Consider the following 72,089-nt stretch of genomic DNA (forward strand, 5'->3'; position numbering starts at 1 on the left):
GCTTTATCTTGGCCAGGTCGCAGTTGCAGTTGCAAATGAGAACTTGTTCTCAACTAGCCTACCTGGTTAACAATTTGACCCCCACAGGAAATCTTCACTGGCAGTTATAGAAAGACCCATTTACTATATAACCATTGATTCTTGAAGAATATAAATTATAAATGCCTCAAACTGTATTACCCCACCAGAAACCAAAACATAAGCTTGTATAACGCCACTGTTTGTAAACAAGCACTGTATAGCTGTGAAATCTGGTTAAAACTATCATTTTGACCTTATGGATGGCCAGTCCTTGTATTTATAGTGTAGTCAATTCAGGGGGTAGCCCTAAGCTGGACTCAGGTCCAGCGACTGTCAAGCCAACACCTTATATCAGCCTCTGGGCTGATAATTGTTTGCTATTTAAATCCTAGGTTATCCCTATAAAATAGCCACACATCTATCAACCAATCTGCAGTTGAAACAATAACAAAGCTGTCATTCCACCACTAGTTTGGTAATAAGATGATTATGGGGCTGGAGAAATGTAACTAATCTCAAATTCATAGACAGACCTGCGGATGCAAGGACTGACCATCCATGATATCAACATTATAGTTTTAACCATGTTGAGGCTATACAGTGTTGATTTACATTGTTTCTAAACATTGGAGTAAAAAAAGCTTATTTAGGGTTATGATGGGGTACAACAGTTGAACTAAGCTCATGAGGCATGTGTTATATTCTTCAAGAATCAATGGCTATAAATAAATAATGTAAAAAGTCTAAATATGGATGTAGCTATTGCATATTTCCCCTTTAACACCAAACATCAGTTCAACAACTGCAGAGTTTGTGCCTCTGTATTTAAGACAGTACTTACTAGTGTTAATCAGGGAACGGTTTCTCAAAACCATCTTATGGCTAAGTTCACCGTTAGAACCATTGGACGCCTTAAGATGCGTTTGGGAAACCGGGCCCAGATGTCCAGTTTCCTCCTCTTCATCTTCTTCCAATGTGACAGTCATCTCCCCCTCCTCCTCTTTCACCCCATAAACTGCATCCTCCTCTTTCTCTTCCTCCTCGTCTTTTACAGTAGCATCCTCCTCCTCTTTCACTCTGAACGGGTCTTCCTCTTCTTTCACTGAAACGTCTTTCTCCTCTTTCACTCTGAACGCGACTTCCTCTTCTTTCACTGAAACGTCTTTCTCTTCTTCTTTCACAGTTACAGCCTCACCCTCTACTTGTTTTTGTATTGAAACAGCCTCCTCTTCCTTCTCCTCTTTCACGAAAACGTTCAGCCACAGTCCCTCTTTCTCCGTCCAGCAGACCTCTTCTTTAGCAGGAGGAGAGTAGCTTAGTGAGCACATGGTCGGGGATGTTAGCTAGCTAGACTAGTGCTAACTTAACCAGCCCGCTAGCTGATCAATAACAAAAACACCGTAAATATGAAATTAAAACGGATAACTAACTAGACGACAGAAGTGGGTTTAAAACACAGTGGCTAATATACACTAAAGCATCTAAAGAGCTTTATTGGTTCGGCTATTTTGTCTAGCAAGCTACCGAGGTGGCTGAATAACTGTTGCTGCTGTTGAAAGAAGAGTTCCGTCCACTACATTATACGTCACACCAACAGCATTACCTTAAATTCCCAGACCGCCATCTGCTGACTGGAGTGGGTAACGCAGTTGAGTAAAATGTATACTTTATTTTCAGACAAGTTTGATTGTAGGAAGATTTTTTTACTCACCAGTGTAACAACACAGTGTGGTTAAAGACTTAGTAAGCTAGTTGTAGTCACGATCTGGTTCCCTATAAGGACAAACAGTTATGTTTTTGCATTATTACAAATGTATGAACTTATTTCTGGAAATCTTCTAAACTACCCACAATGCACTATTTCCCAACGTCATATGTATTATCAACTCTATGCTACCGAGTTTGTATGCCAGTGTAACGGTGTAATGAAGTTACATTTAAAACATTTATTTAACCTTTATTTAACAAGGCAAACCAGCTAAGGACAAATTCTTATTTACAATAACAGACCCGTGTCTGTAGTTTTGATCCCGGGTCTGTAGTGATGCCTCTACCACTGAGATGCAGGACCTTAGACTGCTGCTCGTGTGTTTACATTACATTCAGTGATAAAGGTATGGGATTCTGGGTAATCCACAGCAGATTTATGGAGAATTTGAAAATTGGGTGGTCCTGGGATAGAAATGTATAAAGTTGACATTACATCATAAAATCCACCTTTTACATCATAAATTAGCAATTTATGTTTTAGTAACTTCTGTTGTTGGTTTGGCCTCTCTTTATATGTTATTTGCCGAATCTCAGTTTTCCATGTGGGTTTTATGCTAAAGTTCCCTCTATCAAGTTGGTAGCAAACTGGAAAATGCATCTTCTTCAGGAGTGCTATTTATATCCTGATCATTCATCCACACTGCATCTTCTTTAGGAGTGCTATTTATATCCTGATCATTCATCCACACTGCATCTTCTTTAGGAGTGCTATTTATATCCTGTCACTACTGATCATTCATCCACACTGTGTGTCTCATCAATGCAGGTAATTTATGACATGTATAAAGTATGTGTTTTATAAACTCATGAACTCCAGCCAGTTTATCAGCCCGGTTCTGTTAGTTTAGGTGGATTATACTTCTTCACCACCAGAGGGGGACATCGAGTAATATTTCAGGTTAATTTGATATATTTTGATACTAAAATGGATGACAGTTTATTCTGATGTTGTGAATATGAGATTACACATGGAAACTATGTATTTATTTTATTATAGTAAATTAGGAATTATTAGGAATTGTTAAATCCACTATATGATCACAATAACTTTGACAGACATCTTGATAGTTTTTTGTTAGTATATTATAGGGCAGATTTATGGAGAATTGCTGTGGGAGTGCTATTTATATCCCGTCACTACTGATCATTCATCCATACTGTGTGTGTCCCATCATTGCAGCTTTGGAAATAAATGAACTATCCATTCATTGCTCCTTCCTGTGTTGACTCACTGACTTGAGAGACGGGACCAGGAAGGTCACACTAGGTTGATATCTAGCTCAAGCTTGTAAACGTTAGTCACACCTCATGCTTTTCATGAACTGTGTGGTTGTGTTATCTAGAGGGAACCCGTTAGCAAGACAAGTAGGCACGCATTTTTTTTGGTCCAAAAAGAGGACATGTCCGGGAAAAAGAGGACGTATGGTCACCCTACATAATTAGATGCTATTTTTAAACTACAATGACCATAATGCACTGCGTGCCTACTTGTCTTGTCTGTGTTTATTTTACACCTGCTATGTAAAAGAGACAGAATAATGCACGATGGTCAATGCTTTCTGGGATCCTTGGGACATCCCTATCCTAAACCCTAACCTTATCCCCTACCTTAACCATTTTAAATGTCAACTTCAACGGGCTAGGGACGTCCCAAGGATGTATCTCTACCTGGAAATACATGATCTAAGTGATTGATAGTTGGTATTCAGCAGTCATAAAGCCTTATTTACTTTAATGAACTACTAAAATAGTGATTTTGTCAGACAGCAGCTCTACACTTTATTGAGTGACTGATCCATTCATCCTTCCATCCCTCCTCAGCCTTCCTCTCCTCTGAAGACCCAGTGAGGGTGGAGCTCAGTCAGAGAGCTGTTGAGGGACTGGTTAGGAAGAACACTTCTACAGCCAGAGAGGTGAGAGGTCACACATGGTTTAGATGTTAAATATTTATGTCCCCTTAGCGGTTCATCACGTCAGCAAAAGGTAATATGTTCCATCATCTATGTTTATTTACATTAGTGCAAATTGTTCACTGATATTGGTGTAATTTCTCACCCCTTTTGGCTGTATGAAGTTAATTTCCCCTCAGACACACATTTGTTCTTTGATATTATGAAGGTCATTTGTGTCAAATGTACTTTTCCCCTCATTCACCCCATCTCTATACATTGCTTATGCATATTCAGTGGCCTGACTGCATCCAGACTATGTCAAAGGCCCATCCTGGTAGATCTGAACCTAATGCAACTTGGAGTGATCAGATGACAGAAGTCACATTTAGGTGCCAGGTGTAACTGAGGCCATAGATGCTCCATATCCATTACTTTGAGTGTTTTATATAATATGACTAAATGTGTTTCTGTGTTGCAGGTGCAGTCAAGAAATGGAACAGCAAGGCCACAGAACATGACATAAGCAGAGCTGTGGGAGACCACCTCAAGCCCCTGGTAGAGCCGGGGGTGGTGTTTACCACTCCACCACGCCTTCAGCAGGCTGGAAACGTGGGATTGATAGTTTTTCATACTAAGGTGGACCAATAGTTTGTTGATTGGTCAGTCATTGGGTTCATTAGTTTTGCAATATGTTCAAATCAAATCAAGCTTTATTTATACAGCACATTTCAGACATGGATGCTTCACAGGAAAAAAAATAAAACAATGAAAATAAACAGAAATATTTACCACAACAAACATAAGATTAACAACTGAAAGACAGATTAGCATTCTAAGGAAAATCCATTGATTAAAATATTAATTGGATGCAACATCCAACCCAAAATATAAGCTTGTTTTTTAGGAGGGGTTCTGAAAGACACTATGGGGGTGTCCACTAAAAGTTGACTAGTAACAACAACTGGGACCTAAAAGACACCCACCATGAGAACCACTAAATCTGCCCAAGAAGAGGCAAACAAAAGACATATCCACATCGAACTTAAAGACAGGAAGCAAACCAAAAAGGTGGAGCAACTAAAGGTGTTGACTCTCCACATGTATCAAGACAACTGGAGCACTGGGCCAGACACTCTTAAATAGAACCTGGACCAGCTCAGGTGAAACACCTTCCCACTAACGAGATGGACAAGCCAGCACAGGTGTAACACATACTGACTAACCAGGCGACACCAATATGTACCCAAGACACATTTCAGTTGAATGCATTCAGTTGTACAATCAATCAATCAATCAAATCAAATGTATTTATAAAGCCCTTCTTACATCAGCTGATATCTCAAAGTGCTGTACAGAAACCCAGCCTAAAACCCCAAACAGCAAGCAATGCAGGTGTAGAAGCACGGTGGCTAGGAAAAACTCCCTAGAAAGGCCAGAACCTAGGAAGAAACCTAGAGAGGAACCAGGCTATGAGGGGTGGCCAGTCCTCTTCTGGCTGTACTGGGTAGAGAGGAACCAGGCTATGAGGGGTGGCCAGTCCTCTTCTGGCTGTGCCGGGTAGAGAGGAACCAGGCTATGAGGGGTGGCCAGTCCTCTTCTGGCTGTGCCGGGTGGAGATTAGAACACAACATGGCCAAGATGTTCAAATGTTCATAGATGACCAGCAGGGTCAAATTATAATAATCACAGTGGTTGTCGAGGGTGCAACAGGTCAGCACCTCAGGAGTAAATGTCAGTTGGCTTTTCATAGCCGATCATTCAGAGTATCTCTACAACTTCCATTTCACTTAATCATCTACAATGCTTCACCTTCTACAATATAAACATGGTGTCTACTGGCTGTCAACAATTAAAAACAAGAAAAAACACGTATTTCTAAATAATAATATACAATCAACAAATAAAAACAAGAAAACAAAATAATAATTATTTATTACACGTATAATTTTTTTAATCCTTTTTCTTTCTATAGAATCCTAAAATTCTAGCTTCTAGAACTCTCGTCTTCCTAAAACTCACTAGCTTCTAGAACTCTCGTCTTCCTAAATCCCACTAGCTTCTAGAACTCTCGTCTTCCTAAAACCCACTAGCTTCTAGAACTCTCGTCTTCCTAAAACTCACTAGCTTCTAGAACTCTCGTCTTCCTAAAACTCACTAGCTTCTAGAACTCTCGTCTTCCTTGGAACGAGCCCAAACAAAACTCATCTCCAATACGGAAAAACGTGCAGTCAAAATAAATTGGGATCCATGGCAACGCAATGGCTAAACACAAAACATTTTTGACTGCCCACCCTTGAGACAATCAGCAACCAAGTTGTCCTCACCACAGACATGTCTGATTTCAAGAGGAAACTCCTGCAATATCCATAGTAACTTTCCACACCTCACTGCGGAGCTTCTCTCTCTTTTCAGGGTTCACTAGATAGGCATGTTGTTGGATCGGGGCCCAGTCCCCAATGTCATGCTCTAGTACATTTGGGTTGGCACATCTGAGAATGATCCCTGATATTATAAAATTACATTATAAAATTATCCCTGATATTCCGTCAATATAATTGTACCCAAAAATTGTCAGTTGGTTGCATAAATCATTGATTACTAAATGTTACATTAATTGTAAATATGAAATATCAAACCAAATGTACACCCCTTTGTTAATATGTATTGGCAATAATTAACTTAATGGTGACGCATGGAATAATAAAACACGTATCTTTTGTCAGGCTGAATGTTTGAAATATGAGGTGATTTGAGTCATGCTTCTTCAGTAGTGGAATAAAGACAATTAGAATTTGAATGTTGTCAATAAATGCTGGAGTGATGTAGGATTGTTAATACAATTGATTATAGACCAATTTATTATACTGAGTCAATGTGTATAGGCTGCAAGGACGTTGAATTTAAGTTGTTTTCAAGTCAATGAAAAAAACTACATCTTCTCAACTTTCACTTTCAACTAAAACTGAATGTGTATTGGATGTTGGGCATAGTCTTATTTTCAACATCTTTTCAATTACATTTTGCTGGGTGGGATATTTTCCATGCATGGAAAGGGGTTGGAGGCAAAGGACAAATAAATAAGTGCTACCAAACATAACAAGCATTTCACAAACACTACAGTGTATAAATAAGACGCATTAAATAAAACCACAATGAGGACAAGTTTTCATTAATCATTGGGTACATCGTACGAAAAGCATCAGAATTATCTTAAATAGGGAAATAATTCAAGTTCAGAATCACAACATAAAATACATAGGCATTTCATCATTAAGTCCTTTAGGAAATAATGTCTGGTGGGCTGTCTAAATCAATAACCAATATGCAGAAACAGTTTGTGATAAATTGAAAACCTAAACATAACATGTGCTATATACACAAACATCTGCCACAATAATCATATTACTTGTATTTTTTAAACAAGCACCTTATAAACTGTACAAGCACCAGAAACACTGTTGTTTTGACAAGTAGCAATAAATCACTGATATCGATTAGGGGGGAAATCAGGTTGTACGTGCTGTTGAAACTAACACAACTAAAAAAACACATGGAAATGGGAGATATCTTTTACCTCACTGGTTAGAGGACAACCTGCAGAAGACAGTCAGCTACATTTTGGAGTGACGCATTTAAATGTAGGGGTCCCAAAACAAAGGAACACAACACTTATTCATCGATATCATGCTAAAATCATTTGTGTGACAGGAGGGAGATGAAGTTGCACGTCCTGTTAAACTAACAGCTCAAAAACCACACGGAATCTGGGAATAATGTGTACATCCCTGGTTAGAGGACAATTTGTAGAAAACAGCTATCTACATTTTGAAGTGTTGCATTTTGATTCAAGTGGGTCACCAACGTGGTAAGTGTAACAACCCTTTCAGAGCCTGGATTTTCCCCAAGGCTAATATCCATATCATGTTGAAATCAATTGTTGAAGGGGCAAACGTTTAGGTGTCTACATTGTCCTACTACAATGTGTTAACATTCTACATTGTGAAGTTTATTTATTGATATCATGAAACAACTCCATGTATTTTCTGATATTTGATCAGAGATCTTTTATCAGATTATCTCTGGGCAGAGCTAAGAGGTTTCTCTCCTCTATGTGTTCTCTTGTGTACAGTCAGATTCCCAGAATGAACAAAACTCTTCCCACATTGATCACAGCTATAAGGTTTCTCTCCTGTGTGTATTCTCTGGTGTAGAGTCAGATTGTTAGATGCAGCAAAACTCTTCCCACACTGATCACATGTATAAGGCTTCTCCCCTGTGTGTATTCTCTGGTGTAATGTCAGTTTGCTAGATCTTATAAAACTCTTCCCACATTGATCACAGCAATAGGGTTTCTCTCCTGTGTGTATTCTCTGGTGTCTTGTCAGATTGCCAGATTCTGTAAAACTCTTCCCACATTGATCACAGCTATAAGGTTTCTCTCCTGTGTGTATTCTCTGGTGTTGAGTCAGATTGCTAGATGCAGAAAAACTCTTCCCACATTGATCACAGCTATAAGGCTTCTCTCCTGTGTGTATTCTCTGGTGTCTTGTCAGACTGCCAGATTCTGTAAAACTCTTCCCACATTGATCACAGCTATAAGGTTTCTCTCCTGTGTGTATTCTCTGGTGTAGAGTAAGATTGCTAGATGCAGCAAAACTCTTCCCACATTGATCACAGCTATAAGGCTTCTCTCCTGTGTGTATTCTCTGGTGTACAGTCAGCTGCCCAAATTGACCAAAACTCTTCCCACATTGATCACAGCTATAGGGTTTCTCTCCTGTGTGTATTCTCTGGTGTAGAGTCAGATTGTTAGATGCAGCAAAACTCTTCCCACATTGATCACAGATAAAAGGTTTCTCTCCTGTGTGTGTTCTCTGGTGTAATGTCAGCTGGCGAGATTGAACAAATGTCTTCCCACATTGATCACAGCTATAAGGTTTCTCTCCTGTGTGTGTTCGCTGGTGTACAGTCAGCTGCCCAAATCGACCAAAACTCTTCCCACATTGATCACAGCTATAAGATTTCTCTCCTGTGTGTATTCTCTGGTGAAGAGTCAGATTGCTAGATGCAGCAAAACTCTTCCCACATTGATCACAGCTAAAAGGTTTCTCTCCTGTGTGTATTCTCTGGTGTAATGTCAGTTTGCTAGATCTTGTAAAACTCTTCCCACATTGATCACAGCAATAGGGTTTCTCTCCTGTGTGTATTCTCTGGTGTAGAGTCAGATTGCTAGATGCAGCAAAACGCTTTCCACATTGATCACAGCTAAAGGGTTTCTCTCCTGTGTGTATTCTCTGGTGTAGAGTCAGATTGCTAGATGAAGCAAAACGTTTCCCACATTGATCACAGCTAAAAGGTTTCTCTCCTGTGTGTGTTCTCTGGTGTAATGTCAGCTGGTGAGATTGAACAAATGTCTTCCCACATTGACCACAGCTATAAGGTTTCTCTCCTGTGTGTGTTCTCTGGTGTACAGTCAGATTGCTAGATGCAGCAAAACTCTTCCCACATTGATCACAGCTATACGATTTCTCTCCTGTGTGTATTCTCTGGTGTAATGTCAGCTGGTGAGATTGAACAAATGTCTTCCCACACTGATCACAGGTATAAGGCTTCTCTGTGTGTATTCTCCTGTGTACAGTCAGCTTCCCAGAATGAACAAAACTCTTCCCACAATGATCACACCTATAAGGTTTCTCTCCTGTATGTATTCTCTCATGTTTTTTAAGGTCTGATGACTGGGTGCATCTCTTCCCACATTGAGCACAGCTATAAGGTTTCTCCCCCGTGTGTATTCTCTCGTGTGATTTTAAATGTCCTGGAGAAACAAACCTCTTCCCACAGTCAGAGCAGCAGTGAGTTCTCTTCCCTGTGGATCTCTGCAGGTGTTTCTTGAGGTGTTCTGATCTGGAGAGACTCTTCTCTGCCTCGTCAGCATCATGATGTTGTTGAGGCTCCCCAGAGGATCCAAGATAGTCCCATATCTCTCCTGTGTGAACAACAAAGTCATACAGATGGTTAAAGGCCCACAACAGCGGTAATCCACTGTAAAAGGTGATGCCAACAGCGTAGCCATGATGTTGTACAACAACTGACATCTGTAATGAATGTAAAAATTTGACATTTGCCTTAAAATGAGCAAGAACAGTCATATTTTGTCTTGTTTTCACATTAGTAGTAACATCGATGATTGTAGGCTAGAAATAAGATATTAATGTTGTTGAAACTCTAAGCAGTGTGCCAGACAACTTTTGGTCTCCAATATAGGCCCCTTTCTGTATTTGCTAAAATTGCAGCACGAGGGCAATTTGATTGCAGAAACTCCTCCCTGCTAATGAGGAAAGCGATAGTTATGGATGTACTATATCTGCCTGGAGCAAAAATGGTGAGCAAAGATTTTAGTTTTTCACAATGTATTCTGAATGTGAATGGGGAAAATTCAGGGGAGTAACATCCATTTCCAGGTTGCTTATGAGTTCATTTCACACTACCTTGGATTATAATTGTAAGGATATTTGAATGTCCTGTTTAATATGTTTGCTAAAGCATTAAGAATTATGTGTAATTATTGAAGAACCGCGTTAATGACAGTATCCATTTGGGTGTTGTCAATAAAGTTAAGATTTTAGTTATTTACTTAACCAGGTAGGCCAGTTGAGAACAAGTTCTCATTTACAACTGTGACCTGGCCAAGATAAAGCAAAGCAGTTCGACACAAACACAGAGTTACACGTGGGATAAACAAATGTACAGTCAATAACACAACAGAAAAATCTATATACAGTGTGTGCAAATGGAGTAAGGAGGTAAGGCAATAAATAGGCCATAGTAGCAGAGTAATTACAATGTAGCAAATTAACACTGGAGTGATGGATGTGCAGATGATGATGTGCAAGTAGAGATACTGGGGTGGAAAAGAGCAAAAGAAGTATATAAAAACATGGGGATGAGGTAGGCAGTTGGATGGGCTATTTACAGATGGGCTGTGTACAGCTGCAGCGATCGGTAAGCTGCTCAGATAGCTGATGCTTAAAGTTAGTGAGGGAGATATAAGTCTCCAAAGTCAGCAATTTTTGCAATTCGTTCCAGTGATTGGCAGCAGAGAACTGGAAGGAAAGTCAGCCAAAATAGGTGTTGGCTTTGGGGATGACCAGTGAGATATACCTCCTGGAGTGCGTGCTATGGATGGGTGTTGCTATGGTGACCAGTGAGCTGAGTTAAGGCGACCTTAGCAAAGACTTGTAGATGACCTGGAGCCAGTGGGTTTGGCGACGAATATGTAGCGAGGGCCAGCCGACGAGAGCATACAGGTCGCAGTGGTGGGTGCTATATGGGGCTTTGGTGACAAAACGGTTGGCACTGTGATAGACTGCATCCAGTTTGCTGATTGGAGTGTTGGAGGCTATTTTGAAACTGACATCACCGAAGTCAAGGATGGGTAGGATAGTCAGTTTTACGAGGGTATGTTTGGCAGTGTGAGTGAAGGAGGGTTTGTTGTGAAATAGGAAGCCGATTCTAGATTTAATTTTGGATTGGAGATGCTTAATATGAGTCTGGAAGGAGAGTTTACAGTCTAACCAGACACCTAGGTATTTGTAGTTGTCCACATATTCTAGGTCAGAACCGTCCAGAGTAGTGATGCTAGTCGGGCGGGTTGGTACGGGCAGCGATCGGTTGAAGAGCATGCATTTTGTTTTACTAGCATTTAATAGCAGTTGGAGGCCACCGAAAGAGTGCTGTATTGCATTGAAGCTCGTTTGGAGGTTTGTTAAAACCTCTTAGGGATAGGGGGCAGTATTTTCACGTTCGGATGAAAAACGTACCCAAATTAAACTGCCTCCTACTCAGACTCAGAAGGTAGGATATGCATACTATTAGTAGATTTGGATAGAAAACACTCTGAAGTTTCTAAAACTGTTTGAATGATGTCTGTGAGTATAACAGAACTCGTACTGTATCTACATACTGTATCTACTAAATCCTGAGAAAAATTCAAACAGGAGGTGGGAAATCTGAGAATTGTAGTTTTTCTTTTGAATTCCTATCAAAACTACAGTGTCTAAGGGGTCATGTTGCACTTCCTAAGGCTTCCATTGGCTGTCAACAGTCTTTAGAAACTGGTTTAAATTTACATTTACATTTTAGTCATTTAGCAGACGCTCTTATCCAGAGCGACTTACAGTAGTGAATACATACATTTGTTTTGTACTGGCCCCCCGTGGGAATCGAACCCACAACCCTGGCGTTGCACACACCATGCTGGCATTGCAAACACCATGCTCTACCAACTGAGCCACGGGGAAGGCCAGTATGTATAACACACCATGCTGGCATTGCAAACACCATGCTCTACCAACTGAGCCACAGGGGGGCCTGCAGAGGGGTTTCATCCTTCTCCTGTTACTAGGCAGAAAACAGGAGCTCAGTCAATGAGTGGCCTGTCTGAGGACATGGGACTTGGTGATGCGCGCCTTTCCTTCTTTTCCTTCTGGAATGAATACGCTATTGTCCGGTTGGAAAATTATCGCATTTTTACATTAAAAATACCCCAAAGATTGATTGTAAACATCGTTTGACATGTTTCTACAAACTGTAATGGAACTTTTGAGCTTTTCGTCTATTTATTTGCGCCCCCGTCTCGTGCCTTTGGAATAGTGTTCTGGACGCGCCAACAAAACGGAGGTATTTGGACATAAATTATGGACTTTATCGAACAAATGAACATTTGTTGTGGAAGTGGGAATCCTTCAAGTGCATTCTGCCGAAGATCAGCAAAGGTAAGGAAAGATTTATAACACTATTTTGGAGTTTTGCAGACGCCATGACTTGGCGGGTAACTGTATAGCTTGCTTTGATGGCTGAGCTCTGTACTCAGAATATTGAACAATGTGCTTTCCCCGTAAAGTTGTTTTGAAATCTGACACAGCGGTTGCATTAAAAGTAGTATATCTATAATTCTTTAAATAATTGTTATGTAATTTGTCAACGTTTATGACGAGTATTTCTGTAATATGTGTGCACATTGTGTGTGAACATTTTCTGAACATCACGGGCCAATGTAAAATGCTGTTTTTGGATATAAATATGAACTTGATCGAACAAAACATACATGTATTTTGTAACATGATGTACTATGAGTGTCATCTGATGAAGATCGTCAAAGGTTAGTGCTTAATTTTAGCTGTATTTCGGGTTTTTGTGACGCATCTCCTTGCTAGGAAAATGGCTGTGTGGCTTTTCTTGTTTTGGTGGTGTCCTATCATAATGTAATGTATTGCTTTCGCTGTAAAGCCTTTTTGAAATCGAACAATGTGGTTGCATTAACGAGAAGTGTATCTTTAAAATGGTGTAAAATAGTTGTATGTTTTAAAAAATTGAAATTATTAGAATTTAGTTGTTTTAAAATTTCATGCCATGCTATTTTGTCAAACAATCCCGTTAACGGGATCCTATCTCGAAGCAAGAGGTTAACACAGTCTCCAAAGAAGGGCCAGATGTATACAGAATGGTGTCGTCTGCGGAGAGGTGAATCAAGGAATCACCCGCAGCAAGAGCGACATCGCTGATATATGCAGAGAAAAGAGTCGGCCCGAGATTTGAATCCTGTGGTACCCCCATAGAGACTGCCAGAGGTTCGGACAACAGGCCAGGTCAATGAAGACGGCTGCACAGTACTGTCTTTTAACGATCGCGGTTATGATATCGTTTAGTACCTTGAGCGTGGATGAGGTGCAACAATGATCAGTTCGGAAACCGGATTGCACAGCGGAGAAGGTACGGTGGGATTCGAAATAATCAGTGATCTGTTTATTAACTTGGCTTTCGAAGACTTTAGAAAGGCAGGACAGGATGGATATAGGTCTGTAACAGTTTGGGTCTAGAGTGTCACCCCCTTTGAAGAGGGGGTTGACCACGGAAGCTTTCTGATTTTTAGGAATCTCGAACTATACGAAAGAAAGGTTGAACAGTCTAGTAATAGGGGTTGCAACAATGGCGGCAGATAATTTTAGAAAGAGGATCCAGCTTGTCTAGCCCAGCTGATTTGTACGGGTCCAGGTTTTACAGCTCTTTCAGAACATCACCTATCTGGATTTTGATGAAGGAGAAGCTGGGGAGGCTTGGGCAAGTAGCTTCGGGGGGTGCGGAGCTGTTGACCGGGGTTGGGGTAGCCAGGAGGAAAGCATCTCCAGCCGTAGAGAAAAGCTTATTGAAATTCTCCATTATTGTGGATTTATCGGTGGTGACAGTGTTTCCTAGCCTCAGTGCAGATTGGCAGCTGGGAGGAGGTGCTCTTAGTCTCCATGGACTTTACAGTGTCCCAAAATTTTTTGGAGTTAGAGCTACGGGATGCACATTTCTGTTTGAAAAAGCCTTTGCTTTCCTAACTGACTGTGTGTATTGGTTCCGGACTTCTCTGAAAAGTTGCATATCGCGGAGACTATTCGATGCTAGTGCAGTACGCCAGAGGATGTTTTTGTAATGGTCGAGGGCAGTCAGGTCTGGAGTGAACCAAGGGCTATATCTGTTCTTAGTTATACATTTTTTAAAGGGGCATGCTAATTTAAGAAAATCCTTATTTAGGAAATTTCTTTTAAAGAACAACCAGGCATCCTATACTGATGGGATGAGGTCAATGTCCTTCCAGGATACCCGGGCAAGGTCGATTAGAAAGGCCTGCTCGCAGGAGTGTTTAACAGTGATGAGGGGTGGTCGTTTGACCACGAACACATAACAGATGCAGGCAATGAGGCAGTGATCGCTGAGATCCTGATTGAAAACAGCAGAGGTGTATTTGGAGGGCAAGTTGGTCAGGATAATATCTATGAGGGTGCCCATCTAGCTTGGATTGTAGGACGGCCGGGGTGTTAAGCATATCCCAGTTTAGGTCACCTAACAGAACAAACTCTGAAGATAGATGGGGGGCAATCGATTCACATATGGTGTCCAGGGCACAGCTGGGAGCTGAGGTGGGTCTATAACAGCTGGCAACAGTGAGAGACTTGTTTCTGGAGAGATTCATTTTTAAAATTAGAAGCTCGAACTGTTTGGGCATAGACCTGGAAAGTATGACAGAACTTTGCAAGCCATCTCTGCAGTAGATTGCAACTCCTCCCCCTTTGGCAGTTCTATCTTGACGGAAAATGTTGTAGTTGGGGATGGAAATTTCAGAATTTTGGTGGCCTTCCAAAGGCAGGATTCAGACACGGCAAGGACATCAAGGTTGGCGGAGTGTGCTAAAGCAGTGAGTCAAACAAACTTAGGGAGGAGGCTTCTGATGTTAACATGCATGAAACCAAGGCTTTTACGGTTACAGAAGTCAACAAATGAGAGCGCCTGGGGACACACAGGGCCTGGGTTAACCTCTACATCACCCGAGGAACAGAGGAGTAGGATGAGGGTACGGCTAAAGGCTATCAGAACTGCTCATCTAGTGCGTTGTGAACAGAAAATAAAAGGAGCAGAATGCTGGGTAGTATAGATTCAAGGCCTAATGTACAGACAGGGGTATGGTAGGGTGCGGGTACAGTGGAGGTAAACCTAGGCGTTGAGTGACGATAAGAGAGGTTGCATCTCTGGAGGCACCAGTTATGCTAGGTGAGGTCACCGCATGTGTGGGAGGTGGGACAAAAGAGTTCTCTGAGGCATGTTCAGTGGGACTAGGGGCTCCGCAGTAAAATAAAACAATGATAACTACCCTAAACAACAGTATACAAGGCATATTGACATTAGAGAGACATAAAGCGAGGCAAAAAGCAATCACAGGTGTTGATTGGGAGAGCTAGCTAAGACAACAACGGGTAAGACAACAACAACAGGTAAAGTGGTGATGAATGGGCAGAGGGTCAGTTAACTACACACAGGGCCTGAGTTCGAGGCTGGGGCCAACAGATAAACAAAACAGAGTACCGTGATTAATGAACAGTCCAGCAGGCATCAGCTATGTAGCCAAGTGATCATAGGGTCCAGTGAACAGGAATATATGAACCAGGGAAGCCGTTAGGTAGTCATTACTACGCTAGCCGGGAGATGCGCCTGGCTCGAGGCTAACTGGTGCTAGCTTCGGGACAAGGGCATCACCGACATCTGGCAAAGGCCAGTTGAAGGCACATCAGACGGAAATGCGTCGACAGACCAGTCGTGATGGATCGTTGGGGCTCCGTGTCGACAAAGGGTCCAGGCCAATTGGCAAAAGAGGTATTGTAGCTGGAGTAATTTTGTTTGCTAGCCGGGAGATACACCCGGCTCGAGGCTAACTGGTGCTAGCTTCGGGACAAGGGCGTTAGCCACTATAGCCACTCCGGTGCAAAGGTCCAGAGCTTACGGCAGGAATCCGGTGATGTAGTGGCTTCTAGTCGTCTTAGTGAAGAGTCCGGGAGGCATCAGCTGTGTAGCTGAGTGATCCTAGGGTCCACTGAGCAGGCCGGGAGATGGGCCTGGCTCAAGGCTAGCTTGAGGCTAGGTCACTCGGTAGCAGCTAGCTAGCTGCGATTATCCGGTGTAATGGTCCAGAGCTTACGGCAGGAATACGGTGATGTAGTGGAGAAAAACAGTTCGATATGCTCAGGGTTGATATCGCGCTGTGCAGACTGGCAGGTATTATCCAGGCTAAAAGCGGCTGGTATCTGAGCTAAAAAGGTAAAGACATCTAGCAGTGGTTAACAATGACTAAATAGCTGCCAGCTAATTAGCTGGTTAGCTGCTGATGGAGGTTCTAGCTATAAGGCCTAAAAAATAGCAGATCCGTATTATAATGGGTGAGGCGGGTTGCCGGAAGGTGTATTTAATTTAAAAATGGAAAAAAAAGATTGAAATATATTGCAATATATTTTAAAAAAGACGAAAAAAACATAACATTTACAACACGCCATTGGATTACAAGATGAATCTCAGTTAAAAACCATTGGATTTAGCAAACTCTGAAATTATTCAGTATTTCTGTGCCCACGAAAACTGTTTTCCCAGCATAACATAAGGAGCCACTAAATGATACGTAATTCGAGTGCATTTCAGAATTTAAAAAAAACTGTCCGACAGCAAGATCCAGTATTTAAGTTGAAGTTCATCATATGACAAGCGTAACGTTATGACTATAACTACTGTTCCCTTTCATTCGGTCAACTTCGGTACAACATACTATAGACAATCAATTCCCATGCCGACCCAAACGGACACTAAATGAAACGGCCCCTGGCAGACCACCCAGATCCGACCTCGCAATTTATTAATTGTCTTTGCTTGAAACACTCCTGTCAATGTTGAGTAAGGACGCACACCTAATTACGCATATAGAAGTAGGACTAGTCTACCTGGTTACACATATAGAAGTAGGACTAGTCTACCTAATTACGCATATAGAAGTAGGACTAGTCTACCTGGTTACACATATAGAAGTAGGACTAGTCTACCTGGTTACACATATAGAAGTAGGACTAGTCTACCTGGTTACACATATAGAAGTAGGACTAGTCTACCTGGTTACACATATAGAAGTAGGACTAGTCTACCTAATTACACATATAGAAGTAGGACTAGTCTACCTGGTTACACATATAGAAGTAGGACTAGTCTACCTGGTTACCCATATAGAAGTAGGACTAGTCTACCTTGCCTGCACGCAAATGTAGGCCTATAAATGTGCCCATTTGGGAATGTCTGATAGTATTTCTGATTGTCTTAATGCACAACCACTAATGACTTGTGGAGCTTCTCAAAGTAATTTTTCCTTCACCTCAAACAGCAAGTAAACAAAGTCTAATCAAAATCAATTGCGTACGACAATAGTTCCTCTAAGTATTTTCGTAAAATATTTCCACTCGGCATGAAAGGGAAAAATGTTATGCTCTGATCCAGTGGAAATGTCATAAAATACCTGATTACTTCTTTTCCTTTGCACAAATAGCCGACAGCTGTGTCTGTCCTGAACTCACTGGCGCCGGGAAACTGAGGGCCGAGAATATTTTATACAATGTTGCAAGCTTGCTATCACAAGTTTCGGAGGACCCAATTGATAGTTGATACAATGTTTCAAGTTTATTTTTACATAGTTGGCAATGGCAATAAAAGTTACTTTTAGATTTGTATAATTTTCATTTAGATTTAGATAGAATGTAGATTAATCACAGACAATGATTTTGAGATACTATTATGAATTAAATTAAACTGTTCCAGTAAAATATGCATATGAAAATCCTAACTGGCACGCAAATCGGTAGAAATGGTAAGATACATTGTCACTCTAAATGGAAAAGTTTTACGACCTCTGGTGTAGTCAATTACTGAAAAAAACTTCAGGAGCAAAACGGCAGAATTTACGAAGTCCAGCAGCAGCGGGGGGAGGAGGAGGGAAGAGTTTTTCTTGGTTAAATTGGTGACTGGCTCCCTGAGTAACTTGTGTATCTGTAATTATTTAATCAAACAGCATGCTTACAGCATCAGACAAGTTACGTACATATAGTTGATTTTATAAAAACACATGGGGCGATTTGTAGAAAGAACAGATGACTCTTGGTTGACCAAGATGTATTTTAGTTGGGGACAGCACTAGAACATGATTTTGGGGCTCCCGAGTGGCACAGCGGTCTAAGACACTGCATCTCAGTGCTTGAGGCGTCACTACAGGCTGTATCACAACCGGCCGTGATTGGGAGTCCCATAGGGTGGTGCACAATTGGCCCAGCGTTGTCCGGGGTAGGCCATCATTGGAAATAAGAATTTGTTCTTAACTGACTTGCCCAGTTAACTTGTTGGGGATAGGGGGCAGTATTTTCACGGCCGGATAAAAAACGTACCCGATTTAAACTGGTTACTACTCTTACCCACAAACAAGAATATGCAGATAATTAGTAGATTTGGATAGAAAACACCGAAGTTTCTAAAACTGTTTGAATGGTGTCTGTGAGTATAACAGAACTCATATGGCAGTCAAAACCCTGAGACAAACCCTAACAGGAAGTGGAAATCTGATTTGTGGAATCACTTTCAACCCTTTGCCTATGAAACACACCGTGAGTTAGGATTCATTTAGCACTTCCTAAGGCTTCCACTAGATGTCAACAGTCTTTACAAAGTGGTTTGAGTCTTCTCCGGTAAAAACTGACCGAACGAGAGGCCTGGAAAGTTTGTCATAGAGGGAGGGCCATTACTACTATGATGCGCGTGCCCGTGGGTACTCTCTCGCTCCGAAACGTTTAGTAAGACAATGCAATCGTCCGCCTTGAATATTTTTGAAGTTCTGATTGAAAAAGGCCCTAAAGATTTATGTTATACAACGTTTGACATGTTTGAACGAACGTAAATACATTTTTTTTTGCACATTCGTGAGGACAAGTCCGCGCGCGCTTCGTAAATTATGAGTAGCCTTCGGAACGCGCTAACAAGAAGGAGCTATTGGGACATAAATTAACAACTTTTTCGAACAAAACTACATTTGTTGTGGACCTGGGATTCCTGGAAGTGCCTTCTGATGAAGATAATCAAAGGTAAGTGAATATTTACAATAGTATATTTGATTTTAGATGGTTCCAAGATGGCGCTAACCTGTATCGCCTAGCCTATTTTTCTGAGCATAGCACCTCGTTTATTGCAAAGTGTGATTTCCCAGTAAAGTTACTTTTAAATCTGGCAATGCGGTTGCATTCACGAGATGTTAATCTATAATTCTTTGAATGACAATATTATATTTGATTCACCGGAAGCATTTGAGGGAAAATATTTTCTGAACGTCACGCGCCGATGTAAAATGCTGTTTTTATATATAAATATGAACTTTATCGAACAAAAAATGCATATATTGTGTAACATGATGTCCTAGGAGTGTCATCTGATGAAGATTGTCAAAGGTTAGCGCTGCATTTAGCTGTGTTTTGGGGTATTTGTGATGCATGCTAGTTGCTTTGAAAATGGCAGTGTGATTATTTTTGGCAGGGTACTCTCCTAACATAATCTGTTTTGCTTTTGCTGTAAAGCCTTTTTGAAATTGGACAACGTGGTTCGATTCAGGAGAGGTGTATCTATAAAATGGTGTAAAATAGTCATATATTTGAGAAATTGAAGTGATAGCATTTATGAGGTATTTGTATTTTGCGCGACATGATTCCACTGGCTGTTGACTAGGGTGGGACGCAAATGTCCCACGTTGCCCAGACAGGTTAAATAAAGGTAACATTTAAATAAGTGTTTTTTGACAAACCGTCTTTCACAAATCCGTCAAGGCACCAACTTTGAGAAGGGTTTAAAACAAAGGTTTCAAACCAATTCATGAATGTTATTGAATCTAGGAATGTTTCGCCTTTTATGTAATGGCATGAAAAAATTGTCTGAATATTATACAATGACTTATCAACAGCTGTAATAATTTGACCCCCACAGGAAATCTACACTGGTAATTCTAGAATATACTATATAGTCTAGAAACCTGGTTAAACTATCATTATGACATCATGGATGAATTCTAGAATATACTATAAAGCCTAGAAACCTGGTTAAACTATCATTATGACATCATGGATGAATTCTAGAATATACTATTTAGCCTAGAAACCTGGTTAAACTATCATTATGACATCATGAACAGCCAGTCTTTGTATTCATAGTGTAGTGAATTCAGGGGATAGCCTGAAGGTTGCTACAATAGCTTTCTCTTTCAATTTGAGAGTGATTACATTTCTCCTTCCCCCATCCCTCAGCTGTTTACCAAACCAAGTCTCTAGGCAGCCATTTTGTTACTGTTGAAAAAAACTCACACAGCAATCACTCAACCAATCTGCGGTTCAAACACTGTTTTGGTAATAAGATGATGGGTTTGGAGAAATGTAACTACTTTCAAATGCATAGACAGACCTATGGATGCAATGACTGACCATCCATGATATCAACATTACAGTTTTAACCATGTTGAGGCTGTACAGTGTTGATTTACATTGTTTCTAGATGTTGGAGTAAAAAAAAGCTTATTTGGGGATCTGATGGGGTAAACTAAGCTCATGAGGCATGTGTTATATTCTTCAAGAATCAATGGCTATATATAAATCATTTAAAAGTCCAAATATGGATGTAGAAATTTTATATTTCCCCTTTAACACCAAACATCAGTTCAACAACTGCAGAGTTTGTGCCTCTGTTAAGACAGTACTTACTAGTGTTAATCGGGGAACGGTTTCTCAAAACCATCTTATGGCTAAGTTCACCGTTAGAACCATTGGATGCCTTAAGTTGCGTTTGGGAAACCGGGCCCAGATGTCCAGTTTCCTCCTCTATCGATGTAACAGTCATCTCCCCCTCTTCCTCTTTCACTCCATAAACTGCATCCTCCTCTTCTTTTACTGTGACATCCTCCTCCTCTTTCACTCTGAACGCGTCTTTTTCTTCTTTCACAGTAACGGCCTCACCCTCTACTTCTTGTTTTACTGTGATGTCCTCTTCTTTAGCAGGAGAGTAGCTCAGTGAACGCATGGTCGGAGATGTTAGCTAGGCTAATGCTAACTTAACCAGCCTGCTAGTGTGGTGGAAAATTGTCTTAAGAATAACACTTCTTACAAGAACTTGTAAATTTAATATAGTCTTTAATACAGAGTAGTAAAGCCGAGCCGGTCCGCGGAACAACGACTCCCTTCCTTAGGCCCCGGCTCTGCTTTTATGCACATACAATACATAGGTCCACCCTTTATGTAAATGAAGTAAAACCATGCGTTCTGCCACCATTTTCTTTCAACCCAATGGATAACGCCCTCATCTGCTTTTAGCTCTAACATAGTAGTGGCTGGATAACGCCCTCATCTGCTTTTAGCTCTAACATTTTGGTGGCTAGATTCTCCTCATATGGATATGAAAATAAGGCATGCTTTGCATGCTTACGCTTGGCATATATTTAGTCATGGCCATACATTCAGCTTGCCTGGCCGTTGCGTGGTTCCTACTTGGGGATGTATGGCCACCTGTTATCTCCACTCAGGGCCAGCTGCCAGTCTCCTCTTTCGCTAGCTAATGTATTTATATTTCTTTCCCTCAGCAGTCTCCCACATAAATCCCTCCTCTGGGACTAATTAGTCCCACATCAAACCTGATTAAACTAGAGACAATAAGGATGGAAGCAAAATAATAGATACATAGAATAATAAGTGTGTTGAACGAAATGTGAACAGATAAAACATAATCATATACTGGACCAAACATCTCCAATCCAATAACATGGGTAGGAGTAAAAGATCCAGTCAGGCTTAAAATAGTAAATGAGGATACACATAACAAATTAGTATACTATGAAGAAGCATGAGCATGTAGTACATAGCCTTGCCTGAGGTTATCTCAGTTATGTAGAGTATAGAATATAACAAGAATTTAAAAGAATAATAAACATAATAGACCTAATTAAAGTTAATATTCTTACTATGAATCTGAACAAGCCCTGAGTGAGCAAAAATAAAAGTTACAGACAACATTCCAAATTGAGACACGATTCTTCCTCGCGGACCCCTTTCTAACAGAAATTAAGCATACATCACTCATTACTGCTAGAAGATTAAGGGCATGGTCCGTAGACACTTGTAACCGGAATACCTTCTGTTACCTAGCGTGTAATAAATGATCCTCATTTTAGGAAGGCAAAACTGGCTTAAATTTAAAAGAAAATGCATACATTTATATATGTATGAAAACCATAAAACAAACATAAAATACGACATACACTTAAGGTTTGTTCAAAGTCATACCAGAATTTACATCATAGGGGCACATTCCTTATTTCCACATATAGGGCAATCCTCTCTTTGACACATTGCACAGAATAAGGGTTCAGGATGATGGTAATGTCCATCATTGTCCTCTTGGGAGCACCACTTGCAACGCCTGGGTTGCAGACATTTTTTGTGTACATGGACAAGCACTATCTCATCCGAATCAGGGTCTTTGGCATACACAGGAAACCCACCAGGACGCCAATCATGGCACTCATAACCTCCCCCAAGAATTACCCCATGACGACAGTTAGGATTACCAAAAGGGCAATCAAGGGGTCCTCCAACAGCATTGCAAGGTTTTCCATACTTGTCCGTATAATGTCCAGGGTTACCAGGGACAGGATTGATTATGAGAGGTGGATCCAGTATATGTTCCTTAAACTTCTTTCTTGACCCCCCTCTTATGTCTAGGGTCTGCTCCATGTACTGCCATCTGTTTTTAAACAGTGGTTTTGACCACAAGTGATTTAACCAAAGGCACCACACAGCAAAATACAATGCCCAATGCTACTAGACCTCCACCCATCATAATGGCCAGCCTAGTAAACATAGCACCCCATTTTCCCAAAGCCAGGTCCAACCAATCCCAGACATGAGAATCAAACCCCGCATTCACCTTTACTTCTGCTCTTAACCCTTTAAGTTTATTCATAGCTAGGGAAAATGTTCCATTAGGTGCAGTGTTGTTGGGAATAAAAGTACAACAAGCATCTCCATACATTACACAAACTCCCCCCTTTTCTGCCAATCGCCAGTTGAGAGCTTCCCTATTCTGCCATGTCATCTGGCTTGTGGCCTTTACCTGTTCTCCTAAGGCTGTCAAGGCAGAGTCAGTATAATTAATACATCTTTGTTGGTTATAGTATATATAATTAATCCACTCTAAATTCTTATTGGGTGTTACCCACAAAAATATAGATTCAAATCCAGATTTAATCTCATCTCTGGCCTTAAACTCGTTGGGCACACCTCTGGATTGTCCAATTGAATCAAGGTACACTCTAGGATCTGATTCATACTCCCTCCTAGTTCTAGTGTTAACATGCCCCTCCTGTGGTGTTTTGATGACGGTAACCTGTTGGACTGCTCTGACTAAAGCACACAATCCAGTCCATTCTTCAGGAAGAACATTCAGAAGTTTGTTTTTCCCACACATCCAAAAGCTATCAGCAATACCTCTATCTTGGGTTTTTAACATAGTAAGAGACGGTGCAACCTGAGTGATGTGGCCACACGAACCCCTCCTATTGGTAGTTAATCCTTTCTCATCAAATTTGCGAATCCCCGCAATCTCTAACACCCAGATAGTGTCACATTTAACAGTTGTGTTTCCTACGTTAATCCGACCAATACCATAGTTATAGAAACATTCATATTTTCCCTTAACCACAGTACTTTTTTCTATCTGAGGTCTAGTTAAATCAGTTTTAATGTTGTATGCAGCACATTCCTTATTAGCCAGTACAGTCTCATTTAACATAGTTTTACCCCTAGTACTACCCAAGGCCATTCTGCATTCAATGTCACAAAGGAATATGGTACTTTCCCGGTTTACAATTAGCATTTTTCCAATTAGCACAACTGTCAAATGATGCAGGTTCAGGTACTATTAACACTTCAGACAAGGGTGATTTGCTGCACAAGATACAATCGTCCATTCTATGTCTGTCCGCCGTATACCTAGCCCATTTATACCAATCATTCTTTACCGCTTCTTCCAATGTTTTGTCCTTGAGCGGTTCTGGTTCTAACATATTTGCTGTTTCATCCGCGTCGTCCTCTTGAGGTGGACTGTTGGGTTTTGTCAACAAGTTCCAAATGTCAGTAAAGAACCCTGCTGTTTCTGATGCTTTTGGTTTTGTTGTAGGTATAGTGGATTTTTCACCCAGAGTAGTAGTTGGTACTCTGGTGGTGACCACTGTGGTGTGTACAGCAGCTGCCACAGTCGTCGTGGTTCTAGTCGTTGTAAGCACCTCTAGATTGGGTGCCGGTGTGAATTCGATTTTCATGGTGGTTGAACTGCTCCCTTCAGTCAGTCCTGTACGTGCCAGTTCAACTATAAATTATTCTCCTTCAACGGGTTCAATGTTTTTTATGCTGAGCACCCATTCATTTTCTTCTTTGGTTATTGTTGTCACATCCTTTCGGATCCCAAATCACTTCTCCCTTCGTCTGATGATGAGTCCATCCACAGTACGCGACATCAGGTAGGGGTTTTACCCTGTATATCGTGACCGATCTTTGTTCTCCTGTTTCCGTTATGATCTGAGGTGGGACTGGAATGCTAACCTTGTTTTTCCCACCCGGTTGTTCGGCAGGTTCCTCTCTTTTTTTCCTATTCAATTGTTCATCAAGGGGACCGGGTGAGTGTCGAGAAGTCAATTGTGGGAAAAGTCCCTTGCCCTTCGGCCCTTGGAACGTCTCCCTCTTTTCTCCATTGGGAAGTTTCTCCTCCTGCTGTTTGAGTAGTTTCTCCTTCGGCAGCTCCTGTTGGGCTCGTCTCTCCTTCAGTAGCTTCTGTTGGGATATTTCCTTCTTCAGTGGCTCCTGTAGGGGTATTTCCTTCTTTAGCTTGTGGATCTCCCTCCTCTGACCCACCTGGCTCCCCATCTGGGTAGTCATTAATTCCAGGGAAGAATTGTTCCCATTCTCTGGGGTGTACTTCTGGGTCCCATTGTATTGGGCTTTCGCCATAGATATCTGCCACAGCAGGCATATCACCAGGAGTATCAGGCATATCGTTTCCCCCCCCTTGGAGTCTCTGGTCCCACAGGTTTGAATATTGTTGGTTGGCAGGTTTCTTCTCCCGCCCTGTTTCTTCGTTTACTTCTTCTGAGAGCAGTTGGTGGTGTATCAGTTGTTTCTTGGCTTCCACTTGGCCTGTTAGCTTCCTGGCTTCCTTTTGGAGCCACAATTTCTTCCGCTGCTTCTTCTCCTGTCGCGCCCCCGTTTGGTGTATCAGCATCCTCTTTTCTATCCGGTTGTTTCTTCCTTTCTGTTGGGACTCTGGTGCAGTGGTTGAGATGATACCACGTCTTGCTTCCTTTCACCTGGACGGCTGTTGATGTTGCTTCGGCCACCTCCTTCTCTCCTTGGTTGATCCCACTTTCTCCGGAACACCAGAATGTAGACCAGATCCCCTGGTATCACCTGGCGTGGCCCCTCTGGTCTCTATTCCGGTTCCTTCTTTTTCTCCTGTGAATATATAACTTCATGTATCTTGGTTAGATGCTTTACATATGATTTTAGTTCTGTTTCTAGTATGTCTAAAGAGGGACCTTTGTACAGTCCCCCTAGTGATGGCACAGGCATGGGTCGACCCGTAAGCATTTAATGCGGTGACAAGTGCGTGTTTCTGTTAGTTTCCATGCGACTGCTCATTAGTGCAAGCGGCAAAGCATCTACCCAGTTATCCTCTTACATCTAGACGTTCCGCTAGCGGAACACCTGCTCCAATATCCAATGATAAGCATGGCGCGAATTACAAATTCCTCAAAAATACAAAAACTTCAATTTTTCAAACATATGACTATTTCCCAGCATTTTAAAGACAAGACTCTCCTTTATCTAACCACACTGTCCGATTTCAAAAAGGCTTTACAGCGAAAGCAAAACATTAGATTATGTCAGCAGAGTACCAAGCCAGAAATAATCAGACACCCATTTTTCAAGCTAGCATATAATGTCACAAAAAACAAAACCACAGCTAAATGCAGCACTAACCTTTGATGATCTTCATCAGATGACACACCTAGGACATTATGTTATACAATACATGCATGTTTTGTTCAATCAAGTTCATATTTATATCAAAAAACAGCTTTTTACATTAGCATGTGATGTTCAGAACTAGCATACCCCCCGCAAACTTCCGGGGAATTTGCTAACAATTTACTAAATTACTCACGATAAACGTTCACAAAAAGCATAACAATTATTTAAAGAATTATAGATACAGAACTCTATGCACTCGATATGTCCGATTTTAAAATAGCTTTTTGGTGAAAGCACATTTTGCAATATTCTAAGTACATAGCACAGCCATCACGGGCTAGCTATTTAGACACCCGGCAAGTTTAGCCTTCACCAAAATCAGATTTACTATTATAAAAGTTTGATTACCTTTTGTTGTCTTCGTCAGAATGCACTCCCAGGACTGCTACTTCAATAACAAATGTTGGTTTGGTCCAAAATAATCCATCGTTATATCCGAATAGCGGAGTTTTGTTCGTGCGTCCCAGACACTATCCGAAACGGTAAATCAGGGTCGTGCGCATGGCGCAATTCGTGACAAAAAATGTCTAAATATTCCATTACCGTACTTCGAAGCATGTCAACCGCTGTTTAAAATAAATTTTTATGCAATTTATCTCGTAAAAAAAGCGATAATATTCCGACCGGGAATCTCCTTTTCGGCAAACAGAGGAAAAATCACAAAGACGGGGGCCGCCAGGGCACGCGCCTAAGCCCACAGTCCCTTGATCGGCCACTTGAGAAAGGCGATAATGTGTTTCAGCCTGGGGCTGGGATGACGACATTCTGTTTTTCCCGGGCTCTGAGCGCCCATGGAAGACGTAGGAAGTGTCACGTTAGAGCAGAGATCCTTTGTAAAAGATAGAGATGGCAAAGAAGTTCAAGAAATGGTCAGACAGGCCACTTCCTGTAAAGGAATCTCTCAGGTTTTGACCTGCCATTTGAGTTCTGTTATACTCATAGACATCATTCAAACAGTTTTAGAAACTTCGGAGTGTTTTCTATCCAAAGCCAATAATTATATGCATATTCTAGTTACTGGGCAGGAGTAGTAACCAGATTAAATCGGGTACGTTTTTTATCCAGCCGTGAAAATACTGCCCCCTAGCCATAACAGGTTAAGCCCTGTGAATAGGCAAATCTTTAATGCAAGGCTGCCAATCCCTGATAACAGGGTGGGTAGCCTTGGGCTACTGGATCTAATTTAGTACTGTAGCACGCAATAGGCTGTTTCTTCCTACCACTACATGTTTCCTGCATGAGAATAGCAGCCGCATAGTTGTCACACCTATTTGCTACGTATAACAAAAATGGTTTAGTGTAGTCGGGGGCCGCTAGGGCCGGTGCTGTCTGCATCTCTTTTTTAAGTGTTTCAAACGCAACTACAGCATCCGCGTTCCACTCCAGCGGTGCTCTTAGATTAAGCTGTCCTGCTTCCTTCATTATTTCTCTCAGAGGAGCTGTCTTGACTACATACTCCTTTGTCCAGTCAGGTTAAGTCCTGTCATTCCTAAAAAGGTCATCATTTGCGCTACCGTTTGTGGTAATGGTGCTTTGCTAATTCCCTCTAGCTGTCCTGGAGCTATGGCTTTGGTTCCATGGGCTATTGTTCTGCCTAAGTACTCAACCTGGGGTTGACAGTACTGTCATTTTGTTTTAGAGACCTTGTGTCCTCCGTCTGCTAACCGCTGCAGTACTTTTAGTGAGTCTGAGTGGCACTGTTCTACTGTGGAGGCACAGATTAACAGGTCATCTACATATTGGATCAGAGTGCCGTCAAGCATTAATTCTTCTAGATCTGCTCTCAATATTTGATTGAACAAGTGCGGGCTATTTTTAAATCCTTGGGGGAGACGAGAGTAAGACAGAGTTTTTCCTCTGTACCTAAATGCAAACAAGTACCTACATTCCTCCGCCAGGGGGACACTAAAAAATGCTCCACATAGATCAATCACGGTGAAGTATTTGGCATCTGGGGGAACGTTAGTCAACAGCGTGTGAGGATTGGGAACTTCCGCTGGACAATCTTGTGCTATATCATTAATAGCCCTTAAGTCATGTACCAATCTCCATTTTTTACCATCGGCTTTAAGCACAGGTAGCAAAGGTGTATTGCAAACACTTGGCATCTCAATCAATACTCCTGTCTTGATCAATCCTTCAATTGTTGAATTTATTCCTTCTTCAGCTTCAGGCTTCATAGGATACTGGGCTTTCCAGGGGAGTTTGGCGTCTGGTTTTACTTTTATGTTGATCGGACTTGCTGATTTGACAAGCCCCACGTCGGTGTCATGTTGTGACCATACTTCTGATGGTATGTTTTTTTTCCATTTCTTCTCTAAGCTCACTAAGTAGCCCTATCCCTTCACCTAACACTACTTGTTGGCCTGCACTGACCTCTATCTCCCTAGAATCGCCAATCATCATTGTAGTGGTTACTATCTTGATAAATGCTTTATCTTCGGAATGGAAGATCAATGGATTGTCTGTTTTGTCCCATATTGTCTTTTTAGCTTTCCTCATCATGGGTCCTAGATCTTTTGATGTGAAACCTTGATTCACCAGCAATGTGATGTGAGGGATAGAGTCAGAAACATTGAACCATTTTTGTACAAATTCAGATCCATCTTCGTCCATCACATCCATGGCTGCTCCCTGTTCTCCAATGATTATATATTGGGACATAATTGGTGCTTTCCTACCATTTGCCCCCATAACCCAGAGCTGTTCTAATAATGGGTCCTGATGTGGGTCAAATTGCATTGTGCAGTGATATTCAGCTTTTGCTCTAACGGCTTTAGGTATTTGGGCCTGAATAAATTTACCCCATCTCCTCGCTGTTCTGTCTACATCTGTCTCAATTCCTCCTAACCAATATACGTTGGCCATGACTCCTGTGCTTACCACTGGTAATTGTAGTCCTATTTTTTCTATTATCACCCCTTCGGGGGAACATTTAATTTGTATACCCATTTTGCATAGGGCATCTCTTCCTAAAAGATTAACTGGTGTTTGATCTGATACCAGTATTGGGATTGTGGCTGATTTACCATTGGCAGTAAGATGAACTGGAGCGGTCATTGGAATTAGCTGCGTATTTCCCGAGAATCCTATTGTTTTGGCATATTTACCAGACATGGGGAGATGAGAGGCATAATTTGAACTCACACATGTGTAAGTGGCTCCAGTATATATCATCATGGGTATGTCTTTATTCTCTATTTGAACCTGCAACACAGGTTCTTGGTCAGCTCTTGTGGTTAGAATTGGGAACTGACCCTCCCCTTTAGGATTCTCTGGGCACCCCTAGTACGTCTGATTGGGTCCTGACCATGGGTTCACAGGGCCCGGGGGTGGGTTTTGGCTGCCCTGCCATCCCCCAGTAGGGCCCCAGCCATTCTGGTTTCCACCAGCAGGTGGCCGCCAGCCACCGGAGCTGTTGTTTGTTGGTGGACGCCTATTGTAGGTGTTATCCCCAGTCCGATCCTGCCACGGGTTTGCGGGACATTCACGTCTGGTGTGTCCTGGTTGGTAGCAACCCCAACACACACCAGGCGGCCCCCGCGGGGTCCTGGGCCCTCTCCCTTGATCCACCTGTATGTTTTTCTGTTGTATATTCCCACCATTCCAATTCGGGGGCTGTGTGTACACATTTGCTACTGGCAATGGGGCAGGCACTTGGGTCCGGCCGGGGGTTGACAGTTGCGGCCCTCCTGGGGAAACAGCAGCCATTGTTCCAATCTCGGGCACAGGAGTGGTTACTGAGGCCTGGACTTTCTTCTTTCCCTTGGTCAGTTCATCCAGCTGCAACTGGGCCAACCTTCTCTGGATTTCCTTTCCTTGTTCAGCTTGTTTCTGCTCTTCCTTTCTATGTTTCTCCACAGCGTGAATTACATAGTCACAGAAATTCTTTGTAAGGTTTTGAAGTAAGTCCCACTACGTCCTCCAGTTGGTTCCTTACTGGCTGGGGCATGGCTTCCACCACTGAGGTCCGGAACATTGTTGTCATCAGTTCATTTTCCTCCGGGTCCTGCTCTGTTTCCATTCTCCATCTTTTCAATTGTCCATGCAGGTATGCAGCCGGGTTTTCTGTATCTCCAATGGCCTCTCCCCTTAGTGCCTTGGGGTCCACTTTTGTTGGGTATGCTGCCCTTAGGGCCCTCCAGACGGCAGGCCTATACCTGTCAAACATCAGTCCATCCCTTGACACTTCCCACTCTGTGCCGTTGATTCCTCCCTCCTGCATGATTTCTCCCATTCTCTGCACGTTCGTTACCCTTGCCAACAATGCCCTTATGTCGCCCACCGCCAGCAATTTCCCCATTGTAAATTATTCAAAGGTCCTGATCCACTTTCCAGCTCCCTCATGGAGGTCCGGCAACCGGGCAACCAACCCTTCCAGGTCCTGCGTAGCCCATGGTATGTAGTGTCCTTGATTTCCTTTAATCAGGATTGGACATTGTTTATTCGGGACTATAGTGTCCTGCTTTCTTCTTTGCCCCTTCTCTGAGTACTCTGCGATCTGTTTCTGTGGGCTCATATCTCAGGCTCTCCTGTAGGTTGCGAGCTATCGCCTCATCTTGTCTTTCTTGCTCTTGTACATATTCTTCCTGTGCTCGTTCATACTCCTTTTGTATCTGTTGTGTTAATAGTTTACTTCTTCTTTCTAGTTGATTTATACCAAGTCTACCACTTTCTTCCTCTTCTTCAGATTCTTCACCAAGACTGTCCCCTATTTGGGATTCCTCTGGTGTTTAAAAGGGCTTCCTTGGTTGCTCTTTCTTCTGGTCCTTTTCTTTTCTTCCTTCTTTTGTGTTTCAATGTTTCCTTTTTCCCTATTTCTGTTTCCATTGCTTTCAGGGTTTTCATCAATCCACCATAGCAATTGAAACCTTCTTCTTCAATTCTTGTGTGTCTCTTTGTTTTTGTTGGGCCTCTTCCTGTTGAGTGAGAGGGTGCGCATTCTGCTCCAGGTGTGCAGGCCCCCTCTTCCTCCGTTACTTCTACCGTTCCTCTTATTTCCATGTGTCCAGTTACCATGGGGGTTCGTTCTCCCTTTTCCTCATGGGAATCTGTCCATGGGAGTAAGGTGGGGGTTCGTTCTCCCTTTTCCTCATGGGAATCTGTCCATGGGAGTAAGGTGGGGGTTCGTTCTCCCTTTTCCTCATGGGAATCTGTCCATGGGAGTAAGGTGGGGGTTCGTTCTCCCTTTTCCTCATGGGAATCTGTCCATGGGAGTAAGGTGGGGGTTCGTTCTCCCTCTTCCTCATGGGAATCTGTCCATGGGAGTAAGGTGGGGGTTCGTTCTCCCTTTTCCTCATGGGAATCTGTCCATGGGAGTAAGGTGGGGGTTCGTTCTCCCTCTTCCTCATGGGAATCTGTCCATGGGAGTAAGGTGGGGGTTCGTTCTCCCTCTTCCTCATGGGAATCTGTCCATGGGAGTAAGGTGGGGGTTCGTTCTCCCTCTTCCTCATGGGAATCTGTCCATGGGAGTAAGGTGGGGGTTCGTTCTCCCTTTTCCTCATGGGAATCTGTCCATGGGAGTAAGGTGGGGGTTCGTTCTCCCTTTTCCTCATGGGAATCTGTCCATGGGAGTAAGGTGGGGGTTCGTTCTCCCTCTTCCTCATGGGAATCTGTCCATGGGAGTAAGGTGGGGGTTCGTTCTCCCTCTTCCTCATGGGAATCTGTCCATGGGAGTAAGGTGGGGGAATCTGTCCATGGGAGTAAGGTGGGGGTTCGTTCTCCCTTTTCCTCATGGGAATCTGTCCATGGGAGTAAGGTGGGGGTTCGTTCTCCCTCTTCCTCATGGGAATCTGTCCATGGGAGTAAGGTGGGGGAATCTGTCCATGGGAGTAAGGTGGGGGAATCTGTCCATGGGAGTAAGGTGGGGTAATCTGTCCATGGGAGTAAGGTGGGGGTTCGTTCTCCCTTTTCCTCATGGGAATCTGTCCATGGGAGTAAGGTGGGGGTTCGTTCTCCCTTTTCCTCATGGGAATCTGTCCATGGGAGTAAGGTGGGGGTTCGTTCTCCCTTTTCCTCATGGGAATCTGTCCATGGGAGTAAGGTGGGGGTTCGTTCTCCCTCTTCCTCATGGGAATCTGTCCATGGGAGTAAGGTGGGGGTTCGTTCTCCCTCTTCCTCATGGGAATCTGTCCATGGGAGTAAGGTGGGGGTTCGTTCTCCCTTTTCCTCATGGGAATCTGTCCATGGGAGTAAGGTGGGGGTTCGTTCTCCCTTTTCCTCATGGGAATCTGTCCATGGGAGTAAGGTGGGGGTTCGTTCTCCCTCTTCCTCATGGGAATCTGTCCATGGGAGTAAGGTGGGGGTTCGTTCTCCCTTTTCCTCATGGGAATCTGTCCATGGGAGTAAGGTGGGGGTTCGTTCTCCCTCTTCCTCATGGGAATCTGTCCATGGGAGTAAGGTGGGGGTTCGTTCTCCCTTTTCCTCATGGGAATCTGTCCATGGGAGTAAGGTGGGGGTTCGTTCTCCCTCTTCCTCATGGGAATCTGTCCATGGGAGTAAGGTGGGGGTTCGTTCTCCCTCTTCCTCATGGGAATCTGTCCATGGGAGTAAGGTGGGGGTTCGTTCTCCCTCTTCCTCATGGGAATCTGTCCATGGGAGTAAGGTGGGGGTTCGTTCTCCCTCTTCCTCATGGGAATCTGTCCATGGGAGTAAGGTGGGGGAATCTGTCCATGGGAGTAAGGTGGGGGTTCGTTCTCCCTCTTCCTCATGGGAATCTGTCCATGGGAGTAAGGTGGGGGAATCTGTCCATGGGAGTAAGTTGGGGGAATCTGTCCATGGGAGTAAGGTGGGGGTTCGTTCTCCCTTTTCCTCATGGGAATCTGTCCATGGGAGTAAGGTGGGGGTTCGTTCTCCCTCTTCCTCATGGGAATCGGTCCATGGGAGTAAGGTGGGGGAATCTGTCCATGGGAGTAAGGTGGGGGAATCTGTCCATGGGAGTAAGGTGGGGGAATCTGTCCATGGGAGTAAGGTGGGGGAATCTGTCCATGGGAGTAAGGTGGGGGAATCTGTCCATGGGAGTAAGGTGGGGGAATCTGTCCATGGGAGTAAGGTGGGGGAATCTGTCCATGGGAGTAAGGTGGGGGAAATCTGTCCATGGGAGTAAGGTGGGGGTTCGTTCTCCCTCTTCCTCATGGGAATCTGTCCATGGGAGTAAGGTGGGGGTTCGTTCTCCCTTTTCCTCATGGGAATCTGTCCATGGGAGTAAGGTGGGGGTTCGTTCTCCCTTTTCCTCATGGGAATCTGTCCTTGGGAGTAAGGTGGGGGTTCGTTCTCCCTTTTCCTCATGGGAATCTGTCCATGGGAGTAAGGTGGGGGTTCGTTCTCCCTTTTCCTCATGGGAATCTGTCCATGGGAGTAAGGTGGGGGTTCGTTCTCCCTCTTCCTCATGGGAATCTGTCCATGGGAGTAAGGTGGGGGTTCGTTCTCCCTTTTCCTCATGGGAATCTGTCCATGGGAGTAAGGTGGGGGTTCGTTCTCCCTCTTCCTCATGGGAATCTGTCCATGGGAGTAAGGTGGGGGTTCGTTCTCCCTTTTCCTCATGGGAATCTGTCCATGGGAGTAAGGTGGGGGTTCGTTCTCCCTTTTCCTCATGGGAATCTGTCCATGGGAGTAAGGTGGGGGTTCGTTCTCCCTTTTCCTCATGGGAATCTGTCCATGGGAGTAAGGTGGGGGTTCGTTCTCCCTCTTCCTCATGGGAATCTGTCCATGGGAGTAAGGTGGGGGTTCGTTCTCCCTCTTCCTCATGGGAATCTGTCCATGGGAGTAAGGTGGGGGTTCGTTCTCCCTTTTCCTCATGGGAATCTGTCCATGGGAGTGAGGTGGGGAAATCTGTCCATGGGAGTAAGGTGGGGGTTCGTTCTCCCTCTTCCTCATGGGAATCTGTCCATGGGAGTGAGGTGGGGGAATCTGTCCATGGGAGTAAGGTGGGGGAATCTGTCCATGGGAGTGAGGTGGGGGAATCTGTCCATGGGAGTGAGGTGGGGGAATCTGTCCATGGGAGTGAGGTGGGGGAATCTGTCCATGGGAGTGAGGTGGGGGAATCTGTCCATGGGAGTGAGGTGGGGGAATCTGTCCATGGGAGTGAGGTGGGGGAATCTGTCCATGGGAGTAAGGTGGGGGAATCTGTCCATGGGAGTGAGGTGGGGGAATCTGTCCATGGGAGTGAGGTGGGGGAATCTGTCCATGGGAGTGAGGTGGGGGAATCTGTCCATGGGAGTAAGGTGGGGGAATCTGTCCTATTCATTTTGAGGGTTATCTATACCTCAGCTTTACTTTATTCAATCCTTTTGTTTTTTGCTTTCTTATAATGTCTATTCTTTTCTTTTTATATTTATTTGCTCGCTAGTTTGTCCGATTGCTTCTTATTGCTTCGTTCCTATTTTATTCTGTCTATCTTAGTCCTGGTTCCTATTTTTCAGGGTTTTTCCAGCTCCTCTCTGTCTCTCCTAGTTATCGTAATCTGATCCTGCGGCCCCCTAGGGAACCAGCAGCTCTATGGTATTTTATTCTTTACTAGTGTTTCTACTGCGCTATGCTATAACTTTATATCGCGGTTTGGTGTTTTATGCTAGAATAAAATAACTTGGCTTTATTTAACTAGTCTCTGTAGTTTATATTTTATTCTTTACTAGTGTTTCTACTGCGCTATGCTATAACTTTATATCGCGGTTGGGTGTTTTATCTTAGCTAGAATAAAATAACTTGGCTTTATTTAACTCTGTAGTTTATATTTTATTCTTTACTAGTGTTTCTACTGCGCTATGCTATAACTTTATATCGCGGTTGGGTGTTTTAGCTACAATAAAATAACTTGGCTTTATTTAACTCTGTAGTTTATATTTTATTCTTTACTAGTGTTTCTACTGCGCTATGCTATAACTTTATATCGCGGTTGGGTGTTTTAGCTAGAATAAAATAACTTGGCTTTATTTAACTACTCTCTGTAGTTTATATTTTATTCTTTACTAGTGTTTCTACTGCGCTATGCTATAACTTTATATCGCGGTTGGGTGTTTTATCTTAGCTAGAATAAAATAACTTGGCTTTATTTAACTCTGTAGTTTATATTTTATTCTTTACTAGTGTTTCTACTGCGCTATGCTATAACTTTATATCGCGGTTGGGTGTTTTATCTTAGCTAGAATAAAATAACTTGGCTTTATTTAACTCTGTAGTTTATATTTTATTCTTTACTAGTGTTTCTACTGCGCTATGCTATAACTTTATATCGCGGTTGGGTGTTTTAGCTACAATAAAATAACTTGGCTTTATTTAACTCTGTAGTTTATATTTTATTCTTTACTAGTGTTTCTACTGCGCTATGCTATAACTTTATATCGCGGTTGGGTGTTTTATCTTAGCTAGAATAAAATAACTTGGCTTTATTTAACTCTGTAGTTTATATTTTATTCTTTACTAGTGTTTCTACTGCGCTATGCTATAACTTTATATCGCGGTTGGGTGTTTTAGCTAGAATAAAATAACTTGGCTTTATTTAACTCTGTAGTTTATATTTTATTCTTTACTAGTGTTTCTACTGCGCTATGCTATAACTTTATATCGCGGTTGGGTGTTTTAGCTAGAATAAAATAACTTGGCTTTATTTAACTCTGTAGTTTATATTTTATTCGTATGTTTTTCCTGCCTACACACTATGTGTATGCGTTTACTGCTTTTTATTGTATCCTATGTATTTCCCAGTTTTATCAGTTTAACATACTTTATTATATCAATGTTCTATTTTTACATATAGCTTTCCTTATCCGTTATCTATTGGTTTTGTCGCCTTTTCCCCAACGAGAGTTTAACCCCACTCTCCCTCCTATATCATATATCAAGCGGCTGTTACAGCGCCTCACAGTTCCTCCTATGTCCCGAAATAGCTCACACACACACACACACACACACACACACACTATTTCTTCTTCTTGCTCCACATTTCTGGCTCGCTTGGATATACCTCCTCAGCCTAGAGAAACTTTCACTCATCAGCCTGAAACTGAGGGTTTGTACATTAAGTGTTTAACAAATTGGCCCATAACTTCACCTAGCAACAACATAGACCTACTGTAGGACCCATAACTTCACCTAACAACAACATAGACCTACTGTAGGACCCATAACTTCACCTAACAATAACATAGACCTACTGTAGGACCCATAACTTCACCTAACAACAACATAGACCTACTGTAGGACCCATAACTTCACCTAACAATAACATAGACCTACTGTAGGACCCATAACTTCACCTAACAACAACAACAACATAGACCTAGGACTATAAATCATTTAATATTTCAGGTGAAACATGGACACTAAAATGTCTTTGTTGTGACATTTCATAACCTGATCACCAGATAATTTTGTGAATAATCCCACTAGGCTACTCTGTAATGTGTTGTCATTCTAAATGTCCTGAAAAAAGGAAAATAGCTCTGTGTGTTGTACAATAGCCTATCCACCAAGGAACAGTTCTCTACACATTATGAGCTAAGTATCTCTGTGTCCAAACAGACTAACGAGACCCTACAGTAAATCAACCAGACAATAACACATTATAAACATCAATTTGTTAGGGATGTTGGATCCAACATGGAGCACGGAATAACTGTCTTTACCAGAGTAATGAATGAAGAAGCACTTTGGTAAAGATTTTTATTTCACCTTTATTTAACCAGGTAGGCTAGTTGAGAACAAGTTCTCATTTACAACTGCGACCTGGCCAAGATAAAGCAAGGCAGTGCGACAAAAAAACAACAACACATGGGATAAACAAAAGTAGTCAATAACAATAGAAAAGTCTATATACAGTGTGTTTTCAAATGGAGTAAGGAGGTAAGGCAATAAATAGGCCATAGTAGTGAAGTAATTACAATTTAGCAAATTAACACTGGAGTGATAGATGTGCAGATGATGATGTGTAAGTAGAAATACTGGTGTGCAAAAGGGAGAAAAAAATATAAATAAAAACAATATGGGGATATGGTAGGTAGTTGGATGGGCTATTTACAGATGGGCTATGTACAGCTGCAGTGATCGGTAAGCTGCTCAGATAGCTGATGTTTAAAGTTAGTGAGGGAAATATAAGTCTCCAGCTTCGGCAATTTTTGCAATTCGTTCCAGTCACTGGCAGCAGAGAACTGGAAGGAAAGGCGGCCAAAGGAGGTGTTGGCTTTGGGGATGACCAGTGAGATATACCTGCTGGAGCGCGTGCTATGGGTGGGTGTTGCTATGGTGACCAGTGAGCTGAGATAAGGTGGAGCTTTTACTAGCAAAGACATATAGATGACCTGGAGCAAATGGGTCTCGCGACGAATATGTAGCGAGGGTCAGCCGACGAGAGCATACAGGTCGCAGTGGTGGGTGGTATATGGGGCTTTGGTGACAAAACGGATGGCACTGTGATAGACTGCATCCAGTTTGCTGAGTAGTGTTGGAAGCTATTTTGTAAATGACATCGCCGAAGTCGAGGATCAGTAGGATAGTCAGTTTTAGGAGGGTATGTTTGGCGGCGTGAGTGAAGGAGGCTTTGTTCCTCTGAGGAGATGGGAGAACCTTCCAGAAGGACAACCATCTCTGCAGCACTCCACCAATCAGACCTTTATGGTAGTGGCCAGACAGAAGCCACTCCTCAGTAAAAGGCACATGATAGCCTGCTTGGAGTTTGACAAAAGGCACCTTAAGACTCTAAGACTATGAGAAACAAGATTCTCTGTCTTGATGAAACAAAGATTGAACTCTTTGGTCTGACTGCCAAGAGTCATGTCTGGAGGAAACCTGGCACCATCCCTACGGTGAAGCATGGTGGTGGCAGCATCATGCTGTGAGGATGTTTTTCAGCAGCAGGGACTGGGAGACTAGTCAGGATCCAGGGAAATATTAACAGAGCAAAGTGCAGAGAGATCCTTGATGAAAGACCTGCTCCAGAGTGCTCAGGACCTCAGACTGGGGTGAAGGTTCACCGTCCAACAGGACAATGACCTTAAGCACACAGCAAAGACAACGCAGGAGTGGCTTCGGGATAAGTCTCTATGTCCTTGAGTGGCCCAGCCAGAGCCCGGACTGGAACCTGATCTAACATCTCTGGAGAAACCTGAAAATAGCTGTGCAGTGACGTTCCCCATCCAACCTGACAGAGGGGTCTGAATACTTTCCGAATGCACTGTATACAGCAACACCTCCCCCATAGGCATTCCTGTCTTTTCTGTAGTTGTTATATTCCTGTATTGCTACTGCTGTATCAAAGGAATTATCTAAGTGAGTTTCAGAGATGAGCACTACAGCGCATTCCAAATTCAATAGGCAGGCTAGTAAACAAAAGTTTCCAAAGAAAAACTTTTCCAGAAAATGTCAAAACGTGTAATGCCCGTCCAAGAGACTGTCGACCAATCGCATTTCACATTGTGATGCTGTGACACACAGTTCCTAAGCTAATTGTCACAAAATCTCTTTTAAAAGCCCGGGGGAACACAAGTAAGCTTCATTCACCAGAAGTTATGCATGCTAGCCAACGTTAGTCAGGAGGCTCTTTAGTCTAGCTAGACTAGGTAGGGCTGGGCGATATGGACAACATTTTCACTATTTTTTATTCAAAAAGTTGGTGAAGCAGCAACTGTACTGGAATGAGAACAATATAGATGCTACTTCGAGAACACAAACTCTCATCTTTCACAGCAAAGAGCAGGGAGTCCAGGGGATCACTGGAGGAGCAATGGAGGAAGCATTGTGGGATTCTATTGGTGTGAGTACAGTTGTGCAGACTGAGTGGACGATGGTGAAGAACATTGACTCTGTACAGTTGTGCAGACTGAGTGGACGATGGTGAAGAACAGTGACTCTGTACAGTTGGTGAGACTGAGTGGACGATGGTGAAGAACAGTGACTCTGTACAGTTGGTGAGACTGAGTGGACGATGGTGAAGAACAGTGACTCTGTACAGTTGTTGAGACTGAGTGGACGATGGTGAATAACAGTGGAGTGAAAGGGGTTAAAGTTGGTAATGAACAGCAGTTTATGGTTGGAGTGGGAATCATCAGCAAGGATGTTTTTTAGGGTGACCTGTTAGCGGTCTCAAAGATGGTGAAGGATGAATTGGGTAAAGTGGAATCGGTTCGAGTGACCAGGAGCGGTATGATGCTCATTTCGTGTGTCAACAGCACAAAAGAAGAAGCTCTGTGACTCAACAAGATGTGGACGTACGATGTGGAAGGCTATGACTTTCAGAGTAGGGCACCGGTTAAAAGTGTCATCTCTGGTGTTGCGTTGGACATAGAGGCTGGGTGGTTTAGGGAAAACATTCCAGGTATACGCACGTCAATAAAATGAATGATAGCAGGAAGGTTTTACTGTCATTTGGTGAACTGATTCTCCCATCTTATGTAAAACCTGGGTATGTGAGATATGCGGTGAGACCCTATGTACAGAAGCCGCTGCGGTGTTACAATCGTAAAAGTTTGGACACGCGTCAAGTGTTTGTCCAAGGAATAAATATGTCGTAGTTGAAGAGTCAGATGAAGCATGTTGTTGTAATTGTGATGGGAATCACGTTCCCAAGATCCTGGAGTGCCCTGTACGGATGAAGGATGTCACAGTAGCTAGGATCAGGCCCATCCAGCAGGTGTCCTATGTGCAGGCAGTGAAAATAGCTGAAGGAGTGAGTAGAGAGAAGGTAGTGGATGTCCCACAGTCTGCAGTGAAGCCATGCAGGAGAAGGATCCCAACACACTAATAGTGTAGAAGGTGGACTGAGTTGTGTTTATAGCGCAAGTGAGAAATTGCACTAGTCAAACTGTTTATTTTGTATTCTATCATTTTAATTAGAATGATTTGTTCTTTAAAAAAAAAAATTGGGGGGGTATTTTTTACAACCCCGTACAGTAGGTGGCAGCAATACACCTGATGAGTGTAGACTGACAATAAACCTCAGCGAAGAAGAAGACATGGTAAGAACCAAAGTGTTGGTCAGTGTTTCCAGATGACCCTAATTAGATGTTACATTACATGTTTTCTTACTTCATGTAGCCGGCTAGCTAGCCAACATATTCAAACTTCTTATTCCTCTCTGACAAGATACCGCTGCACAAACATGCTTATCTATGCCTACACCAGCACTGGCACCAGGCAGTATTAGCCAGCTACGTTTGACTCTTAATACATTTAGCAAGCTAGCTAGCGATTAGCATTAGCAGCTAACATTATTTTAGCAACACCTTGCTAAGAAAAGACAAATGTTCGCCTTCAATGTAATGGCATGAAAATAATTGCCAGAATATTATACGATGACTTATCAACAGCTCTAACAATTTGACCCCCACAGGAAATCTTCACTGGCAGTTATAGAAAGACCCATTTACCATCTAGCCATTGATTCTTGAAGAATATAACTTATAAATGCCTCAAATGATTCAACTGTATTACCCCATCAGAAACCAAAACATGAGCTCGTATAAGGCCACTGTTTGTAAACCAATACTATATGGCTGAGGAGTAGGGTCGAGCCAAGCGTTCTGACCTCACAAAGACAGTAAAGCAAAGACTAAGCGAACTGGCTACCGTTGGATAGCTTGCTAGACACAAATGAGAAAAAACCTCACTCTTACCATTTTTTTTGCCCTAGCAGAGCTGGTTAGGCTGTTTTCATGTTATCCAGAGCGTTGGTGACTAACTGTGCTGCTCGCAACAATTTAATTTGAGCTTTTTTTTTACGTTTACTGACACCTGGACATATTCAACGGGTGTTGAGCGCTAGTAAATTCTTCAGTTATTCTAAGCTCCGGTACACTCAGACGAGAGTGCTCTGAAATCGGAGTAGAGAGCCAGAGCGAATTTAGGAACGCACCCGAATTAACAATGTCCACTGAGAAAGCACACGACCCCTTGGCTAAGAATGATGTGAATAATCAAGTCAATAAACGTTGGGTAGTTAGTTAGAATATAGTTAATATACTGGTAAGTTTGATGTATAAGTAGCCAACTAATGTTAGGTAGCTACAGTTGAAGTCAGAAGTTTACATACACTTTAGCCAACTACATTTAACCTCTATGGGCTAGGCGGGACGAATTCGTCCCACCTACGCAACAGCCAGTCTAATCCAGTGGCGCGATTTTCAAAACGTTTGAAATGCTATTACTTCAATTTCTCAAACATATGACTATTTTACAGCTATTTAAAGACAAGACTCTCGTTAATCTAACCACACTGTCCGATTTCAAAAAGGCTTTACAACGAAAGCAAAACATTAGATTATGTCAGCAGACTACCCAGCCAGAAATAATCAGACACCCATTTTTCAAGCTAGCATATAATGTCACAAAAACCCAGAAGACAGCTAAATGCAGCACAAACCTTTGATCTTCATCAGATGACAACCCTAGGACATTATGTTATACAATACATGCATGTTTTGTTCAATCAAGTTCATATTTATATAAAAAAACAGCTTTTTACATTAGCATGTGACGTTCAGAACTAGCATACCCCCCGCAAACTTCCGGGGAATTTACTAACCATTTACTAAATTACTCACGATAAACGTTCAAATAAAGCATAACAATTATTTTAAGAATTATAGATACAGAACACCTCTATGCACTCGATATGTCCGATTTTAAAATAGCTTTTCGGATGAAGCACATTTTGCAATATTCTAAGTACATAGCCCGGCATCACAGGGCTAGCTATTTAGACACCCAGCAAGTTTAGCCTTCACCAAAATCACATTTACTATAAGAAAAATGGTCTTACCTTTCCTGTTCTTCGTCAGAATGCACTCCCAGGACTTCTACTTCAATAACAAATGTTGGTTTGGTCCCAAATAATCCATCGTTATATCCGAATAGCGTCGTTTTGTCCGTGCGTTCCAGAAACTATCCGAAATGGTAAATAACGGTCGCGCGCATGGCGCATTTCGTGACAAAAAATGTCTAAATATTCCTTTACCGTACTTCGAAGCATGTCAACCGCTGTTTAAAATCAATTTTTATGCCATTTTTCTCGTAGAAAAGCGATAATATTCCGACCGGGAATCTCCTTTTCGGCAAACAGAGGAAAAAAAATCACAAAGACGGGGGCGGCCAGGTCACGCGCCTAAGCCCAAAGTACCTTGATCGGCCACTTGAGAAAGGCGATCAAGTGTTTCAGCCTGGGGCTGGGATGACGACATTCTGTTTTTTCCCGGGCTCTGAGCGCCCATGGACGACGTAGGAAGTGTCACGTTAGAGCAGAGATCCTTTGTAAAAGATAGAGATGGCAAAGAAGTTCCAGAAATGGTCAGACAGGCCACTTCCTGTAAAGGAATCTCTCAGGTTTTGACCTGCCATTTGAGTTCTGTTATACTCAGACACCATTCAAACAGTTTTAGAAACTTTAGGGTGTTTTCTATCCATATATAATAAGTATATGCATATTCTAGTTACTGGGTAGGATTAGTAACCAGATTAAATCGGGTATGTTTTTTATCCAGCCGTGAAAATACTGCCCCCTAGCCCCAACAGTTTTTCACAATTCCTGACATTTAATCCTAGTAAAAATGCCATGTCTTAGGTCAGTTAGGATCACCACTTTATTTTAAGAATGTGAAATGTCAGAATAATAGTAGAGAGAATGATTTATTTCAGCTTTTATTTCTTTCATCACATTCCCAGTGGGTCAGAAGTTTACATACACTCAATTAGTATTTGGTAACATTGCCTTTAAATTGTTTAACTTGGGTCAAACGTTTCTGGTAGCCTTCCACAAGCTTCCCACAATAAGTTGGGTGAATTTTGGCCCATTCCTCCTGACAGAGCTGGTGTAACTGAGGTCAGGTTTGTAGGCCTCCTTGCTCCACACGCTTTTCAGTTCTGCCCACACATTTTCTATGGGATTGAGGTCAGGGCTTTGTGATGGCCACTCCAAGACTTTGACTTTGTTGTCCTTAAGCCATTTTGCCACAACTTTGGAAGTATGCTTGGGATCATTGTCCATTTGGAAGACCCATTTGCGACCAAGCTTTAACCTCCTGACTGATGTCTTGAGATGTTGCTTCAATATATATTTGTGAAGTGCACCAGTCCCTCCTGCAGCAAAGCACCCCCACAACATGATGCTGTCAACCCCGTGCTTCACGGTTGGGATGGTGTTCTTCGGTTTGCAAGCCTCCCCCTTTTCCTCGAAACATAACAATGGTCATTATGGCCAAACAGTTCTATTTTTGTTTCATCAGACCAGATGACATCTCTCCAAAAAGTACAATCTTTGTCACCACGTGCAGTTGCAAACCATAGTCTGACTTTTTTATGGCGGTTTTGGAGCAGTGTCTTCTTCCTTGCTGAGCGGCCTTTCAGGTTATGTTGATATTGGGGGGTCATTTTACTGTGGACATAGATACTTTTGTACCCGTTTCCTCTAGCATCTTCACAAGGTCCTTTGCTGTTGTTCTGGGATTTATTTGCACTTTTCACACCAAAGTACATTCATCTCATCTCTTCCTGAGCGGTATGACGGCTGCGTGGTCCCATGGTGTTCATACTTGCGTACTATTGTTTGTACAGATGAACATGAACCAGACTTGTGAAGGTCCACCATTTTTTTCCTGAGGTCTTGGCTGATTTCTTTAGATTTTCCCATGATGTCAAACAAAGAGGCACTGAGTTTCAAGGTAGGCCTTGAAATACATCCACAGGTACACCTCCAATTGACTAAAATGATGTCAATAAGCCTATCAGAAGCTTCTAAAGCCATGACATTATTTTCTGGAATTTTCCAAGCTGTTTAAAGGCACAGTCAACTTAGTGTATGTAAACTTCTGACCCACTGGAATTGTGATACAGTGAATTATAAGTTAAATAATCTGTAAACAATTGTTGGAAAAACTACTTGTGTCATGCACAAAGTAGATGTCCTAACCGACTTGTCAAAACTATAGTTTGTTAACAAACAATTTGTGGAGTGATTGAAAAACAAGTTTTTATGACTCCAACCTAAGTGTATGTAAACTTCTGACTTCAACTGTAGCTGACATACTGGTACATACTGCTGTAAAGATATGCTATGTGGTTCATAAGGACAGCGTAGCTAGCTAACATACTGGTACATACTGCTGTAAAGATATGCTATGCGGTTTGTAAGGATAACGTAGCCAACATATCGTTACATTGCTCAACATTCTCTTAACATTTGTCATAATTAGTTAAAGCAGTTCATTTGTATCCACTCTCTCGTCGGACTTCGGCTGCATATTTTCCACCATTTTTTCAAACCTGAAAATAGTTGAAGCCCCGCCCATTTCCTGAAGAATTGCATTATGGGCCCTAAAAGCACAGAAAGAGTGTCCTCTGCATATATACTTCGTATTTTGGCGACTGTAGTATGACATCCGGGAACTTTTGGCATACTAACTATATCCATACTATGACAAATAAGCATAATATATAGTATGGTTAGTATGAGTATTCGAACACAGCTCAAGTCTCTGGGCAGCCATTTTGTTTCTGTTTTAAAACTAGGTTGCCCCTTTAAAAAAGCCACACAATCAATCAACCAATCTGCAGTCCAAACAATAACAAAGCTGTAATTCCACCACTGTTTTGGTAATAAGATGATGATGGGGCTGGAGAAATGTAACTACAGACAGACAGACCTATGGATACAAAGACTGACCATCCATGATATCAACATTATAGTTTTAACCATGTTGAGGCTATACAGTGTTGATTTACATTGTTTCTAAACATTGGAGTAAAAAAAGCTTATTTGGGGTTCTGATGGGGTACAACAGTTTAACTAAGCTCATGAGGCATGTGTTATATTCTTCAAGAACCAATGGCTATAATTAAATAATTTTAAAGAAAAAAAAATGGATGTAGCAATTACAGATTTCCCCTTTAACACCTCAGTTTAACAAGTGTAGAGTTTGTGCCTCTGTTTTTAAAACAGTACTTACGAGTGTTAATCAGGGCCCGTTCATCGTTAGAACCAATGGACGCCTTATGATGCCCTTGGGAAACCGGGACCAGATATCCAGATTCTTCCTCTTCTTCCTTCTTCGATGTGACAGTCATCTCCTCTTTCACTCCAAAAACTGCATCCTCCTCCTCCTTCACTCTGAACGTGTCTTCCTCTTCTTTTACTGTAACATCCTCCTCCTCCTTCACTCTGAACACGTCTTCCTCTTTTTTCACTGTAACGTCTTTCTCTTCTTCTTTCACGGTAACAGCCTCACCCTCTACTTGTTTTTGTATTGAAACAGCCTCCTCTTCCTCCTCCTCTTTGACGAGAGCTTCTTTCTCCGTCCAGCAGACCTCATCTTCTTTAACAGGAGGAGAGTAGCTTTGTGAGCGCATGGTCGGAGATGTTAGCTAGCTAGGCTAATGCTAACTTAACCAGCCCGCTAGCTGACTAATAACAACAACACCGTAAATATGAAATTAAATCGGATAACTAACTAGACGACAGAAGTGGCTTTAAAACACAGTTGCTAATATACACTAAAGCGCCCAAAGAGCTTTATTGGTTCGGCTATTTTGTCTAGCAAGCTACAGAGGTGGCTGAATAACTGTTTTTTTTTTTTTTTTTTGCACAAATCTTTATTTAACTTGCTGTAAATAACAGTAACATGCAAAACATAAACATAACATAACATAACAGCCAGAGGGAATCCAAAGAAATTAGAGAAAAATAAAAGAAACTATTATATCAAATCAAATACAGACATATATCGAATACATTTTTTTGACATATTGTTTTGTATACGTTTTAAAGATTCTACGTACTGTTCCAAATCAGATAAAAAAATTAAGAAAAGGGGCTTTTTCTTCATAAATTTTGATTTATGGATATAAGATTTTCCTAATAAAATAAAGAGATTTATGACATACTCACGTTCAATTGTGGAATCAGTGTAGTAAAATAATATGTCAAACTTAGTAATATCAATTGTTGTATGCAATTTGCGGCTAAGATATAGTTTTACATCAGTCCAAAATACTTCACTATATAAACAATTACAGAATAAGTGTTCAATAGATTCAGTTTCTAGTTCACAAAAACTGCATTCACTGGTAACGTCAAATATATATTTAGAAATCAAGCTATTACACGGATAGCATCTATGGATTATCTTAATACACATAACAATATCACCAACTATATGAATACACATAACAATATCATCAACTATATTAATACACATAACAATATCACCAACTATATTAATACACATTACAATATCACCAACTATATTAATACACATAACAATATCATCAACTATATTAATACACATGACATTCGTCATCTTACCTTTTATCTCTCAATAGAAACAGAGTCTGAATGATCATTCGGTCGTTGAAAGTTACTTTCGTTTGCTCTGCTCATTTACATATCAGGTTCTACCTGTTCTCTCTCCGAGTCCCTCTCTCTTTACAACTCTTACAATGAGCCTTGGCAAACATTCTACAACTGTCTGGAAGTCTATTGGAGGGATGGTGGTGTTCTATTGTGTTGAGACCTGGTGACTGAGACGGCCGTGGCATATTGTGAAACATCAGCAAGTTCAGCAGTCTTCATCACTGAAGCTCCTGCCAAACGTGCCCCAACAAACACCAAGCGTTAAGCTCTTCCTGAGCAGGGTCGCAGTCTCTCCCCAGGGGTAGCAGCTCCTCTCTCTCGCCTAGGATTTTAAGACATTGGTGGCTTAGCCCATAGCCATTAGGGAAGGAATTTCAACTGCTAAATCCATGAATAAAGTCTGTTATATTTGTAGAATAATGTAGGGGATGTGTTTAATAAGTGCATGTCTCCATGACTACCTGTTACTGTACCACTGTTGAAATGCCTCAGTTAGATGTCCTGGTGAAACTATAATAAAGTCTGTTATATTTCTAGATGAATGTAGGGGATGTGTTTAATAAGTGCATGTCTCCCTGACTACCTGTTGCTGTACCACTGTTGAAATGCCTCAGTTAGATGTCCTGGTGAAACTACCCTTTAGAATTGGATTTACTAAAGTTTGTATCATTCACAACTAAAGTTGCCAAATAACAGTTTAAAATTATCACTTTTATTCTCAACATAGACACTTCATATGAACACTCACTCTGGAATGATACAAATATCCTTTTTATTTCATTCAAGCAAAATACAGTTATATTATTATTACTATAAAATCATATAATATAAAATAATGGCACATGACTTATATGTATAGACCCATCTAGTCTACTAAATGAACAAGTCTACAGTCTATATCATAGCCAGATAACATACAGTATCTAGTCTACTAAATGAACAAGCCTACAGTCTATATCATAGCCAGATAACATACAGTATCTAGTCTACTAAATCAACAAGCCTACATCCTATAACATGGAGCATAGCCAGATAACATACAGTATCTAGTCTACTAAATGAACAAGCCTACATCCTATGACATGGACCATAGCCAGATAACATACAGTATCTAGTCTACTAAACGAACAAGTCTACAGTCTATATCATAGCCAGATAACATACAGTATCTAGTCTACTAAATGAACAAGCCTACAGTCTATATCATAGCCAGATAACATACAGTATCTAGTCTACTAAATGAACAAGCCTACAGTCTATATCATAGCCAGATAACATACAGTATCTAGTCTACTAAATGAACAAGCCTACAGTCTATATCATAGCCAGATAACATACAGTATCTAGTCTACTAAATGAACAAGTCTACAGCCTATATCATAGCCAGATAACATACAGTATCTAGTCTACTAAATCAACAAGCCTACAGTCTATATCATAGCCAGATAACATACAGTATCTAGTCTACTAAATGAACAAGCCTACATCCTATGACATGGACCATAGCCAGATAACATACAGTATCTAGTCTACTAAATCAACAAGCCTACATCCTATAACATGGAGCATAGCCAGATAACATACAGTATCTAGTCTACTAAATGAACAAGCCTACAGTCTATATCATAGCCAGATAACATACAGTATCTAGTCTACTAAATGAACAAGCCTACAGTCTATATCATAGCCAGATAACATACAGTATCTAGTCTACTAAATCAACAAGCCTACATCCTATAACATGGAGCATAGCCAGATAACATACAGTATCTAGTCTACTAAATGAACAAGCCTACAGTCTATATCATAGCCAGATAACATACAGTATCTAGTCTACTAAATGAACAAGCCTACATCCTATGACATGGACCATAGCCAGATAACATACAGTATCTAGTCTACTAAACGAACAAGTCTACAGTCTATATCATAGCCAGATAACATACAGTATCTAGTCTACTAAATGAACAAGCCTACAGTCTATATCATAGCCAGATAACATACAGTATCTAGTCTACTAAATGAACAAGCCTACAGTCTATATCATAGCCAGATAACATACAGTATCTAGTCTACTAAATGAACAAGCCTACAGTCTATATCATAGCCAGATAACATACAGTATCTAGTCTACTAAATGAACAAGTCTACAGCCTATATCATAGCCAGATAACATACAGTATCTAGTCTACTAAATGAACAAGCCTACATCCTATAACAAGGAGCATAGCCAGATAACATACAGTATCTAGTCTACTAAATCAACAAGCCTACAGTCTATATCATAGCCAGATAACATACAGTATCTAGTCTACTAAATGAACAAGCCTACAGTCTATAACATGGACCATAGCCAGATAACATACAGTATCTAGTCTACTAAATCAACAAGCCTACATCCTATAACATGGAGCATAGCCAGATAACATACAGTATCTAGTCTACTAAATCAACAAGCCTACAGTCTATATCATAGCCAGATAACATACAGTATCTAGTCTACTAAATCAACAAGCCTACATCCTATAACATGGACCATAGCCAGATAACATACAGTATCTAGTCTACTAAATGAATAAGCCTACAGTTTATATCATAGCCAGATAACATACAGTATCTAGTCTACTAAATGAATAAGCCTACAGTCTATATCATAGCCAGATAACATACAGTATCTAGTCTACTAAATGAACAAGCCTACAGTCTATATCGTAGCCAGATAACATACAGTATCTAGTCTACTAAATGAACAAGCCTACAGTCTATATCATAGCCAGATAACATACAGTATCTAGTCTACTAAATGAACAAGCCTACAGTCTATATCGTAGCCAGATAACATACAGTATCTAGTCTACTAAATGAATAAGCCTACAGTTTATATCATAGCCAGATAACATACAGTTTCTAGTCTACTAAATGAACAAGCCTACAGTCTATATCATAGCCAGATAACATACATTATCTAGTCTACTAAATAAACAAGCCTACAGTCTATATCATAGCCAGATAACATACAGTATCTAGTCTACTAAATGAACAAGTCTACATTCTATGACATGGACCATAGCCAGATAACATACAGTATCTAGTCTACTAAATGAACAAGCCTACAGTCTATATCGTAGCCAGATAACATACAGTATCTAGTCTACTAAATGAACAAGCCTACAGTCTATATCATGGAGCATAGCCAGATAACATACAGTAGGACAACTCATATTCTGTTCTTCTATAATACATGTTCATTTAGATCTGCCTGAAATAAATAATGGATTCATTGTGATGTTGTGTATTACATTTTTTGTATGTTTTTATTTTTGTGTAGATGTTCCAAAGGTGCTTATCAGTGGTTTGTATGAGGCTTGTAGACAGTGGTTTGTATGAGGCTTGTAGACAGGGGTTTGTATGAGGCTTGTAGACAGTGGTTTGTATGAGGCTTGTAGACAGTGGTTTGTATGAGGCTTGTAGACAGTGGTTTGTATGAGGCTTGTAGACAGTGGTTTGTATGAGGCTTGTAGACAGTGGTTTGTATGAGGCTTGTAGACAGGGGTTTGTATGAGGCTGGTAGACAGTGGTTTGTATGAGGCTTGTAGACAGTGGTTTGTTTGAGGCTTGTAGACAGTGGAGGCCTGGAGTTGCTAAACGTGTCAATGTTAATTAACAGCCATTTACCTTCAGGTCAGCAGTCTTTTGCATGACAATAACCGGCAGACCAAAAAATCTAGTTCTAGGCCTTTGTCTTGGTCACCTAAATCATCCTCTTTCCTACCATTTGACCCTGGCTGCTGCTGTTTTTTAGGGTCTTCCTCTGACACTGCCTGGTATAGAGGTCCTGGATGGCAGGAAGCTTAGCCCCAGTGATGTACTGGGCCGTATCAATACTGGCTCATATCAATGCCACATACGCTGTTTTCTAAATGAGAAGTTGGTTTTTAGGTGCAGTTACTCTGTAAAGTTAGTGTATTCTGACATGACCAGGGCAAAACAACTGGAAATAAAAATCAAGTGTCTGAATAACAGCACAACTCTCAACCTGACTGATCAGAAGCTACATAGCCCCCAGGGTATATGAATATAAAGAGACAAACATGACTGATCAGAAGCTACATAGCCCCCAGGGTATATGAATATAAAGAGACAAACATGACTGATCAGAAGCTACATAGCCCCCAGGGTATATGAATATAAAGAGACAAACATGACTGATCAGAAGCTACATAGCCCCCAGGGTATATGAATATAAAGAGACAAACATGACTGATCAGAAGCTACATAGCCCCCAGGGTATATGAATATAAAGAGACAAACATGACTGATCAGAAGCTACATAGCCCCCAGGGTATATGAATATAAAGATACATGAGACAAACATGACTGATCAGAAGCTACATAGTCCCCAGGGTATATGAATATAAAGAGACAAACATGACTGCTCAGAAGCTACATAGTCCCCAGGGTATATGAATATAAAGATACAAACATGACTGATCAGAAGCTACATAGTCCCCAGGGTATATGAATATAAAGATACATGAGACAAACTTGACTGATCAGAAGCTACATAGCCCCCAGGGTTTATGAATATAAAGATACATGAGACAAAACAATGGACCTGTTGAATGGAATAAGTTATAAGACCTCTATGATTCATTTCATTCTTCAGTTCTACCAGCTAATGTGAGATGTTTAGCATGTTGGGGGTAGGGGGCAGTATTGACACGGCCGGATAAAAACCGTACCCAATTTAATCTGGTTACTACTCCTGCCCAGTAACTAGAATATGCATATAATTATTGGCTTTGGATAGAAAACACCATAAAGTTTCTAAAACTGTTTGAATGGTGTCTGTGAGTATAACAGAACTCATATGGCAGGCAAAAACCTGAGAAGATTCCTTACAGGAAGTGCCCTCTCTGACAAGATCTTGTTCTTCTTGTCTCTGTTTATTGAAGACTGAGGATCTTTGCTGTAACGTGACAATTCCTACGGCTCCCATAGGCTCTCAGAGCCCGGGAAAAAGCTGAATGATATCGAGGCAGCCCCAGGCTGAAACACATTATCGCCTTTGGCAAGTGGCCGATCAGAGGACAATGGGCTTAGGCGCGTGCACGAGTCGACCCCGTGCTTTATTTTCTTTCGTCTTTTTACCTAAACGCAGATTCCCGGTCGGAATATTATCGCTTTTTTACGAGAAAAATGGCATAAAAATTGATTTTAAACAGCGGTTGACATGCTTCGAAGTACGGTAATGGAATATTTAGATTTTTTTTGTCACGAAATGCGCCATGCTCGTCACCCTTATTTACCCTTTCGGATAGTGTCTTGAACGCACAAACAAAACGCCGCTATTTGGATATAACAATGGATTATTTGGGACCAAACCAACATTTGTTATTGAAGTAGTAGTCCTGGGAGTGCATTCTGACGTAGAACACCAAAGGTAATAACATTTTTCTTATAGTAAATCTAACTTTGGTGAGTGCTAAATTTGCTGGGTGTCTAAATAGCTAGCCCTGTGATGCCGGGCTATCTAGAATATTGCAAAATGTGCTTTCACCGAAAAGCTATTTTAAAATCGGACATATCGAGTGCATAGAGGAGTTCTGTATCTATAATTCTTAAAATAATTGTTATGCTTTTTGTGAACGTTTATCGTGAGTAATTTAGTAAATTTTTTGTAAATTCACCGGAATTTTGCAGGGGGTATGCTAGTTCTGAACGTCACATGCTAATGTAAAAAGCTGTTTTTTGATATAAATATGAACTTGATTGAACAAAACATGCATGTATTGTATAACATAATGTCCTAGGTGTGTCATCTGATGAAGATCATCAAAGGTTAGTGCTGCATTTAGCTGTCTTCTGGGTTTTTGTGACATTATATGCTAGCTTGAAAAATGGGTGTCTGATTATTTCTGGCTGGGTACTCTGCTGACATAATCTAATGTTTTGCTTTCGTTGTAAAGCCTTTTTGAAATCGGACAGTGTGGTTAGATTAACGAGAGTCTTGTCTTTAAAATGGTGTAAAATAGTCATATGTTTGAGAAATTGAAGTAATAGCATTTCTAAGGTATTTGAGTAACGCGCCACAGGATTCCACTGGCTGTTACGTAGGTGGGACGATTTCATCCCGCCGGCCCTAGAGAGGTTAGATTACATAACATTTGAGGAAACATAATTTAAGGGCCTATGTATTTTTCATGTTTTGTTCACCTACAATCTAACCACAAATCTTTTCCCCTCCCTTTCTGACTGCCCTCCCCCTTCCCTTCTCAGTTCAAGTTTGTTTATTATATACACATGATATAAACTGTGTACAAAACATTAGGAATACCTGTTTATTCCATGACATAGACTGACCAGGTGAATCCAGGTGAAAGCTATGATCCCTTATTGATGTCACCTAGGGCTGTGTCGGTCATGACATTTTGTCAGCCAGTGATTGTCATGCAGATAACTGACAGTCTCATGGTAATTTACCCTTAATTAACATAAAAACATTAAGCATTTCCTGGATTCCACACACAGACTACAAACCACTGATGCAGACCTATGGAACATCTACATTTTAAAAAGTATAATAAATCCATGTAATATAGCCTACACCATCACAATAACTCCATGTAATATAGTCTACACCATCACAGTAACTCCATGTAATTGTCACGTCCTGACCAGCAGAGGGAGGTATTGTATCAGTTGTGGTCAGGATGTGGCAGGTTTTTTGTATGTTAAGGGTTTGTGTTGGGGATGGGACTCCCAATTGAAGGCAGGTGTGTTGAGTTGCCTTTGATTGGGAGTCCTATATAGAAGGGTGTGTTTTTCTTTGTGATTGTGGGTAGTTGTTTTTGCACTGCGTTTGTATAGCCTGTAAAACTGTTGCTGTCTTGCTTATTGTTTTTCACCGTGGATACTTTACTCTTTTTTTTAAATTAACCTCTATGGGCTAGGTGGGACGCTTGCGTCCCACCTACTCAACAGCCAGTTGAATCCTGTGTCGCGTTATTCAAATACCTTAGATATGCTATTACTTCAATTTTTTAAAAATATGACTATTTTACACCATTTTAAAGATAAGACTCTCGTTAGTCTAACCACACTGTCCGATTTCAAAAAGGCTTTACAACGAAAGCAAAACATTAGATTATGTCAGCAGAGTACCCAGCCAGAAATAATCAGACACCCATTTTTCAAGCTAGCATATAATGTCACATAAACCCAAACCACAGCTAAATGTAGCACTAACCTTTGATGATCTTCATCAGATGACAACCCTAGGACATTATGTTATACAATACATGCATGTTTTGTTCGATCAAGTTCATATTTATATCAAAAAACAGCTTTTTACATTAGCATGTGACTAGCATGTGAATAGCATTCCCACCGAACACTGCCGGTGAATTTACTAAATTACTCACGATAAACGTTCACAAAAAGCATAACAATTATTTTAAGAATTATAGATACAGAACTCCTCTATGCACTCGATTTGTCCGATTTTAAAATAGCTTTTCGGTGAAAGCACATTTTGCAATATTCTCAGTAGATAGCCCGGCATCACAGGGCTAGCTATTTAGACACCCAGCAAGTTTAGCACTCATCAAAGTCAGATTTACTATAAGAAAAATGTTCTTACCTTTGTTGCCTTCGTCAGAATGCACTCCCAGGACTTCTACTTCAATAACAAATGTTGGTTTGGTCCAAAATAATCCATCGTTATATCCAAATAGCGGCATTTTGTTCGTGCGTTCAAGACACTATCCTAAACGGTAAATAAGGGTGGCGAGCATGGCGCAATTCGTGACAATAAAATTCTAAATATTCCATTACCGTACTTCGAAGCATGTCAACCGCTGTTTAAAATCAATTTTTATGCAATTTTTCTCATAAAAAAGCGATAATATTCAGACCGGGAATCTGCGTTTAGGTAAACAGACAAAGGAAAAGAAAGCATTCGGTCGAAGCGGGCATGCGCCTAAGCCCATAGTACTCTGAGTGGCCACTTGCCAAAAGCGATAAAGTGTTTCAGCCAGAGCCTGCCTCGATATCGTTCAGCTTTTTCCCGGGCTCTGAGACCCTATGGAAGCCGTAGGAAGTGTCACGTTATTGCACAGATCCTGAGTCTTCAATAAAAAGAGCCAAGATGAAACACTACTTCTCAGACAGGCCACTTCCTGCTTGAAATCTTCTAAGGTTTTGGCCTGCCATATGAGTTCTGTTATACTCACAGACACCATTCAAACAGTTTTAGAAACTTTAGGGTGTTTTCTACCCAAAGCCAATAATTATATGCATATTCTAGTTACTGGGCAGGAGTAGTAACCAGATTAAATCGGGTACGTTTTTTATCCAGCCGTGTCAATACTGCCCCCTAGCCCTAACAGGTTAAACTATGAGTATCCACATTCCCGCTGCGCCTTGGTCCATTCTTGAAGACAGCTGTTACAGAACTACCCACCACCAAAGGACCAAGCAGCGGAAGAGGAGGGATCAGCGCCAGGAGGAACGAAAGGAATGGACTTGGCAGGACGAAAGACGATTCTGGGAGGACAAACTAAGGGAGCTAAGGGAACCCGAGAGGCAGCCCAATAATTTTTGGGGGGAGGGCACACGGGTAGTTTGGCCAGGCCAAGGAAGAGCCGTAAGCCAGCTACCTGTGATTATAGGGAGGTGCGTATGAGGTGGAGGGCGCCATGTTACGCTGAGGTATGCACCATCTCGCCTATACGGACGCACAGGCCAGTCCGCCCTGTACCAGCGGCCCGCATGTGCCAGGGTGAGGTGAGCATCGAGCCGGAAGGGGTGATGCCAACCCTGCGCTCAAGACCGCCAGTGCGCCTCGAAGGTCCAGTGTTTCCCGCTACACTCACTAGCATGGAGGTGCGTGTCTCCAGGCTGGCACGTCCAGTACCAGCCCCACGCATCAGGCGTCTAGTGCGTCAGCCTAGCCTCGCCAGTCAAGAGTTACCAGAGCTGTCCGCCAGTCAAGAGTCACCAGAGCCACCCGCCAGTCAAGAGTCACCAGAGCCGCTCGCCAGTCAAGAGTCACCTGAGCCGCCCGCCAGTCAAGAGTCACCTGAGCCGCCCGCCAGTCAAGAGTCACCTGAGCCACCCGCCAGTCAAGAGTCACCTGAGCCGCCCGCCAGTCAAGAGTCACCTGAGCCGCCCGCCAGTCAAGAGTCACCAGAGCCGCCCGCCAGTCAAGAGTCGCCAGAGCCGCCGCCAGTCAAGAGTCGCCAGAGCCGCCCGCTAGTCAGGAGCTGCCGGAGTGGCCCGACTGCCCGGAGCTGCCAGAGTGGCCCGACTGCCCGGAGCTGCCAGAGTGGCCCGACTGCCCGGAGCTGCCCGAGTGGCCCGACTGCCCGGAGCTGCCCGAGTGGCCCGACTGCCCGGAGCTGCCAGAGTGGCCCGACTGCCCGGAGCTGCCAGAGTGGCCCGACTGCCCGGAGCTGCCAGAGTGGCCCGACTGCCCGGAGCTGCCAGAGTGGCCCGACTGCCCTCCGGCCTTGCCAGAGTGGCCCGACTGCCCTCCGGCCCTGCCAGAGTGCCCACCTGTCCTCCGGCCCAGCCCGAGTGGCCCGCCTGTCCTCCGGCCCAGCCCGAGTGGCCCGCCTGTCCTCCGGCCAAGCCCGAGTGGCCCGCCTGTCCTCCAGCCCAGCCCGAGTGGCCCGCCTGTCCTCCGGCCAAGCCCGAGTGGCCCGAGTGGCCCGCCGGTCCTCCGGCCCAGCCCGAGTGGCCCGCCTGTCCTCCGGCCCAGCCCGAGTGGCCCTCCTGTCTTCCGACCCAGCCCAAGTGGCCCGCATGTCTTCCGGCCCAGACAGAGTGGTCCGTCTGCCAGGGTCAGCCCGAGTGGCCCGTCTGACCGGCGCAGCTATCGGCGCCACCGAAGTGGCCGACGCTGAAGGTGGAGCGAGGTCCACGTCCTGCACCTGAGCCACCTCCAGGATAGGTGGGTTGGGGAGGGAGGGTGTAGCACAGTGCCGTCGGTGACGGCAGCCACCCTCCCTTCCCTCCCTTATTGTTTAGGGGTTATTGTTTATTGGTTTTGTTGGGGTATTGGGGATATTTTTTGTGTTTTCTTTTTTTTAGGTGCATTCCGGGGTCTGCACCTTGAGGGGGGGGTACTGTCACGTCCTGACCAGCAGATGGAGGTATTGTATCAGTTGTGGTCAGGATGTGGCAGGTTTTTTGTATGTTAAGGGTTTGTGTTGGGGATGTGACTCCCAATTGAAGGCAGGTGTGTTGAGTTGCCTTTGATTGGGAGTCCTATATAGAAGGGTGTGTTTTTCTTTGGGATTGTGGGTAGTTGTTTTTGCACTGCGTTTGTATAGCCTGTAAAACTGTTGCTGTCTTGCTTATTGTTTTTCACCGTGGATACTTTACTCTTTTTTTGAATTAAACTATGAGTATCCACATTCCCGCTGCGCCTTGGTCCATTCTTGAAGACAGCTGTTACAGTAATATAGTCTACACCATCACAATAACTCCATGTAATATAGCCTACACCATCAAAATAACTCCATGTAATATAGCCTACACCATCACAATAACTCCATGTAATATAGTCTACACCATCACAATAACTCCATGTAATATAGCGTACACCATCACATAACTCCATGTAATATAGTCTACACCATCACAATAACTCCATGTAATATAGTCTACACCATCACAATAACTCCATGTAATATAGTCTACACCTTCACAATAACTCCATGTAATATATTCTACACCATCACAATAACTCCAGTATTTATCTGAGACAGGTCTAAAGAAACATGGCATGAAGAAAATCTAGCCTATTTCAGAAGAACACATTAAGAATCCAGGCTGTATCCCAACCGGCCGTGATTGGGATTCCCATAGGGCAGAGCACAATTGGCCCAGCTTCGTCCAGGTTTGGCCGGGGTAGGCCGTCATTGTAAATAAGAATGTGTTCTTAACTGACTTGCCTAGTTAAATAAAGGTTAAACAAAAAATGTATTTCAAAAATTAAAATAATTAGGGGTTCAATTAGGAAAGTTGAAATGTAAAAAATATTCTTACAAGAACCATTTCATCTTTAGAGTTCCTCTGGGAACCTTTCCTAATCAATGGGTTCATATATTAAAATGTCCTAATCAATGGGTTCATATTTTAACCTTTCCTAATCAATGGGTTCATATTTTAACCTTTCCTAATCAATAAGTTCATATTTGAACCTTTCCTAATCAATGGGTTCCTATTTTAACCTTTCCTAATCAATGGGTTCATATTTTTACATTTCCTAATCAATGGGTTCATATTTTAACCTTTCCTAATCAATGGGTTCATATTTTATCCTTTCCTAATCAATGGTTCATATTTTAACCTTTCCTAATCATAAATGGTTCTTGGAGGAACTGGCGCCTTCTTTTAATCAATAACTTCCACATGACTACTACCACCCACATCAACATTCCATTCCAGGACAGACTGGTAGCTACACAACAACACTTGCTGGAAAACAACTACAGTTTCTCTAAATGAACACAACAAATTCCTGCTAAGTGGTATTCCCTGTTCTGCATTTTTTAGGGAGAAGAACGTCAAGGAAGGTTTTTCTAGCTAGCTGGCTAATTTTAGCTAGCTAATGTTAGCCTCTGGTAAATTTTTACATATTTTAGCTAGCTAACGTTTTGACCCCATTGGTTCCTGCATACCAATGACCCCATTGGTTCCAAGCCAAAACCAGAGTTTAAACCAGCACTCAGTTTTTTGTCGGCTGTATGGGGATAGGACCCCCACATGGTGTATGGGGACAGGAACCCCACATGGTGTATGGGGACAGGAACCCCACATGGTGTATGGGGACAGGACCCCCACATGGTGTATGGGGACAGGAACCCCACATGGTGTATGGGGACAGGAACCCCACATGGTGTATGGGGACAGGACCCCCACATGGTGTATGGGGACAGCCCCCCCACTGCTGTCTGGGGACAGGCCCCCCACCTGCTGTATGGGGACAGGCCCCCCACATGGTGTATGGGGACAGGACCCCCACACGGTGTATGGGGACAGGCCCCCCACATGGTGTATGGGGACAGGCCCCCCACATGGTGTATGGGGACAGGACCCCCACATGGTGTATGGGGACAGGAACCCCACATGGTGTATGGGGACAGGAACCCCACATGGTGTATGGGGACAGGAACCCCACATGGTGTATGGGGACAGGAACCCCACATGGTGTATGGGGACAGGACCCCCACATGGTGTATGGGGACAGGAACCCCACATGGTGTATGGGGACAGGAACCCCACATGGTGTATGGGGACAGGACCCCCACATGGTGTATGGGGACAGGACCCCCACATGGTGTATGGGGACAGGAACCCCACATGGTGTATGGGGACAGGACCCCCACATGGTGTATGGGGACAGCCCCCCCACTGCTGTCTGGGGACAGGCCCCCCACCTGCTGTATGGGGACAGGCCCCCCACATGGTGTATGGGGACAGGACCCCCACACGGTGTATGGGGACAGGCCCCCCACATGGTGTATGGGGACAGGCCCCCCACATGGTGTATGGGGACAGGCCCCCCACATGGTGTATGGGGACAGGCCCCCCACATGGTGTATGGGGACAGGAACCCCACACGGTGTATGGCCCCCCACATGGTGTATGGGGACAGGACCCCCACACGGTGTATGGCCCCCCACATGGTGTATGGCCCCCCACATGGTGTATGGGGACAGGACCCCCACACGGTGTATGGGGACAGGCCCCCCACATGGTGTATGGGGACAGGCCCCCCACATGGTGTATGGGGACAGGCCCCCCACATGGTGTATGGGGACAGGACCCCCACATGGTGTATGGGGACAGCCCCCCCACTGCTGTCTGGGGACAGGCTCCCCACCTGCTGTATGGGGACAGGCCCCCCACCTGCTGTATGGGGACAGGCCCCCCACATGGTGTATGGCCCCCCACATGGTTTATGTGGACAGGCCCCCCACATGGTGTATGGGGACAGGAACCCCACACGGTGTATGGCCCCCCACATGGTGTATGGGGACAGGACCCCCACACGGTGTATGGCCCCCCACATGGTGTATGGCCCCCCACATGGTGTATGGGGACAGGACCCCCACACGGTGTATGGCCCCCACATGGTGTATGGGGACAGGACCCCCACACGGTGTATGGCCCCCCACATGGTGTATGGGGACAGGACCCCCACACGGTGTATGGCCCCCCACATGGTGTATGGCCCCCCACATGGTGTATGGGGACAGGACCCCCACACGGTGTATGGCCCCCCACATGGTGTAAGGGAACAGGAGCCCCACCAGCTGTATGGGGACAAGGAGGCAGTTATTTGTATCTGGTGTGATTTGCCTCATGCAGCCCAACACATCTCCTTTTCATAGAGTTGATCAGGCTGTTGATTGTGGCCTGTGGAATGTTGTCCCACTCCTCTTCAATGGCGGCGCGAACTTGCTGGATTTTGGCGGGAACTGGAAGCCGCTGTCGTACACTGTTGATCCAGAGCATCCCAAACATGCTCAATGGGTGCAGGCAATGAAAGAACTTAGACATTTTCAGCTTCCAGGAATTGTGTACAGATCCCTGCGACATGGGGCCGTGCATTATCATGCTGAAACATGAGGTGATGGCGGGGGATGAATGGCACGACAATGGTCCTCAGGATCTCATCACGGTATTTCTGTTCATTGAAATTGCGGTTGATAAAATGCTAATGTGTTCATTGTCCGTAGCATATGACTGCCCATACCATAACCCCACTGCCACCATGGGGAACTCTGTTCAGCAATCCGCTCGTGCAGAAAGTCTTCAGTTTTTCAAACCCCCAGTTTCATCAGCTGTCTGGATGACTGGTCTCAGACCATCCCCCAGTTTCATCAGCTGTCTGGATGACTGGTCTCAGACGATCCCCCAGTTTCATCAGCTGTCTGGATGACTGGTCTCAGACCATCCCCCAGTTTCATCAGCTGTCTGGATGACTGGTCTCAGACCATCCCCCAGTTTCATCAGCTGTCTGGATGACTGGTCTCAGACCATCCCCCAGTTTCATCAGCTGTCCGGATGACTGGTCTCAGACGGTCTCAAGAAGCCGGATATAGAGGTCCTGGGCTGGCGTGGATACACGTGGTCTGCAGTTGTGAGGCCCGGTTTGACGTACTGTCAAATTCTCTAAAACAACGTTGGAGACGGGTTATGGTAGAGTAATGAACATAAAATTGTCTGGCACCATTCCTGCAATAAGCATGCAATTTAGCATGCTCCCTTAAAACATTAGACATCTGTGGCATTGTGTTGTGTGATGAAACTGCACTTTTTAGGGAGGTCTTTTATTGTCCCCAGCACAAGGTACACCTGTGTAATGAGCATGCTGTTTAATCAACTTCTTGATATGCAACACTTGTCAGGTGGATTGATTATCTTGGCAAAGGATAAATGGTCACTAAACAAATTTAAGAGAAATACGGTTTTTGTGCGTATAAACAATTTCTGGGACCTTTTATTTCCTCTCAAGAAACATGGAGTTTATATTTTTGTTCACTTTAGACAATATGAATATTCTTAAATTAATGTTTTATGTTATTATATGGGTTATTACCATTTTTTTAAATATAATTATTATTATTGCTACATATTATTAATAATAAAAGGGTTCAAAAATGAATCCTAAAAGAAGAAAAAAAATACATTTTCAAAAAGGTTCTTCAGGGAACTCCTACCTTTCAGGAAGGTTACCCACAGCGGCAACTCAAAAAGGCTCCTTGAATAACCTTTTCTTCTTAGAGAGGAAATTACATTTGAAACAACAATCCACAAATGATTTATTTATTTATTTTAAAGAAGCTAATGATCCTCTGTGGCCAAATAATTATTTTTTAGTAACCTATTTCTTTCTTTCTGTATAGACAGGAGTAGGCTTTATTACATTTACTGTAGGAAAAGCTTAGCTTACCTAGCCTTGTGGACATGTCGCCTATGCTTGCATATTAAAAACGTAACACCCCTAACCTCCATTCACTATTGGAGTGCAGGCTTCAGATGACATGTTTTTTTTGTGGACCATTCTAAAACAAAAATAATTCCACACATACAATACCAGTCAGAAGCTTGGACACTCTAGGGTTTTTCTTTATTATGAAACAGGAGCTATTGATAAGAAGAGGGCGCCAGCATATTGAAGTGTTGTTGTGTAGCTACCAGTCTGTCCTGGAATGGATTGTTGACGTGGGTGGTAGCAGTCATGCAGAAGCTATTGAGAATAAGAGGCGCCAGCATATTGAAAGGTTCCTCCTGGAACCTATTCTTCTTCAGGTTCCTCCAATAACCATTTATGATAAGAAAGTTTAAAATGTGAACACATTGATTAGGAAAGTTTAAAATGTGAACACATTGATTAGGAAAGGTTAAAATATGAACCCATTGATTAGGAAAGGTTAAAATATGAACCCATTGATTAGGAAAGGTTAAAATATGAACCCATTGATTAGGAAAGGTTAAAATATGAACCCATTGATTAGGAAAGGTTAAAATATGAACCCATTGATTAGGAAAGGTTAAAATATGAACCCATTGATTAGGAAAGGTTAAAATATGAACCCATTGATTAGGAAAGGTTAAAATATGAACTTATTGATTAGGAAAGGTTAAAATATGAACCCACTGATTAGGAAAGGTTCAAATATGAACTTATTGATTAGGAAAGGTTAAAATATGAACCCATTGATTAGGAAAGGTTAAAATATGAACCCATTGATTAGGAAAGGTTAAAATATGAACTTATTGATTAGGAAAGGTTCCCAGAGGAACTCTAAAGATGAAAAGGTTCTTGTAAGAATATTTTCTAGGAAGACCCTAAAAAACAGCAGCAGCCAGGGTCAAATGGTAGGAAAGAGGATGATTTAGGTGACCAAGACAAAGGCCTAGAACTAGATTTCTTTGTCTTCCGGTTATTGTCATGCAACAGACTGCTGACCTGCAGGTAAATGGCTGTTAATTAACATTGATACATTTAGCAACTCCATGCCTCCACTGTCTACAAGCCTCAAACAAACCACTGTCTACAAGCCTCATACAAACCACTGTCTACAAGCCTCATACAAACCACTGTCTACAAGCCTCATACAAACCACTGTCTACAAGCCTCATACAAACCCCTGTCTACCAGCCTCATACAAACCACTGTCTACAAGCCTCATACAAACCACTGTCTACAAGCCTCAAACAAACCACTGTCTACAAGCCTCATACAAACCACTGTCTACCAGCCTCATACAAACCACTGTCTACAAGCCTCATACAAACCACTGTCTACAAGCCTCATACAAACCACTGTCTACAAGCCTCATACAAACCACTGTCTACAAGCCTCAAACAAACCACTGTCTACAAGCCTCATACAAACCACTGTCTACAAGCCTCATACAAACCACTGTCTACAAGCCTCATACAAACCCCTGTCTACAAGCCTCATACAAACCACTGTCTACAAGCCTCATACAAACCACTGATAAGCACCTTTGGAACATCTACATAAAAATAAAAAAATAAAAAATGTAATACACAACATCACAATGAATCCATTATTTATTTCAGGCAGATCTAAATAAACATGTATTATAGAAGAACAGAATATGAGTTGTCCTACTGTATGTTATCTGGCTATGCTCCATGTCATAGGATGTAGACTTGTTCATTTAGTAGACTAGATACTGTATGTTATCTGGCTATGATATAGACTGTAGGCTTGTTCATTTAGTAGACTAGATACTGTATGTTATCTCGCTATGATATAGACTGTAGGCTTGTTCATTTAGTAGACTAGATACTGTATGTTATCTGGCTATGATATAGGCTGTAGACTTGTTCATTTAGTAGACTAGATACTGTATGTTATCTGGCTATGATATAGACTGTAGGCTTGTTCATTTAGTAGACTAGATACTGTATGTTATCTGGCTATGATATAGACTGTAGGCTTGTTCATTTAGTAGACTAGATACTGTATGTTATCTGGCTAAGATATAGACTGTAGACTTGTTCATTTAGTAGACTAGATACTGTGTGTTATCTGGCTATGATATAGGATGTAGGCTTGTTCATTTAGTAGACTAGATACTGTATGTTATCTGGCTATGATATAGACTGTAGGCTTGTTCATTTAGTAGACTAGATACTGTATGTTATCTGGCTATGCTCCTTGTTATAGGATGTAGGCTTGTTCATTTAGTAGACTAGATGGGTCTATACATATAAGTCATGTGCCATTATTTTATATTATATGATTTTATAGTAATAATAATATAACTGTATTTTGCTTGAATGAAATAAAAAGGATATTTGTATCATTCCAGAGTGAGTGTTCATATGAAGTGTCTATGTTGAGTATAAAAGTGATAATTTTAAACTGTTATTTGGCAACTTTAGTTGTGAATGATACAAACTTTAGTAAATCCAATTCTAAAGGGTAGTTTCACCAGGACATCTAACTGAGGCATTTCAACAGTGGTACAGCAACAGGTAGTCAGGAAGACATGCACTTATTAAACACATCCCCTACATTCATCTAGAAATAAAACAGACTTTATTATAGTTTCACCAGGACATCTAACTGAGGCATTTCAACAGTGGTACAGTAACAGGTAGTCAGGGAGACATGCACTTATTAAACACATCCCCTACATTCATCTAGAAATATAACAGACTTTATTATAGTTTCACCAGGACATCTAACTGAGGCATTTCAACAGTGGTTCAGTAACAGGTAGTCAGGGAGACATGCACTTATTAAACACATCCCCTACATTCATAACAGACTTCATTCTAAAAATATAATGTTGATATATTATCAAAATATTGCCACTTTATTCTCGAAATATTGCCACTTTTAAAAAGTGTGACTTTAGAGAGAGAGAAAAAAAGAAAGAAGGGATTGAGGGGTAATTTAATCAGATTGGCTTTTTGGACAGGTCAGAGTCAATGTTTGAAGTTGTTGGCAATACACTGTAGATGTATGTGTTCAAAAGTAGCTCCTAATGTCTTCAAATCCCTGGGGAGAGAGGAGCTGCTACCCCTGGGGAGAGAGGAGCTGCTACCCCTGGAGAGAGAGGAGCTGCTACCCCTGGGGAGAGAGGAGCTGCTACCCTTGGGGAGAGAGGAGCTGCTACCCCTGGAGAGAGAGGAGCTGCTACCCCTGGGGAGAGAGGAGCTGCTACCCCTGGGGAGAGAGGAGCTGCTACCCCTGGAGAGAGAGGAGCTGCTACCCCTGGGGAGAGAGGAGCTGCTACCCCTGGGGAGAGAGGAGCTGCTACCCCTGGGGAGAGAGGAGCTGCTACCCCTGGGGAGAGAGGAGCTGCTACCCCTGGGGAGAGAGGAGCTACTACCCCTGGGGAGAGAGGAGCTGCTACCCCTGGGGAGAGAGGAGCTGCTACCCCTGGGGAGAGAGAGGAGCTGCACATTGTAAGAGCTGTAAAGAGAGAGGGAGTGGAGAGAGAACAGGCAGAACCTGATATGTAAATGAGCAGAGCAAACGAAAGTAACTTTCGACGACCGAATGATCATTCAGACTCTGTTTCTATTGAGAGAGAGATAAAAGGTAAGATGATTATTGTATATTAATATAGTTGATGATATTGTTGTGTGTATTCATATAGTTGATGATATTGTTATGTGTATTCATATAGTTGATGATATTGTCATGTGTATTAATATAGTTGATGATATTGTTATGTGTATTAATATAGTTGGTGATATTGTTATGTGTATTAATATAGTTGATGATATTGTTATGTGTATTAATATAGTTGATGATATTGTTATGTGTATTAATATAGTTGATGGTATTGTTATGTGTATTAATATAGTTGATGATATTGTTGTGTGTATTCATATAGTTAATTATATTTTTGGTGGACAGTGTTATAATAGTCCTACTCTCCTTAAAATGTTTTGATATAATTTAGATGCGTGGGGTGAATTCGTTCTGTGCCCATCTGTGTGCCCCAGGGTGATCGCTCCTACACTATCTACAATCTAAAAGGGTTCTTTGGCTGTCCCCATAGGAGAACCCTTTGTAGAACATATTTTGGTACTAGGTAGAACCCTTTTGGGTTCCGTGAAGAACCCTTTCCACAGAGGGTTTTACACTGAAGCCAGAAGGGTTCTACCTGGAACCCAAAAGCGTTCTCCTATGGGGACAGACGGAGGACCCGTTTGGAACCCTTTATTCTAAGAGTGTACTGGATCATAGGTCTATAGACAAGTCTTCTCAAAACATTTTAAAAACATTTTGTGGAAAGCCAAACAATAACTTACACTTCCTCAAAACAGGTTGTGTGTATTCATTAGTGCCGACCGTAGCAAAACGTTTGGCAACAGAAACCGTTTAGGTCACATTGTACAGTGTTTGGAGTAAACTGTTTATGCATCATTTTAGAACTGTTGGCTGTGGAGTAAACTAATGAATACAACCCAGTTTGTAGCCAACAACTCGGCTGTTTATACCTGATGCTGAAACCTGAACATAGCCTGGGGGTATACTAATATGCAAGCTAGATATTCTGGTTTTCTAAAGCTAGCCAGCTTCAGTTATCTTCACATTCCATCTCAGGCCTCACCCATCAGAATATACAGAGTGCTAGTCATCAGGAAGCTGCTCTCTCAGCAGAACAGAAAATATCTCAATGACTTGACATGTTCTGGTTGTGAATTCAGGCTACAAGGTGACAATCCTGTCAGGGATTATTGTAAAGTGTGTAGATAAATTAAATGTATGGTGTAATGTTAGTATAGTGAATGACAGTAAAACACTCCTAACAGTCTACTACAACTGAGACAGGTTGGTGTAATGTTAGTATAGTGAATGACAGTAAAACACTCCTAACAGTCTACTACTACTGAGACAGGTTGGTGTCAGTTTAATCAGACAAAATGGAGCTGACTGGATGTGGTCAAGTCAAATTCAATGTATCAATATTCAGATATTATACTTCTACATTTAACATTTCATATGATAATGTAATTGTATCATAGTTCCACTATAGTGTAGTGATCCTCTACATTTCATATGATAATGTAATTGTATCATAGTTCCTCTATAGTGTAGTGATCCTCTACATTTCATATGATAATGTAATTGTATTATAGTTCCTCTATAGTGTAGTGATCCTCTACATTTCATATGATAATGTAATTGTATCATAGTTCCTCTATAGTGTAGTGAGCCTCTACATTTCATATGATAATGTAATTGTATCATAGTTCCTCTATAGTGTAGTGATCCTCTACATTTCATATGATAATGTAATTGTATCATAGTTCCTCTATAGTGTAGTGATTCTCTACATTTCATATGATAATTTAATTGTATCATAGTTCCTCTATAGTGTAGTGATCCTCTACATTTCATATGATAATGTAATTGTATCATAGTTCCTCTATAGTGTAGTGATTCTCTACATTTCATATGATAATGTAATTGAGCCACTTCACAATTCCAACTAAGTGACCCAATTGGTGCCAATGGCGCGATGCGTAGGTTGTTGGCCTTTTACATGTGAAACCTGGGTTCACTTCCCTGCCCAGCTGTTTGCTACATTGGTGTCAGAAGTGGTATGGTGTCTGTGAGGTCATCAGAATGGACCGGATGTGTGAGGGGTCTGAGTAGTCGAAGCACGGGACTAATTAACACTGATACTGGGTTAACCCTATTAATACTGACACTGGGTTAACCCTATTGATATTGATACTGGGTTAACACTATTGATACTGATACTGGGTTAACACTATTGATATTGATACTGGGTTAACCCTATTGATACTGATACTGGGTTAACCCTATTGATACTGATACTGGGTTAACCCTATTAATACTGACACTGGGTTAACCCTATTGATATTGATACTGGGTTAACACTATTGATACTGATACTGGGTTAACACTATTGATATTGATACTGGGTTAACCCTATTGATACTGATACTGGGTTAACCCTATTGATACTGATACTGGGTTAACACTATTGATACTGATACTGGGTTAACACTATTGATATTGATACTGGGTTAACCCTATTGATACTGATACTGGGTTAACACTATTAATAATGATACTGGGTTAACACTATTGATACTGATACTGGGTTAACCCTATTGATACTGATATTGGGTTAACACTATTGATATTGATACTGGGTTAACACTATTTATACTGATACTGGGTTAACCCTATTGATACTGATACTGGGTTAACACTATTAATACTGATACTGGGTTAACCCTATTGATACTGATACTGGGTTAACACTATTGATATTGATACTGGGTTAACCCTATTAATACTGATACTGGGTTAACCCTACTGATACTAGGTTAACCCTATTGATATTGATACTGGGTTAACCCTATTTATACTGATAATGGGTTAACCCTACTGATACTGGGTTAACCCTATTGATACTGATACTGGGTTGACACTATTGATATTGATACTGGGTTAACACTATTGATCCTGATACTGGGTTAACCCTATTGATACTGATACTGGGTTAACCCTATTAATACTGATACTGGGTTAACCCTATTGATACTGATACTGGGTTAACACTACTGATACTGATACTGGGTTAACAGTATTGATACTGATACTGGGTTAACCCTATTGATACTGATACTGGGTTAACCCTATTGATACTGATACTGGGTTAACACTATTGATACTGATACTGGGTTAACCCTATTAATACTGATACTGGGTTAACACTATTGATACTGATACTGGGTTAACCCTATTTATACTGATACTGGGTTAACACTGTTGATACTGATACTGGGTTAACCCTATTGATACTGATACTGGGTTAACACTATTTATACTGATACTGGGTTAACACTATTAATACTGATTCTGGGTTAACAATATTGATACTGATACTGGGTACTGATACTGATAACCCTATTGATACTGATACTGGGTTAACCCTATTGATACTGATACTGGGTTAACACTATTTATACTGATACTGGGTTAACCCTATTGATACTGATACTGGGTTAACCCTATTGATACTGATACTGGGTTAACACTATTTATACTGATACTGGGTTAACCCTATTGATACTGATACTGGGTTAACCCTATTGATACTGATACTGGGTTAACCATATTGATACTGATACTGGGTTAACCCTATTGATACTGATACTGGGTTAACACTATTAATACTGATAATGGGTTAACCCTATTGATACTGATACTGGGTTAACACTATTGATATTGATACTGGGTTAACCCTATTAATACTGATACTGGGTTAACCCTATTTATACTGATACTGGGTTAACCCTACTGATACTGGGTTAACCCTATTGATACTGATACTGGGTTGACACTATTGATATTGATACTGGGTTAACACTATTGATCCTGATCCTGGGTTAACCCTATTGATACTGATACTGGGTTAACCCTATTAATACTGATACTGGGTTAACAATATTGATACTGATACTGGGTACTGATACTGATAACCCTATTGATACTGATACTGGGTTAACACTATTTATACTGATTCTGGGTTAACCCTATTGATACTGATACTGGGTTAACCCTATTGATACTGATACTGGGTTAACACTATTTATACTGATACTGGGTTAATCCTATTGATACTGATACTGGGTTAACCCTATTGATACTGATACTGGGTTAACACTATTTATACTGATACTGGGTTAACCCTATTGATACTGATACTGGGTTAACCCTATTGATACTGATACTGGGTTAACCATATTGATACTGATACTGGGTTAACCCTATTGATACTGATACTGGGTTAACACTATTGATATTGATACTGGGTTAACCCTATTAATACTGATACTGGGTTAACCCTATTTATACTGATACTGGGTTAACCCTACTGATACTGGGTTAACCCTATTGATACTGATACTGGGTTGACACTATTGATATTGATACTGGGTTAACACTATTGATCCTGATACTGGGTTAACCCTATTTATACTGATACTGGGTTAACCCTACTGATACTAGGTTAACCCTATTGATACTGATACTGGGTTGACACTATTGATATTGATACTGGGTTAACCCTATTGATATTGATACTGGGTTAACCCTATTGATATTGATACTGGGTTAACCCTATTTATACTGATAATGGGTTAACCCTACTGATACTGGGTTAACCCTATTGATACTGATACTGGGTTGACACTATTGATATTGATACTGGGTTAACACTATTGATCCTGATACTGGGTTAACCCTATTGATACTGATACTGGGTTAACCCTATTAATACTGATACTGGGTTAACCCTATTGATACTGATACTGGGTTAACACTACTGATACTGATACTGGGTTAACAGTATTGATACTGATACTGGGTTAACCCTATTGATACTGATACTGGGTTAACCCTATTGATACTGATACTGGGTTAACACTATTGATACTGATACTGGGTTAACCCTATTAATACTGATACTGGGTTAACACTATTGATACTGATACTGGGTTAACCCTATTTATACTGATACTGGGTTAACACTGTTGATACTGATACTGGGTTAACCCTATTGATACTGATACTGGGTTAACACTATTTATACTGATACTGGGTTAACACTATTAATACTGATTCTGGGTTAACAATATTGATACTGATACTGGGTACTGATACTGATAACCCTATTGATACTGATACTGGGTTAACCCTATTGATACTGATACTGGGTTAACACTATTTATACTGATACTGGGTTAACCCTATTGATACTGATACTGGGTTAACCCTATTGATACTGATACTGGGTTAACACTATTTATACTGATACTGGGTTAACCCTATTGATACTGATACTGGGTTAACCCTATTGATACTGATACTGGGTTAACCATATTGATACTGATACTGGGTTAACCCTATTGATACTGATACTGGGTTAACACTATTAATACTGATACTGGGTTAACCCTATTGATACTGATACTGGGTTAACACTATTGATATTGATACTGGGTTAACCCTATTAATACTGATACTGGGTTAACCCTATTTATACTGATACTGGGTTAACCCTACTGATACTGGGTTAACCCTATTGATACTGATACTGGGTTGACACTATTGATATTGATACTGGGTTAACACTATTGATCCTGATCCTGGGTTAACCCTATTGATACTGATACTGGGTTAACCCTATTAATACTGATACTGGGTTAACAATATTGATACTGATACTGGGTACTGATACTGATAACCCTATTGATACTGATACTGGGTTAACACTATTTATACTGATTCTGGGTTAACCCTATTGATACTGATACTGGGTTAACCCTATTGATACTGATACTGGGTTAACACTATTTATACTGATACTGGGTTAATCCTATTGATACTGATACTGGGTTAACCCTATTGATACTGATACTGGGTTAACACTATTTATACTGATACTGGGTTAACCCTATTGATACTGATACTGGGTTAACCCTATTGATACTGATACTGGGTTAACCATATTGATACTGATACTGGGTTAACCCTATTGATACTGATACTGGGTTAACACTATTAATACTGATACTGGGTTAACCCTATTGATACTGATACTGGGTTAACACTATTGATATTGATACTGGGTTAACCCTATTAATACTGATACTGGGTTAACCCTATTTATACTGATACTGGGTTAACCCTACTGATACTGGGTTAACCCTATTGATACTGATACTGGGTTGACACTATTGATATTGATACTGGGTTAACACTATTGATCCTGATACTGGGTTAACCCTATTTATACTGATACTGGGTTAACCCTACTGATACTAGGTTAACCCTATTGATACTGATACTGGGTTGACACTATTGATATTGATACTGGGTTAACCCTATTGATATTGATACTGGGTTAACCCTATTGATATTGATACTGGGTTAACCCTATTTATACTGATAATGGGTTAACCCTACTGATACTGGGTTAACCCTATTGATACTGATACTGGGTTGACACTATTGATATTGATACTGGGTTAACACTATTGATCCTGATACTGGGTTAACCCTATTGATACTGATACTGGGTTAACCCTATTAATACTGATACTGGGTTAACCCTATTGATACTGATACTGGGTTAACACTACTGATACTGATACTGGGTTAACAGTATTGATACTGATACTGGGTTAACCCTATTGATACTGATACTGGGTTAACCCTATTGATACTGATACTGGGTTAACACTATTGATACTGATACTGGGTTAACCCTATTAATACTGATACTGGGTTAACACTATTGATACTGATACTGGGTTAACCCTATTTATACTGATACTGGGTTAACACTGTTGATACTGATACTGGGTTAACCCTATTGATACTGATACTGGGTTAACACTATTTATACTGATACTGGGTTAACACTATTAATACTGATTCTGGGTTAACAATATTGATACTGATACTGGGTACTGATACTGATAACCCTATTGATACTGATACTGGGT

At 41.8% G+C, this 72,089-nt stretch overlaps 1 protein-coding gene across 1 annotated transcript; it reads right to left on the reverse strand.

Moving 5' to 3' along the window:
• Positions 1-7,316: 7,316 nt before the first annotated feature.
• On the reverse strand, positions 7,317-30,491 carry LOC145867235 (uncharacterized). Its single transcript, XM_082971311.1, has 4 exons — positions 30,129-30,491; positions 29,846-30,043; positions 24,817-25,114; positions 7,317-9,669 (listed from the first exon to the last, which is right to left on the reverse strand). The coding sequence occupies exons 1-4, from the start codon at positions 30,489-30,491 to the stop codon at positions 7,757-7,759; spliced, it is 2,772 nt and encodes a 923-aa protein (XP_082827437.1). The 3' UTR covers positions 7,317-7,756.
• Between the last annotated feature and the right edge of the window lie 41,598 nt (positions 30,492-72,089).

The sequence above is a fragment of the Salmo salar genome, unplaced genomic scaffold (assembly GCF_965601325.2).
Source record: "Salmo salar unplaced genomic scaffold, fSalSal1 ptg000257l, whole genome shotgun sequence".
NCBI lineage: Eukaryota > Metazoa > Chordata > Actinopteri > Salmoniformes > Salmonidae > Salmo > Salmo salar.

Bases quoted from the DNA above. Each gene is read 5' to 3' on its own strand.
- LOC145867235 (XM_082971311.1), bottom strand. From the start codon at position 30,491: ATGGGGAAATTGCTGGCGGTGGGCGACATAAGGGCATTGTTGGCAAGG. The intron at 25,115-29,845 runs GTGCCTGCCCCA...CTGCTGTGGCAG, and splicing joins CAACCCCCGGCCGGACCCAA to ATATCTATGGCGAAAGCCCA. The intron at 9,670-24,816 runs GCAAGGGACTTT...TTGTTCACACAG, and splicing joins GACGTTCCAAGGGCCGAAGG to GAGAGATATGGGACTATCTT.